Source organism: Mercenaria mercenaria, chromosome 2 (genome assembly GCF_021730395.1).
Source record: "Mercenaria mercenaria strain notata chromosome 2, MADL_Memer_1, whole genome shotgun sequence".
NCBI lineage: Eukaryota > Metazoa > Mollusca > Bivalvia > Venerida > Veneridae > Mercenaria > Mercenaria mercenaria.
The window spans coordinates 4,116,400-4,188,488 of NC_069362.1; the positions used below are offsets into that span (position 1 = coordinate 4,116,400).

The 72,089-nt window shown below is 33.4% G+C and overlaps 3 protein-coding genes across 6 annotated transcripts; all 3 read right to left on the reverse strand.

Moving 5' to 3' along the window:
- Window positions 1-719: 719 nt before the first annotated feature.
- On the reverse strand, window positions 720-25,336 carry LOC123561916 (coadhesin-like). 2 transcript variants are annotated; one of them, XM_053528648.1, is made up of 10 exons: window positions 20,146-25,336; window positions 16,387-16,497; window positions 15,712-15,822; window positions 14,640-14,753; window positions 12,351-12,530; window positions 10,542-10,712; window positions 9,009-9,182; window positions 6,293-6,471; window positions 5,460-5,582; window positions 720-818 (listed from the first exon to the last, which is right to left on the reverse strand). In XM_053528648.1, the coding sequence occupies exons 2-10, from the start codon at window positions 16,442-16,444 to the stop codon at window positions 726-728; spliced, it is 1,203 nt and encodes a 400-aa protein (XP_053384623.1). In that variant the 5' UTR covers window positions 16,445-16,497; window positions 20,146-25,336; the 3' UTR covers window positions 720-725. The 2 variants fall into 2 exon arrangements, with proteins under 2 accessions (XP_053384623.1, XP_053384629.1); XM_053528654.1 differs by lacking the exons at window positions 16,387-16,497; window positions 20,146-25,336 and adding an exon at window positions 12,704-12,789 and having other exon boundaries at window positions 15,712-15,729.
- Window positions 25,337-26,721: 1,385 nt separating this feature from the next.
- Window positions 26,722-34,130, reverse strand: LOC123561915 (organic cation/carnitine transporter 2-like). Of its 2 annotated transcripts, XM_053528642.1 has the most exons (9): window positions 33,506-34,130; window positions 31,275-31,708; window positions 30,619-31,040; window positions 29,721-29,933; window positions 28,925-29,059; window positions 28,442-28,524; window positions 28,049-28,166; window positions 27,569-27,641; window positions 26,722-27,228 (listed from the first exon to the last, which is right to left on the reverse strand). In XM_053528642.1, the coding sequence occupies exons 2-9, from the start codon at window positions 31,701-31,703 to the stop codon at window positions 27,109-27,111; spliced, it is 1,593 nt and encodes a 530-aa protein (XP_053384617.1). In that variant the 5' UTR covers window positions 31,704-31,708; window positions 33,506-34,130; the 3' UTR covers window positions 26,722-27,108. The 2 variants fall into 2 exon arrangements, with proteins under 2 accessions (XP_053384617.1, XP_053384611.1); XM_053528636.1 differs by lacking the exon at window positions 33,506-34,130 and having other exon boundaries at window positions 26,723-27,228; window positions 31,275-33,029.
- A 5,003-nt stretch (window positions 34,131-39,133) lies between these two features.
- Window positions 39,134-47,059, reverse strand: LOC128550186 (uncharacterized). 2 transcript variants are annotated; one of them, XM_053528666.1, is made up of 9 exons: window positions 46,969-47,059; window positions 46,386-46,436; window positions 46,018-46,097; window positions 45,394-45,462; window positions 45,021-45,147; window positions 44,455-44,577; window positions 43,512-43,682; window positions 42,714-42,884; window positions 39,134-40,348 (listed from the first exon to the last, which is right to left on the reverse strand). In XM_053528666.1, exons 1-7 carry the CDS (start codon window positions 46,976-46,978, stop codon window positions 43,651-43,653), a joined length of 492 nt encoding a protein of 163 aa, XP_053384641.1. In that variant the 5' UTR covers window positions 46,979-47,059; the 3' UTR covers window positions 39,134-40,348; window positions 42,714-42,884; window positions 43,512-43,650. The 2 variants fall into 2 exon arrangements, with proteins under 2 accessions (XP_053384641.1, XP_053384635.1); XM_053528660.1 differs by lacking the exon at window positions 39,134-40,348 and having other exon boundaries at window positions 40,615-42,884.
- Window positions 47,060-72,089: the final 25,030 nt, after the last annotated feature.

The window sequence follows — 72,089 nt, forward strand, 5'->3', positions numbered from 1 at the left end:
GCAATCAAATATCAGTTGAACATATACAATTCCGTCAGTTGATATGTTTTATTGTTTAAGTCTCAGTCACACTACACCGTAAAGCGTTAACGGACGTCCAACGTATAACAAAATTTTCAATCCGTTCGTGTCCGTTCGCATGCGTTTCATATCCGTTTCTCATGCAGCGCCTGCGCTCCTTGTCCGGCGATGTTCGTTCTATCCGGTGGAAAGCTTTGAGCATGTTCAAAATTTAGAACGTACACCACCGGACAAAGTTGTCCATTAGATGTACGGTAGCAATGCGCTGATATGCGTTTTGTTCTTTACTCGCGCGTTCCCTATTCCGTTCTTGTGCGGTTCGCATCCGTTCTTGTCCGCTGGACCTGATTCACGGCCGGACTACTACTGGACAAGCAACGTATGTAGGCGTGTAATATAACAATGTAACTATATCTTTCAACTGTCGTAAGCAAAGATATTTTACGTAATAAACTCCTTCATCGATTGAAATAAGCTTCCCCTATTTGATATCTGTGAAATCAAACTTACTGTGCAATTGGAAAAATAAACGCATAAAACAAACCCGTAACAAATATATTTCCCACACTAACTCCGGTGTTATTCCCATAAGTAATGTTGCATTTACATTTTGTAATAAAACTGAACAAAACAAAACATATCAATGCGTATCAAACTTTATTATCTCCAAGGCGATACGACACTATGAGTGAAATATCAACCTTTCACCATTTCAACGTATACAATGTTTCCGGAGTAAACTGCGAGTTCCTGACATCAATTATCCTTACCGGCTCTCCACATGACTGATAGGCGATCTAAAATGTTAAGTCATAATGTAATGCACTAGACCTTAAACAGGATTGACGACCTAAGGCAAAAAAATTAATGTTTAGTTTCTCAGGCCACTTTTTGCAAAATTGAATGAGGCAGTGCGGATTTTTTTTTATTTTTATTTTCTTTTTTATTAACGACATTGCCCGTTTTATATGAAATTCATGGATGTACATCCATATTTAACACACTTAAAGACATTGATGAACAAAGGAACCATTCTTGACGATTTATTCGTACGTACTCACATATTTTCCTTCTTTTGTCCTCAATTTTTTGTTGAATTTTCTCTTTTCGCGATTTTCTTCAGTTTTTCTTTGATAAAATTTTTAGATGCGGCGGGTCAAAATTGTATGCGGCGGGCCTGAGAAACTAAACATTATTTTTTTTTTGGCCTAAGAGTACAAACGTATATGGATTACAATATTTATAGCCTAAACCTTTATTCATATACGCCCTGAGTAGATTTCTTTTATAAATACTTACTTATAAAACACGTGTTTTATGAAAGTGTAAAAATTGCTCATTCTATTACAACACGTATTGAATAAACAAACAACAATAATCTTATAATTACATTATATCAATTGTATACATTGCATATGTATGTTTTAAACGAAAATCATTTTAGACACTTCAATATTTACATGACAGATAGATAAGAAAACAAGATTTTTTATTGTCATGGTCTTTATTATATCTACCGTTATCTTAGCTTGGCGAGAAAAGTCCCCTACGGGAAGGGGAAAATATATCTTCTTTGACAATCGTATTTAAATATGTATAACTTTTCTTGCCATAACAACCTCAATTGTAGGTGTAGCAAAGAAATAAAGTTGCCTGCAATTCTCCATATTGTCCTTTATCCTACTTATCAATCATGTCTAATAAAAACATATCTGGTACTATCTCAAAGTTCGAAGGGACTTTTATTGAATATACCACGTTTCATGTAAAACTAAATTTTTCTTGCCATAACAACCTCAATTGTAGGTGTAGCAAAGAAATAAAGTTGCCTGCAATTCTCCATATTGTCCTTTATCCTACTTATCAATCATGTCTTATAAAAACATATCTGGTACTATCTCAAAGTTCGAAGGGACTTTTATTGAATATACCACGTTTCATGTAAAACTAAATTTTTCTTGCCATAACAACCTCAATTGTAGGTGTAGCAAAGAAATAAAGTTGCCTGCAATTCTCCATATTGTTCTTTATCCTACTTATCAATCATGTCTAATAAAAACATATCTGGTACTATCTCAAAGTTCGAAGGGACTTTTATTGAATATACCACGTTTCATGTAAAACTAAATTTTTCTTGCCATAACAACCTCAATTGTAGGTGTAGCAAAGAAATAAAATTGCCTGCAATTCTCCATATTGTCCTTTATCCTACTTATCAATCATGTCTAATAAAAACGTATCTGGTACTATCTCAAAGTTCGAAGGGACTTTTATTGAATATACCACGTTTCATGTAAAACTCAATTGTACTTTAATATTCAAATATCGATGCACCCATTTCATAAAAATTATCTTGTTCTTTTTATCTTATCACAGAAACCATTTTTGTGGTAATATTTTGATAACTTATTGAAATAGCGACCATTTGTTAAATATAGCATCAAGATAAAAAACGTTTATATTTTCCACATTGCCTTTTATCTATGTAATAAGTTTCATGTTGAAATCTCTTGTACTTTAAAGGTAATCGCTGCATCTACGGACAAGCAGGAGGCGGGTAAATTGAAACACCTTTAGGGGACTAATTGAATAATAAACATATTGAATTTTCAATTTTTCCAATAATCGGTATTATCGTTTTTTTTTTTGACATTAAATAAAAAAGGATAAATTCGACTTATTCGTTATATCTTTTAAATGGTTTAAGATAACGAATTTGCTTGGGCGACAATTATTGATTTAATCTTTCCTCTAAATGATAAATATAATTTTAAAAATTGTAAGTTTATTATTTCACTTACCTTTTGAACCATTTACATTACCACCCTTATTTTCCACTGAAGTCAATAGTAAAAGCCTATTTTTGGACAAAATTTAGGGTAATTTTCGTTGATAAACCCCGGTATTCAATATTGCGCAAAATACGGAAAACGGAATAAATAATCGTTTTTGCTTGGTGATGTGTCAATGAAAAATTATTGCTCGACTCAACTGTGTAAAAATAAAATAGATATTTTTATTATTCGCTTACCTTTGGTGCCTTTTATACAATCACTATTACTTTTAAAATTGAGACTCGGACCGGCTCTGATCGAAAGTTCCGAAGTTTCCCGAATGCGAAGGGTAATATCTAGGCTGATCACTACCGAATAGAATGTAAGCCTCCGCTGGTCTATCACAAGTAGTCCAACTATAAATAGTACTAATCTTTTTCCTTTCCTAGTGCATTTTCTCGACAGCAACGTGCTTACTTTTACCCTACCGCGTTTCAGTAAGAGAAAGTGTCACCTTGATTATTTGTCGAATTGTTTTCTTTAGACCGTCAAAATATGACCCATGGTTATATAATTATATTACAACCGTATCTTTAACATGTACACATGTACATTAGAATCATCACGACTAGAGAGATCGAAAAATCAAAATGTGTGTAGTAGGCATTTATTTAAGTTATTTAATTTAGAAAAACTATTCTCGCTTTCCGAATCGGGCGTATATGTATCTCATGAGTTATAAGATGGTGTGTATATTATCCACATTTCAAGGATCTGTTAGCATTTTTATTTCAGAAGAGAATGAATGTCTGAATGTGTAAGCAAAGATTAATTTTGGAAATTGACAAATTAATAATTTTTCATTTTAGATTTATTATTTTGTCAAAAGTGTTGAAATATTTAGATATTTCAAACAGGTACAATAAATCAAAGACAATTTTTGAGTACGCTCTGTTACTTAATTAGTTATCCATTGCTTGTTACTTTTATTACCTTTTATAGCAAACAATCTAGAACCATACTTGGGGTAATAAATTGTAATAATGGGGGCTGATAGCGGGTATTTTGCACTTTTATGACACTGTACACAATAAACATGTTTCATTGAAAGAAAGGAGACATTTAATTGCAGCAATAAAATAAAAATCCATACAATAGTATACAATAGTAATAATAATGTTTCATTCTTTAATTAAAAAAAATATGCATTTTGTTGGCTACTTCAATTTTAGATTTATACCTCGCAACAAATAAAGTTTCTTAAATCTTTTAATTGCTCATGTTTAAGTATAAATGCGAAGTAACGTAATCCTACTGCAAAGGAATAAGTGACACTGACCTCCAGCTTTTGGCTAAAAATGATCTTTCTTTAAAATTGAATATGTTATGAACATATGAACATGAGTTTTTGTTTCTTGACTATCGTAAAACTGCCAAATAAAAAAAAAAACAAAACAAAATAAAAATCCATACAATAGTATACAACAGTAATAATAATGTTTCATTCTTTAATTAAAAAAAAAATATGCATTTTGTTGGCTACTTCAATTTTAGATTTATACCTCGCAACAAATAAAGTTTCTTAAATCTTTTAATTGCTCATGTTTAAGTATAAATGCGAAGTAACGTAATCCTACTGCAAAGGAATAAGTGACACTGACCTCCAGCTTTTGGCTAAAAATGATCTTTCTTTAAAATTGAATATGTAATGAACATATGAACATGAGTTTTTGTTTCTTGACTATCGTAAAACTGCCAAATAAAAAAAAACAAAACAAAAAAGCATTCCCATGTCGGGAATCGAACCCGGCTCCCTGCGGCAATAAACATTATCTTGCGGTCTTGACCAATACACAATGTATCTTAAAGTCGTTAAATATAAAGCTTTATAATTATGGCAGTTACCTCCGGTTTCCCGTTACAAACGCTTTTTAATTTTGAAAAATTAGTAAAAACAACTTATTCTTATCTGTTTCCATAACTTATAATCATTCACTTAGTAAAAAAAACTTTTCTGATATCTAAAAAGTTTCTCTTCTTTCTGTTATCGTACGATCTTGAGGTCAGTGCCAAAATTATACCCTCGCTTATTATGTTATAGAAATAAAGGTGGAAGGAAAGAATAAATCTATAGGCATATAAATATTGCTTTTCATACTATAATATATACAATTAGTATCCTGTGAATGAATATGATATGCGTTTGTCAAAACATAATTTTCAAACCTGAGCCTACTTAATATACTCCTTTCGGTTAAGTGTGCCGTTTTGGACATCAAATCTTTAAACTTGCAATTTTGATTTTATTGGTCGTGGATTTCTATACAAACACAGTCGTTATAAAAGTAACATGTTCCAGTAAAAATGCATATCGTATTTTCATGGGCCAGAATTTAAGACAAGGGCGGACATTAGAAACACTTTGGCCATTTAAATTTGTGAGGTCGCTACTACCTCCTTTCAATACCTTTAGACCGATGTATCATTTTGTCATTCGTATAAATACTGCATTCAGTGTTCACTCAGTGAAAGGTAGTTTAATATGCTACTTTAACAAATAATAGTTTTGTGAGCAATTTCCTGTACTACTCTAAAATAAATATTTAAAGATTCTAGCTTTTCTGAAAGATTGTGGTTTTTGTTTTTGTGACACATAAACCTTACCTCGAATGAAGCCGAGGATGTTTTGCACCGCCAGAATACTGCAAACACACCGGTTCCAATCCTCCCATTTATATACACTCCAATAGGGTCACCCTGAGCTAAAGTCGTACAGTGGTCAATGACCTGACATTTGATAATATTTCTAAGTTAAGTTTAATAATAAGTTTGCTATGTTGTCAAACCTGTTTGTAAAGAACACAATCAGAAAATGTAAATGTAATATTTGTCAAAAGACCTAACTTATAAACGAGAACTGAAAATAACGGCCTTTGCATGCAGGTTTTATAACACTGATTTTGATATTATTCAAAATTGGTCTTCAGCAGTGGTTGCAGAAATACATCGAATATCAGTTGATATAACGTCAAGAAATAAATATGATCAAAGGTAGATTTCTCGGAAGCATAGAGCACCACAAACACAGCCAAAGTACCTCGCATTTGCAAAGTAGACCCGCAACAAAAAACTGTAACGGAAAATATTATAGACGACGGGTTGTTTTCTGGAATTTAAAGTTACATTATTACACAGTTTATACGTTTATCCAAATGAAATACTTTTGTTGACGATTTCCTAAATTTAAATCAATATTTAGCAAAAAAATGTTAGTGAAAGAGCATAATACACCTCAAGATAAATTTATAAAACGAAACAAAGAAAAAGAACAAAGAAAAAACCTTACGATAATGAATATTATCGCATATAAGTGAACAGCTATACATGTGTTGTAACAAGCAAAACTTGTATAAAACTCTCCCAAAAAAGGGAAGACTAACTCGTTCCCATGCTGGACGTTTATCATTGTCCATGCAATTCTTTTGAAATAAACATACCTTAAGATCAGCAGTCCATCTTTGCCAGTGCATATTGGGAGGTTTGCAATGAGCCAACAAGAGAGCCTCGCTGTCGCTGTTTGTGTTAGACTGTGTGCAGTATCTGGCTGATGGGTGGCTTGCAAACGTCTTAAATAGCAAATGATCTATTATGTCTCCGGCGACGCAGATAGTAGATGCTGCGAATACAGAGCAGTTTGAGTTTAGCATGGAACCCATGACATAAGTCGTTGTCAAGTTGGTTTAGTTTTACTTTTCCCAAAATGCCCTCTATCAAAATGGTCAAACGAGATTCTTAAAATTAGAATATTTTATATATAATATATTGCAAGAAGGACATTTCTGACAATATTATGTATGGTTCTCTGGAGACCTATAATAATTGAAGTATCATGCTATTATGTGTTGAATTCCGTTACGTTATGTTTTGTTGATCTGTGTTGTGTCGTACAGTATTAGACTGCGTCTGGTTATGCCTTTGCGTGCTTTGGCATGTCATTCCCTACTATGTCACACCATATCATGCCGTATCACACTTTGTTGCGTTGTGTTATGACATACTGCGTCGTGTCGTGAAAAGACCAGTTGTGTCACATCTCGTCATGTCATATCTAATCAGTTTGTCCATTAAAGGGATCTTATGCCCAATTTTCATATTTGAAAAAGAACAATTAAAACACAGCATATATGTAATCACGAAATAAATATGTATGTGTGTATAAACAGTATTTTGTGTTAAGAAATTAATGATACACACATAATAGATTTATAACTAGAAACATTATAAGTTGTGCTACCATTGAAAAAAACGGCAGTTATTGTAGCAATGGCTGTTTCTACAAGACATTAAATTACGAAAGCTGTTCTACATACACAATGAGTTTCTTTTATATATATAGCGGAGATAATCACATTTGATGAGAATTTTCTAGATTTCTACTAAATATCTAATGATAAAATGTCTTTGTCAAAGATCGTTGAACCCTCGAGATGCGCCTAGTTTATCTTTAAGATAAGAAATACAATTACATTATAATATATATTCGAAGGTATATATGCTACAAACTTGGATAACATTCTTTAAAAAAGAAAGTTGGTTGCATATTTGAATAAATTGTAATATATGTAAGAGTCATAACAAATTGTCATTGAAATTTCCCGTATTGGTGTCTTTCTTGGACACAATACGACCAATTATTTTGATTAGGGTGTAAAACTAACTTTACTGAACATTGAAATGTATTTTGTCTGACCCTGGTAAGTTCGAAAGGTTTGTCTCTGGGACTGACACATGCAAAAAAAAGCCTCATTTCGCGGCTGTATACGGGTTCAAAATTTGTCATGTCTCGAAGCAAGATAAACATATATGCTACTCTTACACTGATTTTGTTCTAGAAAATGGTAAATTTATATTTCATTATGCATTTCAACCATTAAACACCGTGTTTCAACAAACAATAGGGTGTAAAATATATTGTAAAAAAGTGACACATACTTTCTACTTACTCCAGCTCTGTTTCGCAAGTAAGTTTTACATACAAAAGTGTAAGCGAAATAAATATGAATATCTAATACAAACATGGGCAAAAAACTTGTAGGAAGAATGCAGCCTCCTCTTTATCGGCACGAAATGACTGAAATGTCGAATGGATAATACACTGCCAAACTGACGAATATTTGATGATTAAAAGAGTTCCTATTACCAGGTTCAGACTCGCACGCATCCGCACATTAACACTAAACAATGTATACGTAGTCCCATTCTTGATATACAGATAGATTGCACTATAGATTCATTAGGATATGCCAGCTCCGCGGTGACAATAAAATATTTTATGTATCAATTATAATGTTTGAGTATAGAGAGGTTGATACATCAACTATACGTTCACGTACAAGTGCTTTGAAAACTATGATTTGATAAAATTCTACATTGTAGAACTATATTCGTTTCAAACGTTCAAAACTACCTTGGTAAAGCTAATATATTGGCGGCTTCTTGCTCACTGTACAAAGTGCCTGCGAGTATCGTACATAAAGGAACACACAGATAAAGTGATTGTTATAATTAACACTACTGGGAAAAAGTAAATAGGACAATCCAGTATGTAAATAAATACAAGGCTTTCTACACTTTGTATAAGCATTAATCTCAGCTACTTATTAAACATAAACGAATTTATACGTGCTATATATTTTGATTTTATACAACTGAACCATATTCATAATCATACTACACGACAGTCTTCTTATCCGTACAGATATATTGCAACTTCACGTCAACGTTTGATATCGGTAACTGGTCCACAGTTAGGTATCTAGTGTTACAATTACTCTTCCCGGTGCCGCAAGTGAGTGAGAAGGTGCTCAACAACTCGTCCATGACGTCGAACCATGGTCAACTTATGATGTCAAACTATCATATTGAACTGTATAATATGATTCACTTAGGCGGTTTTATATTGTTTCGAAAATGTAGCATATTTTACCATATTTTCTTCGGTTATGTTTTTACACCAATATTCTTACATGGTGTGAAAACACCGATTTAGTTTACGTCGATGCATTTGATACTAGACTGAAGAGTTATAAACAAAATAAAAATAAAATAAGTTTTTAATTCTATGGTGTTTGTTTGTAATGAATGTGGAGCTAAGAGCTGGGATATTCATCAAAATTTTTGATATATGACATAAATTCATTTTAAAGAACTTACCTGGACGACAAGAATCGTGGCTGCAAACCCTGGTATCATAACCTGATCCAGAACAATATGTCTCGTTGTGTTGTGGTGCTAGATTAGTGCAAGAACGACCTCTGCTAACAAATCCCATGTCACAGGTGCGTGAACATGTAGTCCATCTCGTCCACGACGTCCAACCTCCATCAACTAAATACACGCACAACTCTTTTACTTTATATCATTTATAAAATTTTATCTTCTAAAGCTAAATCAGCTTCTTTATATTTTATCTGTTCTAAAACCTGGAGATTATCTTTATAATCTAATGTGTCTTTGTAATCTTAAAAGCATGTAGAAAGTCATGTTTTTTTGCACAGTCAAAGTTTAGATATGTTCCTTTCCATCATAAACTCGTAACAAATTTAAGACTGGATGAGAAATTTATATATATTTTAGAATTGCCAACAGAAATCTGTGGGCCATGAGATTGCCCTTCATGTATGACGGGGCAATATTAAAACTGGTAACCAAAATGCGTTAAAACTTTGCTATTTAAATTATTCTAACTAGTCCCTTTACAATGCGCAAAAAAGCAGCGTTCAAATATCTAAATTTATACAAGTGACTTAAGCTACATTATAAATGTTGCCATTATCGTTTAAAGCTGTCTGAAGCGGATTTGATAAATTGGTCAACGGATTTAACGTCAATGGTCAAACCGTAGATGTATATTATCTAATATGAAATTTGTTTCTCAAAATTCTTTTGAAGTTATGCTTGACATTGTATAAGCTTTATGTGATACGTAAAAATTTAATGTAACAAGAATGGTTATTATTCATTTAACGTTACAAATGAGTAAACCTAGCCCCTGAGAAAATGCTTCTTTTTTTAACCGGGACAAAAACGGATTTGTATCTTTGGGTATTAATTGGTATCTGGTCCAGAACACTGCAGGTATTCAATGCCGCTCCATTCAGCAAGTAAAGTCGTAACGAAACTCAAATAATATGTACATTGCGTATAGTTTGATATTCTATCTCTTTTCGTTATACAAACATGGGGTCATGTTCAACATTTGACCAGTTTATAATAATTTTGTAGATGATATTTAATCTAAAATACTCTTTTAATTCATTATCCATACATTATAATCTCCCGAAACCATTACTGCTATCAATCGAAATCCAAGGAGGTAATCTCTAGGGGCGGGAAAAACAATATCTTGCATGAGTCAGGCACAATTTGCACGAGAATTTTAGACATTTATAAACAAGTAGTTAATATGAAAAAGTGTCATTTATTGTTCGAAATGAATGAAATTCAGTCTAACAGTAACTGTGGACAATTTTCAAACTTTTCCACTTACTAACGGTTATATATGTAAATATGTGTTAATTTCGTAAACTTGAGGAATCCTATTTACATAAACTACTATGATATTAACAAAGCTTGAAAACAAATAAATGAATCTTTTTATCAAGAATGTAACATAGGAGAAGAGCTGGGGCATTTGCCAAAAGCTCTAAATCTTGTCTCAAATTTAGTTTTAACAACGTTCTTCACCTGGACAAGAAACGTAGCTGCATGTCTTGGTATCATGAGCTGATCCAGAACATTGTGCCCCGTTGTGTTGTGGTGCTGGATTAGTGCAAGTACGAGTTCTGCTCGACTTTCCCGTGTCACAGGTGCGTGTACATGTAGTCCATTTCGTCCAGGACGTCCACCCTCCATCAACTAAATAGACGTACAACTTTAAGCTATATTATTGTGGCAGTTATAAATGTTATACTTTAAAACTTTGTCAGCTTCTTTGTTGTTTTATCTGTTGAAAAATCCCGAGGCTATATTTATAATCTGAGTTGTCTTTAAAAGTTTTAAAGTATGCCGTAAGCCGTGTCTTCTTTGCAGTTAACGTTAAAAATAGCCTCTGTGCCATCATAAACTTGTAGAATGGGGGCCGTGTTGTTGCGCTGTTGTTTTATGATGGGGTAATACATTGTTTGTACATTGGTAACCACTACATGCGCAGCAAAAACATTTAAAAGATTATCTATTACTTTCAAAAACGACACTTTGATATTACAATTATTTAACATATATTACTTGTCTTCCACCTAAACTATATCAATTAATCAAAGTTAATCATGATAACTGTTACTAGAGATGTACTGGTCAGGAACCCAGGCAATCCTTGCGTGTATCAGTGCTATACACTGGGCACGTTAAAGAACCAGGCTGTCTATTCGAAACGAGCTAGGCTAAGTTAGCCGGATAAGCCTGTATCTGATTTCTGATCTCTCTGTCGTGGGGGCTTTATCTCCCTCTGTCCCTCTGGTCAGATCGCTCTGTGTCTGTACTAGTAGAGGATGAATTATGCGCCCTGTGTGGCTGCATTTGAACTATGTAAAGCGCCTTTGGCGCTATATAAATCTGGTAAAATTTAATGTACAACGCCGGTGAATATACTATGTGTAAAATTAGGCGTTTAATCAAATAAAGCAGTTTCAGTTTCAGTTTTGTTACTGTCTTTTAAAGCTGTCTGAAGCTGCAATTGTTTTTACCCTAATGATCGCATATCTAACATGTGATCTAAATGTTTGCCACTGTCTTTTAAAACTGATTGAAGCTGATTTAATGAATAGGTTAGCGATTTTAACGTGAATGATCAAACTGTAGATATAAATTATCTAATCTGAAATCAAAATCTCAGTACTGCAACCGCACATTTTGAATTTATACTAGACTTCGTTCATGTAAAATGTAACAAGATTATTAATATCACAATTTATGTTAAAAATAAGTAAATCTTATTCCTCAACACATGATTGTTTTTTACCCGGTCGAAAGTTTTTGGCTTCGGTATCAGGTCAGAAACTCCCATGCCATCCATGATGCCCAACCTCCATAAACTAATTAAATTCGTAACTGCATTTATTTATTTCTACATTGCGTATACAGTTTAAGAATGTACATCTTTTATATGTTATATAAATTGGAGTTCATTTTCAACATTTGACCAGTATACATAAAATTCATATCATGTACAAATGTCCATAACTTAAGGAGTCCTTTATTTACACAACCCAACATTGCAAGCTTTAAAATAATTTAGTGCAAAATCAACATCTTTAATGGTGATTATGCAATATTGTATATTTTACACAATATAACTTATGATGTCCACACCCTGAAAAACTTTTGATCTTCCTTCGAGATTATGCAATTACATTTTGACTATGATTTATTACCCCTAAGTAGGTTTACTACGCAAACGGAAGATGCTGCATTGTTTTATACCGTTTTATATGCAGTTTATGTATTCATTTTGAAGCCACAAAGACCTTTCTGTATTACAAATTTAAAAGTTCTTACTGGGACACGGATTAGTGTTGCAGCTTTGCATATCTGTAGCAGAACCAGAACACTGAGCTCCATTGTTTTGTGGCACAGGATTAGTATAAGCTCGTGTTCTGCTTGAGCGGCCAGTGCCGCACATACGTGTGCAGGCACTCCATGTCGTCCAAGACGTCCAGCCCCCATTAATTTGCTGAACTGTGAAATAAAAGATACAATGATTGATATCTAATATGCAGTACACTGAGAGCTGGATAAAAGAGTTATCGTAAATAAAGGTAGACATCCTATTACAACAGGTACACGATTACAAATCGGAGATATGTTATAATTCATGTATATGTACCACTGCGCTAACAATAAGTATTTACCTACAACAGGTTTCTGCATTATTTCAAAAGCTATTCTAAATTTAGTTGCACAATCTACCCCAGCCCATCTCCACAGGTAACATTTTCTGAAAACCAAGAACATTTTCGTGGCATACATATGTACATATTTTGAAGCTTTTAAGGTAGTTCTGCACGTTTGAAAAACCGGAAGTGATGGCGTAACGTCACTTATCCGAAAAACGTAGAATAATGCCCGGATACGGCGTACGGAAACGAAAATCAGTTTATGAATTAAGGGCAACCTGTGGATTAATGTATTAAAATGGCACTGTTACTATCTTTCTAAAGTTAAATTGTGATATTAAAACATCTTACACGTTAAATAATTCAAAATAATGTCTTAAAATTAGCTTGAAATAGGCGGTTCACTTTAATCGTAACCAAATATCTCAAAAATAAGCACACGGACCTATACATTTTATTACATCATATTATAGGCCATATGTTTATTTATGACTGTGAGAAGTTTCATCAAAATCTACATTGTAGAAATACTTCTATTCGCGAAAATGTTATGAGAATTGCGTTTTTCCCATAGACTCCCATTATGAAAACTTGTGTGAGGTCGAAATTTTTCAAAACAGTCTAGCAAAAAATCAAGCACACGACCCTATCTTTTTTATTTGCTGAATTTTCTTAGTATATTCCGAAGTTTTGAAAAATCAGAGTTTGATCAAATTCTACATTGTAGAAAAAAGTTCGATCCTAACGTGCAGAACTACCTTAAATAAAGTTTTAAAATAAATTGTTGCATTATATATAGTATACATAAATTAACAACAACAACAACAACAATAACAAAAACAGCAGAAGCAGCAGCAACAACAACAACAAAACAACAACAAACAATAAGAACAAAACAACATGACCCCCAAAACCCTCCAAAACAACAGCAAGAAAAACACACACTCACAGTAACACAAAATGCGTCGTGTATAATCAATAAAACTACGACTGTTGTTATTTTTCTTTGGTTGCAATGCTTCCATAATTTCATGAACTGACAATCCTTCTTTTACACGTACAAATATCATTTCGTGATTGAAAGTGAAAATGTTCATAGTAAATGTGACTATTTTACACATTTTTTTCTGTCCGTAGCATTCCTCTTTTTAAACGATAACAAGATCGGCAGGATCGACAAAGACCACTCACGTGAGGTTCAACGTTTGAACAGGTAACAATTTTGTCAGAGAGTCATTTAAGAAGTATTTCTGCCAAATCACCTTGAAAGTTAAACGGAATATTCAGAAGAGAACTTTTCAAACGTTAACATTGAACAAAATTGGAAAAACCTAACCCTTACCCATGGCAGTCATTACTCAAAATGAATTGAAGAACTTTATAGATGATCAAGCAAATAATAATTAAAAATCGGACCAGCGGCGGTCATGTATTATACGAATCTGAAATATTTTGATAGATTTAATATGTCTTCAAATTTTTCCGAAGTCTGCTTGGCTTACACCCAAATGTTCGACTATAGCTATAAAGAGAAAGCTTTCCTCATCACATAGGTTTATCTTAATGAAGCGTTCTGGTAGACTTCTGGTAGAGCATTAACCAAGGATCTTATCTGTTAATTTAGTCTGAAATAAGGCCTGCAGTATCTTGCAAATTCCGCTGTGGTTCACGCAGCGGAAATTTGCACAGCAGAGAGGACGACGACAAAAGATAGGGATGGACACATTGCGGTAATAAAAGCTCAGCTCAAGTTCTTTATACTCAGATGTCTGAAAGCTTCTTCATTATATTTTTTCCCGAAATTCTAGTACTTTAACTGTTTTCGCATTGCATTCATATACCGTCTATTTACCGAAACAATTAGTTTACAGCATTGTGATACTTAAAATGATTTACATCAACGCTTTATTTGTTATAAATGTATATTGACATTTTATCTTGGCATACATACCCTGTGAGTTGCATAGTTTTCCCGCCCATCCTTTGTCGCATGTACAAGTAAAATGCAGTCTGTGTCCGGAACATATACCAAATGCACATGGATTTAACAAACACATCTCCATTTCTGTATGATTGATTAAAAACAGTATGTCTGAATCGAAATTATAATTGCTGTAGTTTTTCGGCTGAAACAGGGGTACATGAATCTCTTGAAAATGAAATAAGTTGCATATTTGTATTTAAAAGATAAACGTAACTTAAAGCAGTCATTTTATCTGTCAAGAAATTGCGATGATGCCGTTTATGGTACTTTGTCTTCAAAGTTACATATTCGCTTTACATTCACTTGTTACTGTTAGTTCATGATTTTGAAACTGAACATGGATCGCACAGCGTTTTTTTCCAAAGATTTACACTGGAATAATACACTTACAAAATCAAGAATTAACGATACTCAAAATAAAGATATTATGCAAATTAAAAATGACAAATCACAGTTGCCGTATTATTTCGGGAATGAACGTTACTTTACTAAACTGGTTACAGTTTATCAGCGCTCACTGAGCGACTCCATTACATTGGTTACAGTTTATCAGTACTCAATGAATGAGTTTACTACGTTGTGTACAGTTTATCAGCGTTCATTGAGTTACTTCATTACATTGGTTACAATTTATCAACGACCAATGAGTGAGTTCGTTACACTGGTTACAGTTTATCAGCACTCAATAAGTGACTTTATTACATTTATTACAGTTTATCTGCACTCAACGAGTGAATTCCTTACACTGGCGACAGTTTATCAGCACTCTTTTAGTTACTTCATTACATTGGTTACAGTTTATATGCGCTCAGCTTTTGACTTCATAACATTGGTTACATTTTATCAGCGCTTAATAGTTGAATTCATACATTGTTTGCAGTTTATCAGCGCTCGATAAGTGATTTTATTACATTGGTTGCAGTTTATCAGCGCTCAGTTAGTGGCTTCATTACATTGGTTGCAATACATCAGCGCTCACAGGGAGTGTGCAAGGATGTATATTATATCTTTTATTTCTTTGTCAATATATAATACTTACGCTTATCACATAATTTTCCAGTATATCCTTGATCACACGTGCATGTGAAATTGATGCCGTGACCAGAGCACGTACCAAACGCACATGGGTTGAACAGGCACATGTCCATTTCTTTCACAACAAATGAAAGAGAAACATTTGATATACATTCGTTTCGATAGCAAACAGTTTATAAAAAAGTTGAAAATCTATGTGATCAGCATGTAAATAGGCAAATCGACACAAAGGTATACGCTTAGATATTAACTGGCAACCTCTACACGGTAAAAGTCTTGTCCCCGTTTTCAAATCCCACGAATTGCACAATGCATATGTTAAGAAAGTTGTCGGTAGAAGGCTATAATTCGCTTAATGGTGTATTTGCATAACACAGATTTGTCTGTTAGAATGTATGAATTGCCAATGGCATCTGTATTCATAATCAGAAATTTACATTTATAACATGCGGGTACGAATCCATCTTAGGCATAAATTCAGAAATAAAAAGATTAGTTAGCTTTTATCATGCAGTTCGTGATACCAGTGGTTCACCAAGCACTTCCCCGCCTGTTGTATGATCATGACATTTCGTCTTTCTAATGAATAACAAGAACGGCGTAAATAGGAGAATAAGTGACTCTAATACTTAACAGAAAAAACAATTCATACTCAAATGGATCAAATGAAAAATATAACCTTTCTCACAGTTCCTTCCGGTTGCACCATGGATGCATTTACATATGTAAGTGTTCATAGATGGGTATGGTTGACATTGTCCATGCACGCAAGGATTCGATGCACATATGCCTGGAAATTTAGAATTCCACCAAACGTTTATGAAAATGAGTGGCTTTATAGAATGGAAGTAGAACAAAAATACAATATTTACTCTGATTTCTACAAGAGTTTTGTGTGGTTCTTTGAGAAATAGTCCTGTTTTTTAGACCAAGTTTAACTAGAGCAACGAATATTTTGAAAGTTTGATTTGTTTGTTTATTTTGGGTTTAACGCCGTTTTTCAACAGTATTTCAGTCATGTAACGGCGGGCTGTTAACCTAACCAGTGTTCCTGGATTCTGTACCAGTACAAACCTGTTTTCCGCAAGTAACTGCCAACTTCCCCACATAATTATCAGAGGTGTAGGACGAATGATTTCAGACACAATGTCCTTTATCAAATCGTCACGGATATCATACGCCCCGCTTGAAAGTTTGAGGTCACCTATTTTAATTACAAAGATAAGCTTATTCCACTTATGTAAGGTCAACGGAAGTTTTAAAGTTTTAAAGACTCGCCACAATGAAGTGACCTACTTTCCCCTTCCCAACCCCTCCCTCACATAAACTTCATGAACGTCATTCTGATAATACAGGAATATTACAGCTGTACTACAATATGACAGGTGGACAAGCAGGGTTGGGGCTGATTACATGTGTCAGTTATTGATTATATTAAAATTACTTTGATATGCTCTAGTTACAATTACACTTGATTACTCTAAATTTGCATCAGTAATAGATTATTTTACATTACTTGCACTCAACTGATCATCATTACAGTGTTACATTTGATTACATTCAATATAACCATTAGTTTGGACGACAGAAATATAGGTATATGGTTTTTAACTTTATTTACATATTTGATAATGTAATTAATGATTCACTAATCTGGAAATCCAGAAAATGTTTGGCATTGTATCTCACTATAGGGTATCATTGCACTTAATCATCATTAACTTGTGACATTTTTTGCATTAATGTAATGTTTATTGAAAGCTTTGACAAAAAACTAAAACAAAATCTCCATTTTCTAATATATAGGTATTTTAAAAAAAAAATCAATTTACTTTACTAAAAACTGTGTCAAAACTTACCTCCAGATGGATTGAAAAGTTAGATATCAACAATGTACCCCAAGAAATTATGGATGAGCACATTTTATATCTGTCTTTAATGGGCCCAGAACAACACTTGGGTTTATCGAAATAACCCAGCACCCACTTTGACAACTTTCAGTAAAGTGTTAAAAGAAAAGACTGTTTGGTTGCAATTATATCATGCAGAGAAGGGACTGCTCACAAAAATCTATGACAGTGCTTTTTGAAGGATAAATTAGCCTTTAAGGTATTGGACCCCTAATAGTAATGTTTAGAAAATGGCATTTGTTTGGTATATTCTTAAAGTTGACCATGTTTCGTACTGTGTTGCAAATTTTAAACAACTTTTACAGTGCCGGTTTTTTGTAAATTTTGTATAATTTATGGTATTTCCTCAAGCTCAGGCAGAGACAAAATTCAATGTGATGGCCACTATCTAAAACGTTTGCAGAAAATTCATTACAGCATTAATTTTGATAAAAGAAACATCAAGCTATTGTTAAACAATTATAAAACACAAAATAAAACTGTAAGTATCATTTTTTCTAGAGTGCCTCAAGTAAACAGATTTAATGAGACAGAATTTTAACTCCAACATTGAAAAAATAAGGTCGAATCCTGTGGGTCTGTTTTGAGTTTTGCTCACTCCATTCAAAAATAACCTTGGGGCAGAAGTAAAACCTACCTGCATTTCTCCCACAATATGTAATCTAAAGAATAAAGGCAAAATAGAGAACTTTTACCACATGTAACTCAGTATTTTTAAAGATGTCTAACTCTACCCCTCCTGATTTAGAGGTAAATTCACTTTGAACAGCAAGAAATCGCTTATAAAATGAAAATTTTCCACTTTTGTACGATACACCCATAATAAGTCTTGAAAGAAGTAAAAACTTACTAGAAAAAAAGGAAAATATGGAGAGAAAAAGATTTGGTCCCAGTGGGGCTTGAACCTACGCCCCACCTGAAAATTGCAGTCAAAGTAGGTTTATGGTAGGAATTGAATACTCTTCATAAAGGAGGTACTCTATTACGGGTCCAAAACCTTAAGTTAATCTAATAATTACATTCTTATCAATTCAGGCATGTCATGTTTGCATTACCCAGGGACACTGTGAAAATTATTGGTATATTAACTGCTAAATGTCATATTTTCTTACCTGTGCATAATACCTGAACCCACAATAGATAATGTAAGTGACACAGTGCTTATTGATTCTTAATAGGTTAAGACTATAATAAGATGGCAAACTGAATTTATCATACCTCTCAACTGAAATGTTTTTGACTACTTCGAACTTATCAGGAATATTCTCCAGACGAAGTGAAACAAGCATGTTAGATAATCATTTACATTGTAATTTTATATATTAATTTATACCCTGATGTCATACTGATTCCTCCAGTAATCAGAGAGTAATCAAAAGTAATCATAATGACAGGCAGAAAACTCACTATAACTGATTACATTGCATTACATGTGATCAGATTGAGGTGAGTAATCAAAAAAATTTGAATACTTATATTTGAGTAATTAATTGCACGTGCTTACAACTACCCCAAGCCTGTGGACAAGTAAAGCCCTTCTTCCTGTATTAATGTGTTTTCACAACTTCACCCGCTAACTTATTCAGTCAATCTGTTTTTAGTACAGTTTAAAAATATAGATAAATAATCTTTCTCTGTAGAAACTAAGTGCGGTCTAAACATTACTAAATAAAAAAGTACTGTGCACACTGCTTAAACATTTATTACACTGCCTTTTCCTAATATATGCTACTGTCAGTTTGTTACTAGATAATTTCTCACGTTTTATGCACATCATGGAAACATGTAGTTAGTATTATGTGGTGTGTCTTTAAGTTATGCCATATCACTGAAGTTAATGATATAATGTAGAAAAAACAACATGATAAGGTAAGGTGGTGTATATACTACAAATAAACATTAATTTAGTATGTCTATGTTCTGGTTACGGGCCAATTTATCATCATCTTATATTTTTTAACATGTTTCGTCTTCATGTTTTTCGTATGAAAATATATGAAGGAAATAAAGATTTTTGCATGCGAGCATGACCTTCCTAAGCATAATAATAAGTGTTGTATTGATATATCATGCAAAACCAACATGAAACTGATTCAACTAGACACATATTCCATTCGTCAGGAAAATAAACCAATCAAACAGTTACATCGAATATTTCCTGTTTGTCGAATGTCCCTCATTACGACTAAGCAAATGCATCTTTCAAAAAACTGGAAAGTAAACGGTAATACAAAATGTATATCAACGTTGTACCATACGTGATATTGCCTGCGAAATCTTAACGTTGATCTAATAAATATATCTGCAAGCAATTCAATAAAGTTAAATACCTATTCTTAAAAGGCGTATGTTGTCCTTCGCTTGAAAGATAGTTCCAATACCTACTGATTTGTAGTGAAAACGTGCCAAATTATCTATTTCCTGTTGAAACAAAAGCGTCCTGTAAACCGCTCAACATTTTCAAGTTATGTCTTGTTCAAATATAATTTTATTTCGATGTAACGTTCGGCTGTTAACAACAGACTTACCTGGCTGCGGATGTGGTGGTCTAGTTGTAAATGACCTTTTCGTTGCACAGCCTGTGAAAAAATACTTCAAGACTTATCACGTGTCATGGGCTGTTGGCATGTATAGATTTTTCAATGATACCTCTGCAACATTTCCCTGGACACATTTAATCTTTTTAATTTAAGAATATTTCCCATATTATTTTTTTATCAATTAGTTATTTCACAAAACTTAAATAAAACAAAAATATGCTTTCTTGTTTATATTGAAATGTTATTCAGGTAAGTCATTATCAAGAGTTTGAGGTGCGGGAGGGAGAGGGTGTGTGGGTTGTGCCGCAGCAGTGATGGAATACTATGGTATAAGAAACCTAAGGAGAAGGTGGGGGGGGGGGGCTGTCATGGTCTCATCACCACCTACCTATATTTTAAGTTTAAAGTCAATGTCTTGAATTGTTTTAATGTTGTTCTCCAGACTCAAAAGGACAGCTTTGAATTATAAACTCAATTTGAGACCATGATCTTTGACCTACCAAGCAAGTTCATGCGTTCGAATACTAAGGCACAAGAATACAAAAGTATTTTCTTCTTGTTTTTGGGAGGGGTTGAGTTGGTTGGCGAGTAATATGGATTGTTGCACTCCTTAATTCACCTCATCAACACTCACATATATTTTAAGTTTTAAATCAATACCTTGAACAGTTTTGGAGTTTTGCTCCGGACACAAAGGACATATTCAAACTCAATTTGTGATCTTGACCTTTAACCTACAAACCAACTACATGTGCTTTGCATATTGTTTCATCGCTACCTACCAATACACTAAATTGGAAGTCAATACGTTGCATGGTTATCAAGTTATGCACAAAATACAACAGACAAGTTTGACCTTGCTGTGATCTTGACCTTTGGCATACAGACATATATCATACAATCTACACATTGCCTGTTCACCACCTATCTATATGCTAAGATTGAAGTCAATACCTTGAATAGTTAAAAAGTTATGGTCCGGATACGAAATATGAAGGATAAGTTTGATATCTGAGCTCCATTTGTGATTTTGACCTTTGCCATATTAACCTGATTTATGCGCTCTACTCACCGACTCATCGCCAGCTAGCAAACAATTAATAAGCTCATGAAATATTGAAACTGGTTTATCGTTTCTTAATAATAACAATATTTATGTTACGCCCACTGATTGCTTACACTCTGCAGCCAATTGTATAAACAATGGTTAAAATATACCACGGTAAAACTATAACCGCGGTATATATCGTGGTTAGGTAACCACTGATTATTTTCTCTTGTATAAACCAGTTTAACCGCGCGGTAACCTAACCACGTAAAATATCAATTTAACCGCGGTAAATTTTCCAATAATGCACTGCGCGCATGACCGGCCTTCCATATAGTTCCTTGAACAGTACTTTTATGATGTCATCAGTATAATGATGTCATCAATATACATGTGTACATATTGTGTTTTACCAATTTCAAGGTTATTAACAGTGTAAACATTGCATTAACTAGAGCAGTGAGTGAGTGAGTGAGTGAATTGGGTTTTACGGCGAATGGATTGTCAAGTAAGATGTTTGCTTCTTTTTTTCACATACTGTATCAATGTAATGTATAGCTAGTACCGTGTACAATGGTGCAATACCGTTGATAAATACAAACCTTTGTGGTCGCAGATCGCATGGACATTGGTAGGCCTACTGTGTTGATGTTTTCTATTAACAAATGCGCCCTCAATGCGGATAACCGGGCGAAAATATTTTAACATGGGTCCCGTCAATACAACCAATTAGTGAATTACAGACGGGAGCCCTATAATGGCATAAATTCCACTCATGATTTGTCGTCGGTCAAGGTCCGTCACAGGAAACTTGATATAATGGTCTTTGAACAATCCAAATAGTACGTCGGTCACTGCCCTCACAACTCGTGTCGTAGTCGTGAGACGGTAAAAATGTCTACGCCAAAGGGGTCACCGAAAACTTGCATAAAATAAACAAATCTGAATGTTATTAAAATCTGTTGCTGTGGTGTCACAGCTTGGTTCCGTCGCGTCCGTCGTTCCAAATTCGGTCCAAGAAGTCCAACCAGTCCGTCTATGTTGTCATCTGAAAACCTGTACCTTTGGCTTAATTCTTCATCCGTCAAGTCTGTCAATTGTCTGTCAATACGTCAAAACTGTCGAGGTCGTCTATTAGACAGTTGGCAAAAGCCCCGAGAAAAAATTCCGTAGGCATTTTTTAGTACAATATGGTATCATACATCAAAATGTTTGTTGGAGTATATGAAATTCAGCCAGGGTGGATACCAGGCTCAAATATCCCTAATCAAGTTTTCGTGAGGCCCCAAAAGGGGTGCACGTGATAAGAAATAAAAATGAAAATAAAATGTTGTTTAAATTACAGGTTAAGGTAAATCTGACTTAAATATATAATAGAGTGTAAAAATTCAATTATATAATATAATTTGACGTATAAATGTAATTTTCAAGTGAAATTAAAGACTAAGAGGCCCTTAATTGGGGGTTCTCCATCAGACGGCATTTACATGATGATGTGACGTATCCAATATGTTAAAATTTGCGGTACATTGGTATTAACATGTAATTAAGAAATGAATGTTTATCCTCTACAGTATCCAGTGCATATAAAAAACTAAGACATATTACATTTTCTTTGAAATTTCATATATAATTCAAGAGGCCCCAAAAGGAGTTACACTCATAATGAACAATTTTAACCGGACATGCTGCATATCATTTTTGCCATCAACGTAACATTCAGTTAAGTGTGTGGATATACTCACGCAGTCTTAAAACATTAACTGTATTAAAACTTATTGTGTAAAGTAATTTTATTGTTTTTATTATTGCAGCATCACTTTCTATTGAGGTATGAGAACACTAAACCCGAGACTTTCGCAAAACACTTTGATACATATAGAATAAGCAACTCTGTCTGAGAATTTCAAGAAATTGTAGAGCCAATATATTACATATACATGTTAGTTCGCTGCATTTCATTTCCTTATTTTCATTTAATTGTTACTACAATAAGAGTGTGTAAAATATCGGTTTATTGGTACTAACTTTTGAGACACATATAGTCAAATTGCCCAAATATGGAATACTGAACCGATATATACACTCAAAAAAGTAAACACGCAATATCACTTTCTGGCAAATATTTCCTTTTGCAAAACATTGTGTGTAAATATTTGATGTACATTGATATACACATATAAATTGCCAAACTTTTTCAAAATTCCAGTGAATTTGAAGAATAGTGAGAGCTATTCTGTTCACTCTGGTGTTGGTGTTGCCTTAGTTGACATCCTCACCTTGGATAAGTTTTGCATGTAAGTTCATATCTTAGCAACCAATATATGTGTTGGATTAAAACTTTACATAAGGCTCTGTGTCGTCTAACCTTTTGAAATAAAAATAATCTTGACTGAGTTTAATACAAAATATGATTCGTTTTCAGCCTAGAATATTTGGTAAAAGTTTAGCATGTCCCTAAAAAACAAGGTGTATTTCAGAAACTACCTGCATTTGATTAAAATTTCACATAGTGCTTCCGGTCATCAAACCTCGGGAAGTAACCAATATATGGTTTTGTACGTCTTGCCCAGTCATGGTCCTTGTTAATTTTAGAAGTTGTTGAATAGTCGAGCGCAAGACTTTTGGGCAACTATTGTTATTAAAATCGTTATCGGACTTTATCCATGGCCAGAACAGGCATTTTTCAAAAATAGTATGTTGAAGCAGTGGTATGCCATAAGACCAATTAACATTCAGTTGTTTTGAAATGGTGGAGTCACCAGGTGTTATAATACTGCTACAATATAGAAAACCCTGTGTAACATTACACGTAAATGTTTTAATTGCGTCTACATCACACAAAAGTGTTTGGCAAGGTAAAACCTTCAAACTTATCAAACTTAAACTCTTGGTCAATTTATTAATCATTTAACAGTATCAAGACTTTTACGGATATTTGGTATGTCATTCCTTACTGATGATCGAATTTCTGTATATCGAAATGCAATTAATATGAGTTTTTAAGGTGGTAGTGAAATGAATGACAACACAGGCGCCATATGCTCATGTAACACAAGTCATGCTTAGACTGTCCTAAAGAATGGATGTTGCATTTTTTGTTGCGGGTTTATCCCGCTACCAAAGTTAAAGTGTATTTCTGACAATCATAGCATCTTTATTTTATTCCGAATCACATCCAAAGGATGTTCATGTGCTACACAAAATAGACCCATTCATGAACAATCCGGATGAATCACTGTATCCACTCACGCTGACCATTTAGATTATATAAGATCTTTCATTGATAAGGTATTCCAGCCCATGTTTACATCACAAGCTGAGTTCATCTCAGATATGAGGCACATTAAATTTGTATTTGTTTCGCATTCATGTATATTCATAGACTGGCAAAGAAGAGCCGATATCTACAATCTGCAAGGCACAAAATTACACAAACTACTAATGATTACATTATTCTTTGAAAATATTAGAATTTTCTAGCCCCTTTGTGGCTACTTCATAAACACCACCTACCAAAAAGGTAGCTGGTTGGGAAAATAGGTGCTACATGTTCACATCAGTTATCCTTTTCAGATAACTTACAATAATAAAATGTAACTATCAGCTGTGCAGTGTCATTGTGACATTTACTGAAGTGGACACACACCAGTACTGGTGTATGCTACATGAAATGCTGACCTCCAGATTGAGCAGCGGAAACCTAAATACTTGACAACTGCTCCGCTGATTAAAAAATGTCTTTGATTTGTCTCTCTGGCTAGCTGAATCAAGTGATCTGATTGTTGTTTGGGGGTATATTCCAATGTTACAAGAGATCAGATGAATAAAGAAACATGTATAGGTGACACTGCCAATGAATATAATTGTAGGCTTACTACTAGTATATCAAGAGGGCACACATTTAAGAATAATTTGGTCTTTGAGCTATATTTATACTATGGCATATTAGTTAAAGTTCAACTTACATCCTATTAAAGAGATGTGAATACCACCATACATATAAAATGGTGAATCATAAATCGTCATATGTTAAATATATTTCAGCAATGATTTTGTTAACTAATAATTACTTATTAATCTAAATTATCACGAAATGTGAGTAATTTAAACCTCTTTGGAGCCTCAATATCTTTTTTTATTTATTTATTTATTTTTTGGGGGGAGGGTGGGGGGCTGTGGGGTGTGTGTGTGGGGGGGGGGGGGGGAGTTGTAAAATAACTACCTAAAAACAAATATTAAATTGCTAAATTGCTGTGAAGAAAATATTCTGGTAAATTTTATGGTTTACAACATATGAAAGAAGAGGGCAATTTACCAATTCTTTTCAACAAACTTTAAAATTTGCTTATCAATTATTCTACAATAATATGACCCCACGGTGGTGCCTTTTTTAAATTATTTTGTGTTTTAGAATGCCTGTTACACACCTGAACCTTAGATACTCAACCTTACTATCGTAGAGATTTCACAAATAGAGTAAAAACAATATACTTCTAAATTATGCGATACCTATCACCACTCAAACATGGCCGCCATTCATTTTGTATACATATAGTATATATATATAATTATACTATGGTCAATTATAAATATAAGCTATTTATAGTAACAACTAAGGGAGTGAATCTTAAAATGATAATAATAAAAAAAATCTAAGTCCAAACAAAAATGCTTACCGGGTAGAGACAGGTCAAAATACACCTCAAAACTGGATGTAACATGCATGTTGTACTACAGAAAAGTGGTCTCGAATTTTCCCTACTACTAGTAATGAAAAAAGTTACAATATAAGCTATTTATAGTAACAGCAAAGGGAAGTTATTCTAAAGAAGGGACCTGCGCATGACACTCCGTCTCATGAAGGTGTACAATTGTGCCAAGTTACATCAAATTTCCTCCATTCTTGTATCTGACCTTTGGCCTCTAAGTGTGACCTAGGGACCTGGTTCTCATGCATGACACTCCGTCTTATGGTGGTGAACATTTGTGCCAAGTTATATCAAAATCCCTCCATGCATGAAGAAGAAATGCTTCGGACAAAGTTTTTATTCTTGTATACTTTGACCTCTAAGTGTGACCTTGACCTTAGACTTAGGGACCTGGTTCTTGCACATGACACTCTGTCTCATGATGGTGAACAATTGTGCCAAGTTACATAAATCCCCTTCATGCATGAAGAAGATATGCTCCGGACAAAATCATTCTTGAATTTGCCCTTTGACCTCTAAGTGTGACCTTGACCTTAGACCTAGGGACTGATTCTTGCGCTTGACACTCCGTCTTATGATGGTGAACAATTGTGCCAAGTTTCATCAAAATCCCTCCATGCATAAAGAAGATATGATCCGGACAAAGTCTGTGGACGCCGCCCGCAAGGGGCGTTTCCATAATACGTCCCGTTTTTCAAACGGGCGTATAAAAACAGTGGGAATAAGAAAATGTAAAATCAACATTTACAAGCTATAGAAAAGTATGAAAAAGATTGTTTACCTTGAGTAGAAAGGTTTAGTATTAATCTCGTTTATTACATAATCAATTTTAAAATCTGTTACGTTACAATTGGACCTCAATCTTTTTCCATTTAGAAGTTTAACCACATTTGTGACGTCAGTTCCATGTGTGTTGTCATGTTAACTTCATTATCAACGATGTTTCCAATCCTATTTAGGCTATAGAACGAATATTTACATCTTTCTTTATAATAATTCGTATAATATTTCCGCTGCAGAACTCGCGCATATTTTTCAATACAAATGTTATAACCTATATATGGCGATAATAATAGCAGTAGTTCAGACAAGTGTATAAAGTGGGAAACAATCTGTCAAAATAAACTTATGCCATACTTAAACATTATATAAATATATGGGAAGACAAATGTTGATTCATAGCATATCAGCTTAAACTAATTTATCATCTAAATGTTTCCCCTTTGTCTCTGGTAAGAATAATGTCCCAAGTACACACAAAAGAGAAATTGTCCCACACACATAAAATAGGAGACCGGGAACGAACGCATTCTGAAAAGTAATTATATATAATTAGGTTAGATGAGTATTTTTTCAGACAAATGTATTTAATTTCTACTTGTGTGTATGTATGCATGCTTATAAAATTATTTAAAGATCATTAGGTTTGCTTAGAAATGTTTTACTTTTCTTTTTAACCATACAATTTCAAATTTGGCTTGACAAGTCAGACGCTCTTCACCTAATAATGCTGCTATTTTGTGCACAAGTCAATACAAACAGCATCGCGTTCGGATATAACACCTGGCCGTTACGATTAGTTTGTGCCTTTGGTAAAAGTTAGGACGAATTGCACGCGGCTGATTATAAACACTAAATTCAGTATACTTACAAGATACACTAGTTGTGGTCCTATAATTGCCCCAATTCCTCCAGTTAGGCTTAGCGTTCCGAAACCAATATTTCTAAAATATAGTTACACATTATGTCCAGACAACCTGACCGCTAGGTCAATTTCTATTTTTATGCCGATTGTCCACAACATAAACTAGTGATGTGACACTGTGATAGTTCATGTGATCTATCCCACTGTCATTATTATCTTCTGATAGGTTTGTCCTTATCTTTAAAATCTGTACAAAAATATGTGATACATACAATTATCTTTTCAAACTAAGTTCGAAATTCTTTAAAGTTGAGATTTATTTACGCAAAGATTACTCCAATAAGAAAAAAATGCTATATTCTTATGATATAAATGAACAATCGTGTCTGTCTAGATTAGCAATAAGCTTTCATTTATGCTGCTTGCGGAAAGTCTTTAAAACAAATGTAGCGCGTTGTTACGAAGAAAACTACGAATCATGCTTACCTTATGACGGTTGGATAGAGTTCTACTGTCATTGTTTGAACAGTCCCCCATGCGGCACCTATACTTGTGTTTGCTACAATTGCTAATACGTTAGTCAACATATCCTTGTGTTGAACATCTGCAAATATGAAAACAAAGTTACTAGATGAGCGAACCATAATATGACTGTTACTAATATAGTTTCTCTTAACCTTATTCAAGTCATTTGAGTTTCAATAACCGACTACCAAATGGACAAGGTGTTGTTTCATTAATGGTGTTTATATCTGTTTGTGGCAATGTACACAGTCACAACTTCTTTTATTTACTTGCGAAATCGTACGAAATACTTTTTAATGGTAAAAAAATACAATAATAATATTTAAAGATGCTATGAAATATGGTACCCAATACCTAATGTTTGTAGTATGCCAACGGTGATTCCCGTAATGCCTACGACAGCAAAAAATAGAATCGATGTCTTACGACGTCCAATTCTACAAAGAAGAAAAGTCAATTAATTCAGAAACAATTGTATAAGTAAATGAATATATGATTATCAAGCTGTTGGCTTGGCGCTAGGGACTAAAATTCGTCATCTATACTCAGATATCCGTGACCTTAAACAGTATCTTTCTGTTCTGACCTACTAATTAATTTCGACTCTTTACTTTAATTTCATGCAATCATTTGAGTTTAAACTGAAGAAATGTTGTTGTTTAATTACTAATCTTTACTTCAAAATCATGTTCTCTTATATAACTTGTTATAAAATGTAAATCAACCTAAGTTTGCATTTCATTGTGTACATTGACAACGACTATGGTTGGCTCTAAATTGCATTGTGATATGCAGATGAAACAGACACTTGGAATAATCATCTATTTCATGTATTACCTGTTGCTTAGAAATATTGCAACCGCCCTTGACGGGACACTTGTAATACAAAATAAAAACAGATTCAGGTACAAGTTTCCTGACAGTGATTGTATTCCAAAGGATATTCCATATCCAACAACACCTAAAGCTGTCCTATAAAGAAAAATATGTCACTTTAAATCATGCATTGTTTTGTTTTGTATATGGATTTAGCACTTCACTTCTAATGAAAATAAGTAACTGTACTTCCTGAATTTCTGACAATATATTAAGTTTTAATATTTTCTACGACAGAAGCCTCTGACAATTTCTCCAAAGATAACATGCACAAAAACGTTGTAGCGTTGTTTTTTTATGGCATTAACAAAATGTAAGTATTGAAAAACGAATTGTTAATGCCATATGACCTTACCGTTTGATCTTTTTTCATTTCTCTACATGACGACAAAACGCCTTTCTGCTTTCAGCTACTAAACCATGAAGGCTATTGCTTCAATTATTAATCGTACAGGTGGAATTGGATCAAACGCATGCTTTGTACTCACAAGTTCACTGTATCAATTGCATGTAACAAATAAAACTTCGTAGTAGTGGAAGATACATTTAAGCATGATATAGCTCCATATTTAGTGAAATTATCACAGAATTGCAACTCTTCAACGGTAATATGTAGTGGTTAAAGGACAAAAATACATTATTTGTTTGGTTAGAGAAATGTAATAAGATTAATTCAAATTTGCCAAAGTAGAATCAAATAAACCAAGTTAATTCAGCTTGCAAAATGTCACGTGCAAGACAGAGAAAAAATACTTACCAGTTAATCATTGACAAAAGAGTCACTTGTGTCAAGAACTTTGTCTTAAACAAATGTAGAAATGAATACTTCTGCTTGCTATTTGAGTCAGGTTTATGCAAGGCAATGTTTGTGGTAGTGCATTTATTGTAGTTTGCAACAGATCGTATAATTTTCGTTGCTTTGTCCAGTTTTCCCTGTGCAATGTACCATCGAAAACTTTCCGGAATGACGCTATGATCAGTAAATGATTTACATTAAAAATCAAAATTGTCATGCTACATGTATTATTACCTGTAAAACAGATGTTTACTCTTTAATCACCGTAATACAATATACAAAGAAGTGATAGCAGAAGTTTAAAATAAATTGCAAACGAACAGCATTTCTATTAGAAATGGTAATCATATATTGACCTCATTAATTAATCCGTTGTATGAGATAGATGGTTTCCAAGGTTATATGAACACTTTATCAAGCGGAAGAATACGTATCAAGTATAGCTGTTTACACCATCTTTATTAAAATGAAAAACAGGCATTTAAAGTGTTTGTAATAATTAAACTGATTACACCCTTTATGTTTTATCTAAAACATACGTTTGCCTATTCAAAAATCCCTACACGTCTTTTCTGTTCCATATTCTTACACTTTACACATGATACATCAATGAAATAGCACACAGAGTTGTTTAACAGTTTCAATCGACAATATTATGTCCTTTTTAAAACGGACAAACTTCACTTCCCAAATCTGAACACGGAATCTTTTAATATTGATATGTTTTCAACTCTTTAGTATTATATATATGATCATTTTAGAGATAATAAATTATTTCTTTCCGATTCGTTCAATTAACTTTCCAAAAAAAAGAATGAAGCCTTAACTATCTCGCTTAGTATGTAAACATTATACTTACAACCACGAAAACAAACAAGGGACAGCTATAAGTGCTGTAACAAGTTGTAGATATCGCCAGTCATGTAACAGCCACGCAACAAGAGAGAATAAGCACTGCTCTAAAGCCAAAGATGGAAATCCAACCACCCATACGCGCCATTTTGATAATGTATATTCTGACAGTATACTATATTGAGTTGTTATAAAGAACCCGTGACCTAGTCCTGTGAAAAATGTTGAAACAGCAAACATCTGCCAGGTAAAGGAGAAAAAACCAACAAGACTAAAAGCCAGTACAAGTATTATTGCTGTGAAGAAAGGAGGTTTTCTGCCAAACATATCGGCAAGTTGGCCCGAGATAACGTTTCCCGTCAGCGTACCAGCCAGTTGAAGTGAGTTTACCATACTAGGTATAAAGTCATACTCACAGATCAAGTTGAACTGGAATGATAAAAACTTGTATTGACACTGATAACACTATGATAATCGTTGTCCTATTATTAATATTCAACATAATTTGTTACAAATAAGAATGCTTAAGAAGCTAAGAACTGTTATTAATAAAAGTATTTTTTTTTAGATGTGAATTGTTTCTAGTTCAAAATGACCCATTCATTGTTTTACATAATCTAGTATAACTCTTTTTTAATTAAAATCTTTCATTTCATGACTTACGTCGCTAACTATAGTATTCATACTGTTGTCAAATAATACATGTTCGCATTTGGTGTTGTTTGGAGACCGACATGCCCCTTGATAGCAGTTCTGACTGGAGTCATTGTTTGAACTTTTACAAATTATCAAACTGCTTTCATTGGAGTCTTTCATGCACCACCATATTGGTGACGCTGTTGTTACAATTAAGTTGGTGAAACTGAAACAAAATACTGTTTTGATGAGATGTATGGCGAGTGTCAGGCGTATTTGAAATTTGCCGCATCCACCTAGGTCTTCAATAATTTGTTCGGGATTTCCAGGTTGTCTTTCTTTAGTTTGAATCTTTTTAAGAAGAGCATCGGCGTCTTCAGCCGGCGTTATTGAATCTATTTTCCTATCTTCGTTTTGCAATTCTGCAAGTTTAAAATCATCCTCGTTGGTATCCATAATGCCTGTTAGAAAGTAAGCAGATGTGAACATATATTAGTGCAAATTATTCTTTCAAATGTAAATATACATTCAAAGCTCAAGTGTATGTCGGCTTTGATATTTTATGCTACAAAGAAACATATGTTAAAATGGTATGTACTTAAAATCAAAATAATTACGTACACTTAGCCACCTTGAGATTTTCTATTACCCCTACTTCAAATTGATATAGTAGTTCAATATGTTATGGAGACGTTACACTTTACATTTTTTGCCAGTGAATAAGCGCCTCAAACTAACAATGGAGTAATTAATACTCAAACTGATATTGTGGAAAAAGTAAATCAACAATAAAAATCGCCTCAACAGCCTAATGGTTGAGCGCCCGGTTCGAGTGCAAGTGGTTGTGAGTTCGCTCGCGGGCCGCGTCATTTCAAAGACGTAGAAGATGATGCTAGTAGCATCTTTGCTTGGCGCTCAAAATAAAGTGAATAGTGCTAGACTGATCAGTCAAATGTCAGTATAATGTCAGTTCGTGTGGAATCATGTCAAGCGTCTACGGCGTGATATTCCAGTGAGACAGAACTATAAAGCTGGGCATTGTGCTCAATGCCACAAGGAGACACCCTCCTATGACTGAAAAAAATGTTGAAAAGGACGATGAACCGGATTACACGCATACGCACGAACGCAAGCACACACGCATGCACGCATGAACACACTTGATAGATAAATCATTTTTCTCACTTATATGCTTCCCTGCACTTGAAACAAGTTACAAATAGATCTCTTCAAAACATGTTACAAATTGATGAAAACAGCATGAATCTGTCACTAGATGGAGGTGATGATGGAAATTTATTACATGAGTACCTATAAATAGTAACAAATTTGTGTTAAAAATTCTCCCATTATCGCATTGCGTCATGCATTATCACATTATCATAATAAGCCCCGGGGCCATTATCGATAATGGCCCTGGCGTTAGCGCGGGAAATTAACGTCTGTAAACAGAAATGACGTCATCGCGTTTCGTGGAGGTAAAACAGCGAATATTTCCGTTTTATTTTATCATCTTGAGCGTAACATCTTGTATTCTTCGTGAAATATCGTATTTTTATCCCTAAACTATGCAATAAGCAAGAAAGTACAACTATCCAGGTATTTGATTTTATACAGTAAATAGAATCTTATACAAATAATATAAAAACTGAAAAGCTGAAATTCATTGTGCCAGAAGATGCAAGTACCCATAAAAATGACACAAAAAGCATTTCTTACTATATTATAGGTAAACATGTAATAAACAGGTAAATACATGGGAGAACGGTGCCTTTGAGTGATAATGGCCCTGGAAGAAGATAATAGCCCTCGGGCTAAAGCCCTCGGGCTATTATCACCTTGCCAGGGCCATTATCGCTCAAAGGCACCGCTCTCCCATTTATTAACCTATACATCTTGCACTCGGGTAACTTTTTGATGTAACTCGGCAGAACCTAAATTACTACCTTAACAGTCATCCTCAAGCCAGATATTTTCATTCGCACCTTCAATCAGTGAACGAATTATATTGTACTGCTCAACAAAACATCTTCAATTAAATGCGTTTTAAATTTTTTGTCTGCAATAAATATTGAATTGGCCACTATCATAAGAATTAAACGCTGTATTCATTATAATCACGTATTATTTAAAATAAAATGATCAACGCGCAAATGTATTGAAGTAAAGTGTTTAAATTAAGTTCCATTATGTATTCAGATGAAAAAATGCGTTCAATTGTATATATTATATATATTTTAAAATATTATTTATCTTACTGTCTAATCTTATCCAAAGTTGTTGATTACTGATAGACGAAAACAAATGGTTCTATGTGTCCGCCATTGCGTTCATAAATAAGTTCATTTAAAGTAGACAATAATTTATGTACATTATCAGCTCTCTCACGTTCACCTATAACCTTCTAATCATTCATCATTCTAATTAATGCGCATACATAGTCCACTATAAATGTCATTCGATCCTCAATACTTTATTTACTTACTGTGTATGTCCATTGATGTACTTATAAAATAGACATGCCCGGTTTATAGGTTGGTCTGGGCTACGGATATGTATTGTATTTTGCCATCGGAATACTTCTATAAAATGCTTCTTCCCCTTCCGTTTGGATCCGTCCATGTTTTCAAACATGTTTGTTTATTTTATGGACTGCATGTCAATGCACTTTTGTAAAAATATTTACTAAAATTATTAAAACATCTTAAGTCTTAAGCAAATTACTCGCCATTATCTTTTCCAAATATTTTCAGAAAAATTGAGGATTGTACAAGCGTTCTTTTATCCAACCGAAAAGTAATTAGCGTCAGTAGTCGAAAACAATAAAATAATAAAATGAATATAAAAAAAAGATTAAAATTTTGAAACATGTTCGATAAAATAACATAATAAAGTAAAAGCAACATCGATATAATTACGTAACATATTTATAAGTAAAACTTTCGAAGATATCATGCGTGAAAGTCAGAGAGTTTACCAATGTGTCATTGCTTAATTATCAATACAGTTATTTTCGGTGTAAGCTGTATAACATTGATTTTGACCTTAATTCATCATCACAAGAGAAATCGAAAGTAAACTTCTCCGCCTATTGCGTACCTCGCTTAAGTAAGATTTCATGAAAATAATGCAAACAACAATAATGTGCAAATTAAATAAAAAAAATCATTATTCCATCATTTATGGAAATATCTACCTATTACTTTACCCAAATAATAAAGAGTTCACTATTGAAGTTATCCCAACTTGCAAATTTTCAGCTGACTTCAACTTGATTATTTGCTCTAAGTTTTATCGGAAGTGAGAACTTAATCGAGTAATGAGAATTGTTGGGGTCAATAGTGATTCAAAAACTTCTAGGGTTTTATTTTTATTTCTAGTCCAACTAATTGTATGCGGGTCGAGATATTGTGCTAGTGGGTTACTTAGTGGGGATTCTGACCGAACACGTCGTCAAATTATTTCAACCTTCAATCACTTAAAGGGTACATATGATCAATTAAATTTGCTGTTTAGTTCGAATAATTGCAAATGAACCATGCGGTCATAGATGCATATCATATCTTGTCTGTACATCCTGTTTAATTCTGATTTTTCCATGCGCCAAATATACCTCTACGCCGATTGTCTTCTTGTTTAATTCAATATAGATATTTTCATATTGGCAAAGATTAATCAGTAACATGTCAATAATACAAAAGCTTATTCAACTTCGTAGTCTATTTTTGTCTGTTTCAGCGTACGATCTATATTTCTAGTTGTATGAAGCTGGAACGCACTGGCACTGGTGTCCGCCACATGCTTTACTAACAATAAATTTTGAAATCTGAGTCAGTCCACCAATAAAAGCTTTAGGTATAAGACATCAAAATACCAATTTTTGGCAGGCAAGATATTGTTTCCCTTCCTGTCGCGCTGTAATTCCAGGTAAATTGCCAACAAATAAGCAACATACATGTAAATCCATAAACTTTCTGAAAAGGTACATTTTTGTCACCTTAATAATCAGCATTGCATTTTCACAATCAAAATCGTCATCAACTGTTAACGCAAAGTCGAAGCGCGTGGATATGCTTATGTCCCTGTATATGATGCAAGAAAGAACGAAAAACAAAATAATAATCAGGGGAGGGTACGGGGAGAGGATACATGATCGGTGGTGGGCATGACTAGGTGGAGGAGCAAGTCGGGGGAATGGTACAACTTGCATGTTGATAAATATTCATGGAAGGTTTGAAAAATCTAAAATAAGGATTTTTTGGGGGAGTGGTGTGACCAAGGCAAGGGGTGACCAGGTGTGGGTACACAACTTAACATGTTTATAATAAATGTGCATGGAAAAGAATGAAAGAAATTTAATGAAATTCTACCACATGTTAAGTTTGTTATGTACAAATATGTGGATTTTTATATAATTAAAGGGCAATTACTCTGAAGTTACTAAAGAAACCTGAACGAAACTGTGTGTGCACAACCACACTTTGGTGATCTACATTATGTTTAAGTCTCATAGTTAAAGGTCAAATTTATCAAAAGTAATGATGCAGTAATTGCCATATTTATATCACCCTATATAGTTAACACTAGAAACTTCTAAGGGCCATAACTCTGGTGTTACTTAGGCAATCTGACTGAAACTTTACAGGCCCCATAACCTTTCAGCGGTGTTTCATGTAAATAAAGCCTAAAATAAGGAGTGAAAAACATTTTTTTTGGGAGTGGGGGGGGGGGGGGGGTGTCGGGAGGGGGAGTGGTGTGACCAAGGTAGGGGGGTGACCATGTGTGGGTACCCAACTTCACATGTTTATAATAAATGTTCATGAAAAAGACTGAAAGAAATTTAATGAAATTCTACCAAATGGTAAGTTTGTTTAGTACAAATATGTGGATTTTTACACAATTCAAGGGCAATAACTCTGAAGTTACAAAATAAATCCAAACGAAATTGTGTGTGCACAACCACATTATGGTGATCTAAATTCTATTTATGTTTCATAGTTCAAGGTCAAATATATCAAAAGTTATGATGCAGAAATTGTCATATTTATAGTACCCTATATAGTTAACACTAGAAGCTTCTAAGGGCCATAACTCTGGTGTTACTTGGGCAATCTGACTGAAACTTATAGTGATGAGCATGTATATGAAGTTTTATTTAAAAATGTCCAACCACTTCCTAGATATGGCTCTGGACGGACGGACGGATATCGCCAAAACTTTATCCCTCCGATTTTCGTCGGGGGATAATAACTATGGCTATCCGTCCGCTTCTGGACACATTTTTCTTCACTGTACTATTTTAATCTTTTTCTTTTAAACTCGCCAGAAGTATTTATCACAAATTGCAGAGTGCAATGCACAGAATCCGTCATACTATTCAGGAGTGGTTAAACGGGTAATCAAATATTGTTCTGTCATATTAGATCATTTGTATACCTTATTCAGACTTTAAGGTATGGGTGACGATTTTGAATAGTGCACGTTTATGTTACCCTAAATCCGTATTGAAAATTGGTAAAAGTACATATCACAACCTTGTGGTATGCAGTGTCTAGAATTTGTAAACATATCGTCAAGGTCAAGGTTAAATTAATTAAAAGAGTCTGAAAAAAGTGCAAATTATTGTTAAGGTCTAATTATTTTAAGTTAGAAGATGTTTTTATCATAGCATTGTAGTGTACTGCACAAAATCCATCCTAGTGTCCTCATGGTTGAAGACGCGACTAGTAGACAGGGACGTACAGTGTACATACTGCAATTTAGGTGTGGGCTATTACTTTGTTATACTTATACAGATGTTTATATACTTGGTACAATACAGTATTATACTTACCTAGGTAGATGAGGTCGATGATACGTAACTCGAAAATGATAAAATGTATTTATGTTTGAATTATGGTCATAAAGTGTTAAATAGGGTTTTGGTAAGAAACTTTCTTGTAGTATTTATATTTGTTGGGTATCTAGTTACAGCGAAACAGGTATAGGGATAGGTCATATGGTAATTTTCCAGCTTTTGATGGTGGGAAGACCCCTGATTCTCCTCTGGGCATAATTTCAGACACCAGCGAATTAGTTTCGATCGACTATTCGAAGAATATGGAGAGGTATAATACTCACCTCGGAGTCGGCGTTGGTTAAAGTTTTTATGAAATGGTAATATCTTGTATACCATCAAAGATATTAACTTTAAATTTGGAACACTATACATAACAGTCTCTACTTGTAGACAAGAGTACATAACTCTGTCAAATATTTTGGCTGGATTACTATTTGGACATGGAAATTTATTCAGATTTCGTACAAGTCCATATTTTGTAAAAACTATTTGACATGTGGCTTTGAAACTCTGACCACTGTTTTATTATTACAGTCTCTATACTTGGAGGCAAGAGTACATAACTCTGTACAAAATGAGTTATGGCCCATTTTGGACTTGGAAATTGATTCAGATATCGTACAAGTACCTTGTTTTGTAACAACTTTTTGATATGTGGCTTTGATACATTGAACAATTGCTTATCATCATAATTATGGCCCATTTTGGACTTGGAAATTGATTCAGATTTCGTAAAAGTACATGTTTTGTAACAACTTTTTGACATGTGGCTTTGAAACATTGAACATTTGCTTATCATCATAAGTTCCATCTTTAGGCAAGAGTACATAACTCAACTATTTTGGCTGAATTATGGCCCCTTTTTTACTTGAAAATCAGTTAAATCTTTCATACCAGTCCATATTTTGCCTAACCTGTTTGTAATATGACTTTGAAAGTTTGACCACTTGTTTACAATTATAGTTTACATACATGTATGTAAGCAAGATGCATAACTAGGACAAGAACTGTAGCTCAGTTATAACCCTTTTTGACATAGATATTAGTTAAGTTTTGATAAACCATTCTATAGTTTGTCTTAACTGTTTAATATATGGCTCTGGAACTTTAAACACATGCTTACCTTTATGGTCACACATTGCTTTATAGTGCAAAAGATAATAGGCAAGGGTAGATTTTTCGGAAGCAGAGAGCACCAAAAACACAGCCCCTGAGCCACGCATTTGCATAGTAGGCCTACAACAAAAAGAAGCTGTAATGGAAAAATATTTCAGATGGGTTGCTTCAAACATCCAAGACTTATCCAAATTATCTATTTCCCTTCTTTTGTCTGAAAATCTCTGGTAATATTTTGACCTAATACTTCCATCAATTCTTCGGATAGTCGAGCGCGCTGTCAAAACAGACAGCTTTTGTTATGCAACCAGCGACGTTTCGTAGACAAGCTGGATGGTTTCCTCATACGATAAAAATTTACACAAGAAGTGAGATTGCAATGAGGTAAAATTCAGTGATATTAACTATACAGAAACGGATGCCCCTATTATCAAGTTTTGTAGGGACCATATATTTTACAGAAATGGCTTCTGCTGTAAAAGTATTTTAATAACAATTAAGCGTTAAAATGTATTTATCTGGTAGGTTTATCCGAAAACAGTTGTTCTAATAAGTGTTGTTACTGCTAACAGTAGTAGCAGTATCACAACTGTTACTGCAATTATTGCTTACTGCTGCTGCATAACGTTACATCATACAACTGACACACATACATAACAGATTTTAAGGGGACACTACCAAATATTGAGGAGGCTGTGTGTTTGTGTTTTAAAACGAAATAGTAACACAGTTTCCGTTAATTAGCTTTATTTCATACTACAAAGAAGTTTTCTCATAAACAGACTCAATCCAAACAACAAAACATCAAGGAAAATAGAAATAAATGAGCCGTACCATGAGAAAACCAACATAGTGACGTTGCGACCGGCATGGATCCTGACCAGACTGAGCAGGCTGGTCTGGATCCATGCTGGTCGCAAAGCCACTATGTTGGTTTTCCCGTGGCACGGCTCAAATTGGTTTTGCTGTGTTCTATGCTGTCAAATAACATTTTAGATCTTCTAGACCATCACAACAACAGTCTTTTAGTGCCGTGTGGTGGCCATGATGAGCATGTCTGATCCTTTGGGATCATGAAATCCAGACAATTTCCGAGTTCCGCTTTTTGCCTGATTTAAGGGGGCATGACAGGTGTTGTATTTTTCATTTCCTTTAATAAAGATTTTATTGTTTGGTTGCGTTTTAAGATTTTTAAAAAATAATCTTCATTTAGAGATTTGTGAATGTTTTCATTATACTGTTGACATTCAGCTTGCGAATAAGACTGAAAATAAAATAGTGGTAAACATTTATTTATAATAAACAGTATTTGTCTTTTCTTTTGAAAGAATTATAACGTACCTCTATATTCCTAACAATCAATTTAAATAAAAGCCATATTCATGATAGAAGGTCCTTTATATGTACTTATTAACTTGATTCGACTGTCTCTGTTCATGATATGTAATGAACACATGCAACATATTTCATACCCATTAGCATTACTAATGCGTAACTCCTTTGAGCTTACTCCATGATCCCTTAAGACCAGAAATAATAAACACATTGAATTTTCTCTTTTACGTACCACTAAATATGCTGAAGGTAAATAGCTCAAAATAAGATTTGATAAACTAAAATTATGTCTTTATAACTATGCATCTTCTACAGCTTAACATCTTTTAAAATAAGCGTGTTGATGTCATCATTTTGTATTCAAAGACTTTTTGGCGGAATTATATCTCTTATCATGTAACAATTAAGCATTACAGGTGAAGTAAAACACCAGAAAAGTAATTTCTGCTGTATGTGTTATCATAAATCGTGTTAGTATAACTGCTGGTAGTCCATTCTACAGTAACTTGCTCATTTTTACGAACAAAAGCAACAGCCTGTGATGAAAAACAATTGTTATAACTCCCGTCAATCCCATAAGCAGACGCGATCGCTGTACTTCCAACCCTGATGATATAATACGAATATGTATTAGGAGCAAGACAAATTTGTGCACTGAATGAATAGGTTCCATTAACTGGAGCCGTGAATACTCCAGTGGAAGGACTGTATCCATTACCTTCGTTTAATATGATTATTTTAAATTTCATTATTTCACCGACTGATGGACTCACGTCTGTCAAGTGGTAAACATTGAATGCAACATTTTGAACTGGAACAGAAAACATTTCTTAATTGTTAAATACCGTCTGTTTGAAATTGTCAAATAACCATGTACATATCATTTCTTCTAAAAACTAAATAAATGTATACACATTTTACCTAAATAAACGTGTGTATATTTCATCTAAATAAACGTGTAAATGTCTGATGAATAATTACAATCATCAAGTTAACAACAGTATTATAGTATAAAACAATACTCTGGCACTACAATCGTTAATAAGAATTACGACATTATATTGACATTATTTTATAAAAAAAACAATTTTACGATGTTTTTTTTTTTACCTGAGACTGCAAAAATACGTTTGGTAGAACAGTTTTCTAAATATGAAAATTCTGTCTGCGGACGCGTAGTACTTTATGAACTATTGCATATTTATAGGTTATTAGCTTTGTATCGGGAAATGTGCACGAGTTCTTCAGCGAAAATATTGCGTGACTTTAGGAGCTTTTAGCTACCTTTACCCACATACATGTAGTCAGAAAAAAATCTGCATATAACTAGAAATAGTTCGAATTCGTTCATAATCTGCTATTGCATATAACGTTTTAAAGCATAACCGACCGGGAATTGAATGACTGTCCCACGTAAAAGAAAATATACTGTCTGCATAATATTGTAAAATAATAATAAATATGTGAATATGCAAATATCTGTATTTTCATTAACCCTGCTCTAAAATTTACGGAAGAGCATTAGTGCCAGGTACGTTTTTTATTAACTCGAAATTTACTAACTCAGAATTTCTAGTTAAAAAGTCGAATTTTTGAGTTACGTTACGTACTATAAATTTCGTATTATTGACTCGAAATTTCGTGTTACTATTTTGCCCTTTTATCAGCAAAAGTTTAACGTTGGTCCGTCCGTCAAAGGCCAAAAGTGTAATGGACGACTTTTGACTGTTCGAAGTGGAATCATCTATCTATACATGCATATATTGTTCCGAACATATAGGGACTGGAACATACACTATCATACATCAATGTATGACCTACCATAGCCTCTAGAGCTACCCCAGATTTCAAACTGTATCCAGATCTTCATTCACATGTATAGTATGTTCAGGTGGTAAGGCTCGAACAAGGTCGAAAACCTTCCAGCTATGGTCAAAATAGTGAAATATTCTAAGTTTGAATACTTCCCGGTCAACTTCTGTGATTTCTCCTAAATATCTAGATCTGTCCAGGTACAAGATCTTGTTCAGACTCCTAAATAATTGTGTCGATGCGACGTTTAACCCAACAAAATAAATAAATAAATTAACATGAGCAAACGCTGCCCGGTCATCTTAATTATATGACCCCGTACAGCTACCCGGTGGATATACCTCAGGTACCTAATGTTGGCAAAGTCCTATACATCAACGTAAACTATTGTAGTTAGTGAATCGAAATTTCGAGTAAGTAACTCGAAATTTCGACTTAGTAACTCCAAAGTTCGAGTTAATAAATAAAATACACCTGGCACTAATGCTCTTCCGTAAAAAATAACCACTATCTACACTATAATTAATGTCATTCTGCACGTTTCTAAACCATGTCATTTTAGACCGCTTGCGTCGGCAATAAATCTCTTGTATACATGACTTAAAGACCTGATTATTTACAAAAGTCACCTTTAGAAGTACACATCTACTATTTTTTTAGCAGTCCAACGATTTAATCAATTTTAAATATAACATGCATAATGAGCTTTGTAGAAACTTGATAATTGTTTTACTTTAAAGGCACTGGCCTCCAGATAGTACGACAACAAAAATCAGAAAAATGCTATATTTTCAGCATAAACTTAATTAATGAGAGACAATCTGTTATGGAAACACATGATAAGATGTTTTTTTTTTCTAATCTTTACAATGAAAATCGAAACGAAGTTTTAACGCTTTACTCGAGGTAAACTGCCTTAGTATTAATATTCATATTAACCTGTACAACACGTAATTCCCCGTGGTAGTATTGATAAAAACAGCGGAAAACTTTCTATTGTCGCGGCGACCCATGTACGATTCCCGAGGCGGTCATCTTCGTTTTCTTGATTTGGCATTTTAAGATAGTTAAGAAACAAAAAAAAACTCATATTCTAATGTTCATATGAACAAACTGTAATTTTAAAGAAAGACTTTTTAGCAAAAATCTGGAGGTCGGTGACTTTAATTCAACAAAAAGATTTTCGACTCCCTTTACACAATACTTGGTAACGTGCAACTAATAAATGCGATAAATATCTATTCAACAGATACATCAGATGATGTTATATGACTTTTAAGCATGTACTTTCAACTTGATAGACACCGTACTTTTATGTAAAAGTAATGGCTTTGGTAAAACATTCAAATGCTGCAGATGCTTACTGGCACACGTTCCGGCCATGCAAATTCTGTCATCCATTGTATCCCCAAAGCAATGGTTACCAAATCGAGAGGGATATGGATTAGAGCAGTTACGATGTCTTCTTTGAATGCCGGTATCGCATGTAACGGAACAGGCCTCCCACTCCGACCATTTTGTCCAACCGCCATGTACTAAACACAAACGAAAGTGTTCACGTGTTATCATACATTTAAATGCAATTTCTCATTATGATAAACGGTTCTATAATAATCGGTTTTATACCAGTTTCTGCTTATTTATGACTAAGGGTCTCATTGAAATATGTCCACAATTTTCACAGAGAAAAAATATGTCTAATTTATTTTTTAAGTGGTTATTTTTTTTACTTAGTGAAAATACGGAATTTTGTTAAAACCATTTGTTTTACATGTATCATAAACTACCTTTCACGTGTAAACACCACACCTTATATTTTGACTTGGTGAAAGATATTTCAGTCTTAGTCTGAAACAGCCAAAATATTTTCTTCTTGATGTATTGAATCCTGCAGTTACAATATAGGTAGTAGACCAAGTTATCACTTCTGTCTGTATGTCCAAGGGAATCAAAAAACTAATTTTTAAACTACCTTGTGTAATTATCATTACTGTGCAAGGTCTGGGTAGTTAGATTCCCTTCTGATTTTGTTCAGTGATCAAGCCTCCTGATAACATTTCAGAACTATGTTCGCCATAACGTTACGTAAGAAAGTATGACAACTTTTGACGTTTTAACCTCATAATACCGTAAAATTAAAATAATAAATGGCAAATATTTACTTGGACATGGCTGTATGACGCACGGTTTTGTATCGGTGTCATTTCCAACACAGTCGAGGCCCTGGTTAGCTGGGGCTGGATTGGTACAAGTCCTTTTTCTTGTCTGGATGCCGGTTTCACAGGTCACGTCACATTCAGATCATTGCGACCATTCTGCCCAGTTACCGTCAACTAAATGAACATACTTGGTACAGTAATAAATATATATCGTAGTGTAAGTTCCTTCTTTAATGTAACGGAAACACACGATGCTAAAGCACAGAGCATTTATACAGGTATACATACGATTTCATTGAAAATGATAATTGTAAATCCGTAATGAAATTATCTTAGTTGATATGTATGTAAAGAATTATTCAAGAAAGTCAGTGTTATGAAATCTTGCTCCTTGTTGTCCTTTTGATGTGTAGGCTCAGAACGGCAGTGAAATTGTTTTTAGTGTATAAATATAATTACATAAGACCAGCGACACACCAAACAACGAAGAACAAAGTTTTCCTTTCCTAAAAAGCCTAAGGTGGTATATTTAAGACACACACTTCTTGTTTACATGTAGATTAAACCATTTCGATCCTACGACATATTGTGTTGTCGTGTGTTCTAATATTAGACGTCAAACGCCCGAGATAAGATCTCGTGTGCCCGAAATAAGATCTCCTATGCTCGAGATAAGAAGTCGATGCGCTCGAATTGAGATGTAAAACCCTAAACGCTCAAAATAAGATGACGTAAGCAAGTTGCTTATATCTTGTTTATACACATACTGGCAAGATGTGGGCGTGTCGCTTTAAATTAAGACTGTACTGTAAGATAATGAAATACAAATCCTGAATTGTATAGATATTTTATGTCGAATCCTGACTTAACCTGATTATATATTACTCTCTGAATTTGGTTAGAATATTCTCTAAAACAAATTGCATAAATAAAGTACATCTCTTACCCAAAGTACACAAACCACAGAACTTTGGGCACACGTTCTTCGAGTGGACAGTGTCTTGACAAATATTAAACATGGCATTCATGTACGCACAATCAACTTTCACATCATCGATGCAGGTTGTAGCTATACGATATTAGACAAAAATGAATAAAGAAAATCTTCATCAAAAGTCTTCAATAAAAACTGAAATCGGAAGTCACACCCAGAAGACACGCTGGGAACTGACCAATAGAACATACAAGAAAAGTAATCCAATTAACTAAATCTCTGTTTCATGAAAGTGTTTTGAATAAACTTGACGTGAAATGTATAAAGTAGCCTTTACATGCACTTTAAAAAGGATTAATTTGATGTGTGTCTTATCACCTTATCACAACACATTCATCTGTTTGTGAAAAAAAAACAGCTGTTACATTTTTGTTACTTTTTGTTGTATACTTTACAAATGAGATAATAATGGTGATCATGAATTCAAAAGGTGTAGAAAGGATATAATAAAATTCTTCAGTTTAAAATACATCCTTAGAAGTCTGTCGATATACAAGTATATGTATATATGTGCATACGTTTGTGATGAAGGCACAGCTGATTGTTACATCTTTCGGTACTACAGCATTCGTGACAATATGTACTGCGAACGCTAATATCACGACCAACTAGTCCTGAGGCTCCACTTGACAAGGTTCCACATTGCTGTAAGAATGTGTTATAGAATTAATATCGAAGGCAAATCTATAAACAAATGACTGTATATTCAATCTACAAAATGCTTAAAACAGATTTTGATATCATATTTATCAATAACTTAAAATTAATTGTCAATAAAAAACCAATTATAGAAGCACTGTAAATGAATTAAACAGCAACGTTTACACATCGTAATCATATATTTAAATAAAGCTCTATCCGTCTTTCAAATGGATACATAGAGTTACATACCTGATTTTCGATACACCCCAATGTAAACTTAGTAATCTGTCCGGATGTTACGGAGTTGGTAACGCATGACTGTGAATGACAATAAGATGTTTATTTTAAAAAGGAGGTGACCCAGTAGTCAACTGCTAACGCACAAGACTACAAAACACTTCCGCTTAACTTACTTAAAATAACTCTTTTTTTTTTGGAAAAAGAGACTTGTATATAGGTGCCTTATACCTGACACACTAAAGAACCAGGGAAGCTCCTGGTATCAGAGCATCAATCATTAACACTCTTCATGAAACTGGAGACAACTAAAGATAAACACGATACAAAAGTCCTTAGTGTACATGTATATGGAAATATACACATGATGTTCTCTTCAGGCAAAAAATATATAAGAAGTGTTATATTTTGAAAAAAAAACAAAAAAAACAACAACTATCTATTGGTTTTTACTTTTTTTCTTTTTCATTCTCTACCTGCTCTTTCGGGTATATTGAGAACCCGAAGGTGCCAGTTATGTGATGTTTTAGGAAAATTCGCTCTTAACAGGACTCGGATTAACCAAGACAATCGACTTGGCATTCAAATTAGAGCTACATGAATTTATGATCATGTCTGATTCTTTACTGAAATTACCTGTCCAATACTGCAGAAAGAAGTATTGAGACAACTTTCAATGTCAGAAACGTCCGAGCAAGAATAGCATTCCAGAGAATCTAAAAAATAAAATATCTGACTTCGAAATAAATCCATTGCTTATTTCCTATCAACTAGACCATACATGTATAATAATAAAACAGGTTTACATAGCATTGTATTACATTATATGTCATATCTTTAATCTTGATTTTATTTGTTTTCTTCTACAATTTGGAAAATTAAAAATACATTATAAAGATTTTTTCTAGCTTGATTAACATTATCCAGTGCTAAATATATTATTAAAAACCATCAAGCAAGTATGACATTATCACAAAAAATGCAGTAAAATAAAATCAACATACTAATGCTCCTTGGAACTACAATTAACAAAACCACTCTAAATATTGTCATATCTGAAAAAAAAATTCGAAATTTATTCAACTAGCAGTGCAGTTTTAGACTAAATTATAGTACTTGTAAAACTAGTTTGTTTTAAAATATTTAGTGCATGTTTGATAAAACATGTGTTGATACGCTTATGTAAAGAAAAAAAGTAGAGTTTATTTGTTTGTTTCAGTGTAAAATTAAATTATTAATAAACATACCAGATACAATATTTGAACGAGTGGCATAGTCACGAGTGAAAATAAAAAAAAAAAAAAAAAAAAAAAAAAAAAAAAAAAACAACAACAAAAATTACAAACAACAAAAAATTAAAAAAAAACAACAAAAAAACTGTTATCACGAGAGAAAGATATTTTGAACGTACATGTAAAAAGATTATCTTTTGACTTAATGTATACATTTTCATTAATTTCTTACAAGTTAAAAATATATCTGATATTTTTCACTGCGACAATACCAGATATTTTTAGCTCTAAAATTTCAATAATTCACTTAAAATATGTAAAGAAGTATAACAACATAAATTTAAATGAAACTTACATTCAAACATTTTCAAAAATGATTGCAGGCACTTCGCATCTTCAGGTAAGACTTTTGATTGAATTTTCTACGTCAGTCTGTAGGTTTTTATATCATGTACAGTGCGCTGAAAAGATAAGAGCATGGACGAAATATATGTCAGTCATGTCGTAAGTTCAAAAACATTTCGAAACTATAATTTATAATAACACCAAAAATGTTTAAAATAGATAAATGAACAGAAGTTTGGCAACCCAATGCCTTGGTGGAATTGCCAAATGCCAGTCAATTATAAACAAGTTACAAAATCCATTTGCCAACACTCAAATTTAGTCAGTCGTACAGAAACTAATTGTAAATGCAGCAAAGACGACATTATTGTAACACTGTATTACTTTTAAACCGAATTCAGTAGCAAATGAACACCCTTGTTATCCGGATAATACGAAATGATGTGATAATTCCAAAATGCTTCAAACTGGAGGAAATGTCAAACTTGCTATGGACATTGTTTTTGTCAATATTTTCTTATTATTCATTCTGATCGTTTAAAGTATTATAACTGATTTAACATGGTTTAGAAGCTGTACCATTTGCACTAAACAATTTGAGAATGAGTTTGGCGATTCAAAGCGTTGTCAACCTCATTTAATGGACTTAAGGTAATGAATATTTTTTTGTATTATTCAGTTATTATATAAACAATGATATGAACATGTTCAAACGTTTTTTTTTAGCTCAAATAACTCACATTGACAAATATATAAGCTTATGTAGTAGTTGATGGATACTGACCCAAGTGTTCATAGAAATTTCGAAGATAAAGCCCGAAATGCTATGAGGATAATAGCCAATATTGTAGTTTGAAATTTTGCATATGCTGTCCTAAAGGTACTGATTGTTGTATATTGAAGAAGTATACTCATAAAATGTGGTAACTAATGGCTGTAGCATGCCCAAGGTGATGTTTTATACACATGGTCAGTACCAGATGTTCCTGAAACATTTTATCAAAAGGGTAAATGTCTATATCTTTGTAAAATTCTATTTTAAAACACAAGTCCGCTGTCAGAATGTTTTAAAGCTTACACGCCTGTATTTTTTCTGCTAGATTTTGGTAATTTAAACATTAAACAAGCCAGAACAGGTAAATTTAACACCTGAATCTAAATGTGCTGAGGTTCCGCAGGGGGAGGGGGTACACCCATATTTAGAAATTAAGTATGCTAGGGGTCTGTTAGCATTTTAAGAGTGTGAAAATAATGGCACTTTAACAGGTCAGTTTTGCTGGAATATGATGAATACTGCTGTGAATTCATAGAAGTACATTCCCTTAATCCCTTAACTGATAATAGTTTGATATTGTACTTAATAATTTAGTACATTTGTTAACTTTTCCATACAAAGTTTCCCCTACCAAAATTTCGTCTGCAATACAAGACTCACATGCATTTCTATACTGAAATATAAAGAGTTGGTCCCAGTGTATAGGATAAGATCTACGTTCATTAACTTAATATTTGTTCAATATCCCCTTCCCTCTTCTTCTGTAAGTTCAATACATTAAGTTGTTGCTATGAATTGTAATTGAGATCATTTTTTTTCTTTGTTCCTTGGGCTATAATAACCATGTTATTTTGACTGCTGTTCAAAATCTGTGGTATGTTTTGTGGTGTTGAAAATGCTGGGCTTTTTTGAAGACAGTAATATACGTCTCGTAGATCTTGGTAGGATGAAGATAACCTCCAGTTAAAGTCCAAAAGCCATTTCTAAAGGAGCTAAAGATCTGTATAGGTTGACTGCCGGGTACCCACCACCAGCACTGAAACAAGCGCCAATATATGGCCATATCTTTTCGGCATTCTTTATCGGGTCTTTATCCAAAGTCATCATTCGGACTATCTCTATAATTGTAAGACTTACATTCATGGTAAGAGAGTGTTAAAATTTCTTTCCAATAACATATGAGGCAAAAACTCTTAATCTGCAATGGGTTTCATATGCTCTACTTATTAGGTTGCTGTGCCTGTTACCAGTATAACAAGAGCCGTCGGAGGACAGCAACACTCGACTATTCAACAGCCTTGTCAACTGAATGAATACAAAAGTCGAAAAAGGGGCATAATTTTGTTAAAATGGGAAAAAGGGATATGGAACCTTCACAGTGCTTATCAGCTCATGACTGATACTCATGACTGAGTGTGTGAAGTTTCAATCCTTTCCCATTAGTGGATACTGAAAAACTAGCTTACATACAAAAACTTTTAAAAACCTAAAACTGCTAAGTTGAGAAAGGGGCATAATTTTGAAAAAATGCAAAATAGAGTTATGGGACCTGCACAATGCATGTCAAATAATGACAGTGAACAAGTGTGTGAAGTTTCAAACCATTCCCATTAGTGAGAACTGAGATCATACCAGCTTACATACAAAACCGTAACCAAGAATTTCTAAGTCGAAAAAGAGAAATAATTTTGTAAAAAAGCAAAATAGAGTTATGGAACCAGTGCAGTGTAGGTCAGTTTATCACAGTGAATAAGTGTGTGAAGTTTCAATCCATTCCCGGAAGTGGTTACTGAGATACCAGCTTACATACAAAACCATAACCAAATCGGGACGCCGACGCCGACGCATGGGTGAGTCCAATAGCTCTACTATTCTTTGAATAGTCGAGCTAAAAATCGTTAACAAGTTCATATCATCATGTTTTACAAACTCATTCACCAGAACATGTCCATACACACAAGACTGGTCAATGTGTAATGGTATGTAAATGAAAGAAGTTAATGACGGCTATTATCAACTTTCAAAGACAACGCATGTAGGGCATTATCCATGGTCATTTTCGGCTATTGTCCATTTTTCACACAAGGATCAATATAAATGGTTTTGACATAAAAACGGCAAACGTAAACAACTTACTCTAAACTATGTCAGATAGTGAAATGGCAGAGCTGTATATACAGTGAATTACAAGCACAAAAACAATTCTAAATATTTTTTATGAATTTTCAAACTAAACTTACATGGATTTTGTAAACTATTTAACATACTGTGTATTGTATTCACAAAAATAAAGTAAAATAATTTGAGTTCCATGGAAACAAATCACCATTCGTTCTTTTTGCAACATCTTGTGGTTAAAATCTCTTATCAAGCCACAGCAACTTACCGAAAAACCTGAAATTTTCAGAAGCGTTCATCTGTCATTCTGTAACATTTTGGAATTATCACAGCATTTCGTATTATCCGGATAACAAGGGTGATGAATGCATTGGAATTCTTATGGATCGTGGAATTGAATGTAATTTGTTCACTCTCATCATATTTTTATCATTATGAGTTTTGTTCAAAATAATGACACATCCTCCTTTTACATAAAATCTTTCCTTATCATTTTTCACTATTTATCATTATCAAATTCATAATATTAACATTATCATATCATTATTTCAATTACTATTACTTTCATAATTATCCTCCTCATCATTATCATTATCGTTATTTTTAGCTCACCTGAGCACAAAGTGCTCATTGTGAGCTATTGTGATCACCCTATGTCCGGCGTCCGACGTGCGTTCGTTGTCAACATTTGTGTTTAAACGACATCTCCTCCAAAACCAATAAATGGATTATGATGAAACTTGGCCAAAACGTTCCTTGGGTGGTCCTTTACCAAAGTTGTATAAAGGGTTCCGCTTGGTTGCACAGAGGGGCTGCCTGGGATAAAAATAGAAAAAAATTCAAACGACATCTCCTGCTAAACCGATGGTCCGATTTTGAAATAATTTCACACAAATGGTTCTTATGTCACCCTCTACCAAGATTATTTAAAATATTTTGATTCATCAAAATATTACCGTCAGAGGGCGTGGTCACTTTTCCCTATATGTATATAGTGGAAACTTGAAGATTCTTCTTGTGTGAAACTGCTTGCACAATTTTAGAATAATTTTACACTAATGGTCTTTGTGTGACCCTCTAGCAAGATTGTTCAAATTATTTTGATTCGTGAAAAAAACATGACCGCCAGAGGGCGTGGTCACTTTTCCCTGTATGTATACAGTAGAAACTTTAAATTCTTCTTGTGTGAAACTGCTGGCCGATTTTAAAACTTTTTACACAAATGGTCCTTGTGTGACCCTCTACCAAGATTATTCAAATTATTTTTATTCGTCAAAAAACATGGCCGCCAGAGGGCGTGGTCACTTTTCCTTGTATGTATATAGTAAAAACTTTAAAAATCTTCTTGTGTGAAATTGCTAGCCCGAGTTTAGAATATTTTTTTTTCACAAAGTGTCCCTGTGTGACCCTCTACCAAGATTGTTCAAATTATTTTGATCCGTCAAAAAAACATGGCTGCATGAGGTGTGGTCACTTTTCCCTATATGTATATAGTGGAAATCTTTAAAATCTTCTTGTTTGAAACTGCAAGCCCGATTTTAAAATGATTTTGATTGTTCAAATTATTCCGATTCGTCCAAAAACATGGCTGCCATGAGATATGGTCGCTTTTCTTCTCTGAATCAATAATAGCTGGAGCCTTGATATTTGGCGTGTGATATCAGATTTGTAATGTCTATCATAATTGTTTAAATTATTGCTTTAGGTTCAAACGTGTGTGTGACATGTATATAATATAGGCTAACATAGAAGAAACCTAACTCTGTACCTATACAAACACACTCGAAGCATTGTACACAGGTGAGCGCTTTAGGGTCAATGACACTGTTGTTTTCATTTTTATTTACTGTAGTATCAACATCTTCACTGGTTACATCATCAATATCATCGTCCTCATCCTCATCACATCATCATTATTTTTATCATCCATCATCATCTTTGTCTGCCTAAACGTTAACAATACAGCGAGTACCACCAATACCATCTTCATTACTGCATTTAGAATGTTCGTATTTGTATAAAGACTTCCACGAGGGGAGCAGTAGTTTAGTCTCGACTTTGGTTTAAACAATATTTATTTCCAAATATGCATTTCATATAAACATATATTAATGTGATAGTATTGAGGAGTAAGCTAAAAGCTTTTATTAAAACCTCTTTTCTGCTAATTTTTCGTAAATATATAGTTTTACTGACTTCGAAGACAGATACTATATATCAGGTGAGCCCGGCGCTAAGTGATCATATTCTAACAAGGTTACCGACACCATGACATCAACAGTATGATTTAATTACTTTGCATTAATTTATTTTTTTAAAGTCTCGACTTTATTAAGGCCACCGTATATTCAAGGCCATTTCGGATAGTATAATTTACCAACGTAATTTTGGTACTTCATTTACGATTTGCTTTTACTGAGCTAAGTACTAGATGACAAATCATATCTGTTCGATTCACAATTAATTGAGCTGAACGATATAAACGTGGCAATAAAATCAAACTTGTAGTAACTTTAGAAAGAAATATTTCAAATATAGAAATGGTAAATTTCATGAGATGTGAAGTCTATGACAGAGTCACTAAATTCAAATGCCTGCTATTAAATACCTTAAAGTACTTTTAAATGAAGATACGGGCATTTTTAATGAATCATAACCATGGTAAAATTTATGATTTAACTGTCATTTAACTTAATTTCAGTAAATTACTTGAATTAGAGAGATTTCATTCTATGACATGCATATCATGCTTTAACGGACGTTTAATGGACGTTTTCGTATCATATGAATATGTATATGAACTCGCTATAATATACAGGCAGATCGTGAAAGTTTAAGCCTGGGAGATAATTTCAACTATTCTAAAATAAGTTCAGAAACACTTTGGTTTCATATGCGCCTCCGCACGACATATGCTATACTTAACGGCATAACAATATTCAGTCATCAGTGCTTAAGTCCTAAAATGATACAAACAATTCACTGCTGCCTAAGTATCGCTAACAGACGTCAACGGCAGAGGGAGAAATAAAAGATGTCAGTTAATCTTTGTTAACGTTTATTAGTGACGCCTTGAATAAAGACTAAAGTGCGCTTTCTGTCTGTTACGTTGATCAGAAGTTTTAATTAATATGTTTGCAGTATTCTAAACGAACAAATAATTATGACTTATGTACTTTATGTACTAATTTAAAGATATAAATTAATGCAAAGTAATTAAATCATCCTGTTGGTGTCACGGCGTCAGTAACATTGTTAACTTATGATAACTTAGCGCTGGGTCCAAGTTAGTGACTGTAAGGATGCTTAACTTTTGACAGTAAAACAATATATTTACGTCAACTTTGCAGCAACGTTTTTAGAAAGAAAGCTAATTTTGATGATGCATTTCTTGTTTTGCACCATTAAAGTATATAAAAACTGGAGACAAAATCTACGTTTTTAACAGCCCTCGTAGATATTTTGTTCAAAATAATGACCGACATGAATGTAAGTATAACAGTTCGTTGGGTTGTACTAGTTCGTTCAGATAACAGTACAAAAACGGAATTCTACGAAAAGCTTAAAATTGCTTTTCTAAAGTAGGACAGACAAATGAACTCTAAGTTGCACTTTTCCTTTCGACTGATACGGTGGTTATGTACATCGAGTACATGTAAACAGAGTCATAGATGTTTGAAATTAATTTTTCTTTCATAAATTGAGCAGACAGGAAGTCAAACGAAGAAATTATTCTGTTCATGTTTTTAACCAGCAGTCTAGTATATTTTCATGAATGAACTATTTTCTGAAATCCATAGATTGCTGATTTACTAATTTACATTTATCATAGAATTCCTCTTCATCTGGTGTTAGTGGGAAGGGATGGGTATGTGTGCTGGGCATTGCACAGTTCCTGTAATGAACAGACTCAGACCAACCGAATTTACTATTATTTTGCTTAGTTATACGCAAATTAACTTTGTCCATTGATTGAAAAGAATGCCTCCGTCCGCACTAAAACAATTGCACTTTGACCAAGCTGATCCTGGATAAAGGACAAACTTTTTGATGCCAAACATTTTAAATGCAAACTTGAGCGCAAGTGGCTTAAGACCAAACTCAGAAGTAATAATAACATTTACAGACTGAAATCAAACTGTTAATATACTTTTCATGCAGGCTTCAATTTATATTTTCTCATTTAAAATGGGTCTTGATGTGTGCTGCGGCCATTGTAAATATGTCAGTTTTATATAGAATAAAGAAGAACAGCTATTTAGTGTGGTGTAACCTTATAAGGCTACGTCATGCGGTTACATCATGCAAATTCAGTTCCTTCTTTAATTCATATAAACATTAATATGTTGAGACCACATTTTCAGTACTTTAAAGCAGTTCAATGATATGAGAACAAATATAGCAAGTTAGTATGATATGACTACTTATCAAAAACATAAAAGGTAGTGAGATGTTATGGTACATATAAGAAATATAATCTATTTTAATAATCAGCACCCTCTGAAAATGCTCCCATGAAATTTGAAAATGTTACGCGTATATATATATATTGTACCAATGAACAAAACTAAAACGAAAGTGACATAGATCGTTTAGTTAGAAAGTCTTACGTAGGAGTTGGTAAGTGTATAAAGAGGTTACTGTTTTCTTCGTAGGAGTAAGTAAGTCAGAACTTACTACATAGCTCACTGATGTGAAAAGGACGATTCCGTACGTACTGCTTAAAGAGGGTCGTGTTTTCGTATGAATTTGCACAGGCAGTTAAATCTTTCCATTCTGTATGAAACAGATATGACTTGTCAAAATGAAATGCACACACATGTAGCTGTGATGAGTAGACGTCAATAATTGACTATAAAACTGCTTTAAAACAGTGTACGTAAAATTCAGGTTTTCGCACGATCACGCGTGACTAACATGCTCTCAGTGAATGGACAATAACATGAATTAAAATAGTTTATACACTTAAAATGCTGATAAATGTTCATCAAGCCTATTTTTGTCTGTCTTGTAAGGGGAACGAGCAGATAGGATAAGTTCATGATAAAGTCGTTCGTGTACACGACAATTTATTTATAGAAATCTAGTGTGCTGTCTGCAGGCTTACGTCTGTGAATGAATATCGTTTTTATCTTTCAATCTAGATACTTAAAATATTAATTTGTTATAATGCTGTATGATTATAAATATTCCAGAAAGTGATGATAACTCGGAATAAATATGTTTATAAAGCTCTTAATTCGAGTATATTAGTAACAAAAATACAAAAAAGTTATATGTCTTTCAAACCTTTGAGACTATATGTTTGAACCCTATTTTCGCTGAAAGCCGATGAAATCAAAATGAAGTATTAAGTTGTGTTTCATAAATCTGAAATAAGTTTATATGAAGTTATCGCTGAAGGTCATTTCAAGCCAAGAATTAAGTTAAATAACTAACTTCAAACCCAGTCGCCTAGGCTAGGTTTCAAAGTATTTCTGCAGTTTTGTATCAAGTAAAGTCACTAATTTGCCTTTCCTCTACAGATTTAAATTTATAATTGACGCGGGAAAGTAAAAATTAATTGTTTCCTTATCTGTATTTGAGGCAATCTATATATAAGACAACTTACAAACTGCACAGAATAAATTTAAAATCGAAAGATACAAATTTCGGCAGCTAATCTTGATTTTGTTGTACTCTTTGCTCAAGCATTTGCCTGTTGTGCGTTATATGCACATATACTTGCGAAACAAAGTTTGAATCCAATGCTTCTCCTCATTAGTAATGGTATACAAAACGAAAAAAAAAAAAAAAAAAAAAAAAAAAAAAAAAAAAAAAAAAAAAAAAAAAACACAAACTATATATATATAATATTATTTTATTTATATCCCAATAGTGTTAAAACAATTTATTCCTTAGAATACAGGCAGATGGTATTTTAGCTGTAAAACAATATATTTTGTTTCTGGGTTGAAAATTCTCCGGTTAATATAGTGTAACAATCTAATTTGACTACTTACCAGTGCGCTTACAAATAATGCCTTATCGTTTAGGGAAAAAACTGGAACAGAAATACAACATTTGCGATCATACCATGTAAAAATAAAGTAGAAACTATACATGCAGCTACAAATTGCCCTAACTTTGCTTTAATCCTATATAGTATATATTTAAAGGACAATGCCATTGAAGCTGACTTACATTTTGATAAACTGTGTCTAGATTGTAACAGTTTTTATGATAAATCAGACATACATAGATAACGATATCATAGTGTTCCACAAAATTTAATGAAAACTATTTCAATTCATCAAATAAACGATAGTTTACAGTGTCTTGTTTGTTTTGGGCTAAGCGCCGTTTTTCAACGGTATTTCAGATATGTAACGGCGGGAAGTTAACGCTGTATCATTACAAACTTGTTCACCGCAAAATTTGATTTCCGACATAATTGTTTATATCAAATTATCACAGTAAACATATGCCCCGCTCGTGGAATCCTTTTTTCATATTTTGATTGAACCTGTGTAGACAAAGATAGAATACATCTATTTATCGTGCCATATATACAATTCTTTTATAATCCGATGACACGAAGCAGATAACTATCAGTTCCAACAAATAGAAAGACTTGCATTTTGCTGTTGAGTATTGTAAGGCCAACTGTTTCGTATTGGAAATTTGCATATCTAATGTTAAACTTCTGGATGCAAATATTCTTGGAAATGGCCCCAAAAATTACAAAAAAAAAAAACAAAACAAAAAACAAATATCAAAAATCATCTAGCACCTGAATTTAATACACAATTATTCGAATATAGCAGCATGTATGTCGCCTTTTATGTTACTGCCATCATTGTTATAAAACCGTTTGACGTAACGTTTGTGTATAAATAATGTTGTTTGTTTACTTCTTTCTCCTTGTGTTTGATTAACCATCAACCAGCAGGAAATTGAGAGAAGGCTATTTCGTTTAATGACGTATTTACAGAATTGACGTATCCTTTGCGGTCACGATTTCAGAAATGGAATGTTACTCAAAGGGACATTAACTGAGATTCTTTGTATATAATCTGTTTAATGTGCAGATTCAATTATCATTTCAATGAATATCAATAAGCCTTTTAGTTGTTTAAACTGCCTATAACGACGAAATCTTAACACAAGACTACACAAACATTTTAATGAAACACATACGAGTCCGAATTGAGGTGTAAAGAATAAGAAATTCAATATTATTTTATATAATAAAGGTGGAATGCGCCCCCAATTGTTTTGCCGAATATTGTCCTAAAATTTATACTGTACAAAATTCAGAATATATGCGATTGAGTTCCGGTTTTACTTTTTCGCCATATGGTTCGTGTTTTTTGCTATTATGCCACAAACATGACCCCTGACGTCACTTTTCGTGCAACGCCGAGTTCCGAGTATTTTCGGCATTCATCCTTTCCCACGCTCTGAATGTCGTATAAATGAAAAATACAAAATTTTTGCAAACAGAAAATACTACTCAATGGTATAAAATTCAGTGAAATGAAATTGACGCTTAGGACGTCAATGACGATTTTGTGACGTCAAAACGGAAACAATTACATCAAGTTTTGCTATAAATTTTGCCTGAAAATTCAGTTTATAAAAAATCGGCTCGATAAAAAAACGTATAATTTTGGTATGTTGTTTCGCAATGTGTGTACGTCTAGTAGACAGATAAATACTTAGGGGTCACCGACTTTATTTTTTTTGCAATATAACATAACTTTACCCTCACCCCCACATGGTTTGTGGCTATATGACGTTAGAGTAAAAAAGAATGTGTTTCAACTTACACAACTCACGTTCGTGTTAAAAACGAGATGTATTTATTATAAGAAATTTTCACGATATATTCGTAAGTATTTGACCTGACATTCATCAATCTTTGTTAATATTTTCGGACGTTTTCGTTCCTTTACGCAATATTGTATCCTGAAAAGATCTAAAATTACACAAATAACCTTTATAGTTAAACGTCTGACTTCCACGCAGGTTACCACGGGTACGAAATTACCGCAGACCGTTTTTTAAATTCAATATAATGAAGTGTCACCGTATTTGCTTTTATTTTTACAATATTTTTTGCGACGTTTTTTTACGAATTCTAATAGATTTCTCTTGTAGTTTCTATTTTCGGGAGTAATTTCTCTTTTTATCTTAGATACCTTTAAAGATTTTACTCGACACTTACTACAAAATATCTTGAATACATGTATATTTCTTTCAATAAATGAAAACATAAAAAGAAATAGATAAGTGTATTAATTTTCCGTCCTGTAAAATTTGGAGATAAAATTTTAAAAAAAATAAAAGATCTTAGACTGAGGACTACAACCCATAGCTTCGAGATTGATGGCTAATCGTTTTGTCCCCGCAGCTACTTGCACATGCGATATTTTTAAATTCCTATAAAGAATACTTACGCAGTAGTTATTTCTCTATTGAGGGCCAGGCCAATACTTATGGACAATATATCCACTTTTATCATCCATTTGTTCTATTGATGGTTTCAAAATGCAGATTCAAAGCTTGAAGAATAGATGTTACTAATCTTCTCAGTCTAAGGCAAAATGCTGACTTTGCTTTGTAAAAAAGCTAGTATGCGGTCAGTTGATGGTTTAATTTCGTGAAAATAGGTACTTAAACATGTTTTAAACATTTAGAATTTTCGTTCTTATGTAATTTTATGATATGAGGGTTTGCCTGATTTTACCAGAAATATTCATCGACGCATGTCGGACTGTTGCTCCATTTCACATGTATTATCAGCACGAAAACAGTATACCAGATCCAATATCTGATATGAAATTACTATTTTTCACACAGATTAATTTATTGTAAATCATGAAACAAATTCTACCAATTTAGACACCAATCTCCACGAGATTACGAGTTGAGATAAAAGTCTGTTCTATACGCATAATGCTGAGCGACTGGTATCATTTTTATATCCTTGGTAAACGACTAGCGATCAAAGCCCCGACCTTCCGCACGAGAGAGACAAAGAGACAAAGACAGTGAGGTCATAGTAAGGCAGAGTAGCTAGTCCAGCAAACAGACTTTATTCTTAAAAAAAATCTTCAAATGACTATAAAGTATTGCAGCTGGTCAGACGCTGAGAATTTATTCTTGAGACGGTGTCTTTTTATTACAATCAAGCACAAATGCTGGTCCGATGCAAATAATTTATTTCTTGGCGGGAACCTTCTGATCGAATGCAGTTACAAGCTCTTAATAATGGATGCTAGAAAATATTTCATAAAACCCTCACTAGTTGCAGCTTTCAGATTTAAGAAGTACGGAAAAAGTAAAAGCCGTTTCTGTTTCTTCGGATGCCCGGGATATAGATGTAGAAACTGTAGTTTCGTGTTCACAATCTGAACACTTAAATCTAAATAATTATAAGTCATTTCAGTTAATCAACACACATAATACATGTTGATTAACCAATGATCAAAAGTCTTTTTCGATAATATCCTTAGATTCGAAATGTCATTTATATAATTTACACCCTTTATCAAATATCTCGTTAAGAGATTTCAGGTCCGTAATCACTTGAATGTTATTACATGTTTAAAAAATCGACTTTTTTCTTTAACACTTTCTTAGCAAATCTCACCATATGTCTCTCAATACTTTCATGTCGATTCATTTCATCAATTCATTCCGAATTTACCGTTAATACATGCAGCTTCGCATATTCTTTAGATTACTTTGTTAAAAAAATGACGATTAAACGTGTCATGTCTTAATGGGGTAGGGGTAAAATATCGTCAAATATTGAAAAATTAAAGTCGGTGACCCCTAAGTATTTATGTGTCTAATAGACGTACATACACTGCGAAACAACATACCAAAATTTTACGTTTTTTTAATCGAGTCAATTTTTTATAAACTGGATTTTAAGGCAAAATTTGTAACAAAACTTGATGTGAGTTTTTCCGTTCTGACGTCACAATATCGTCTCTGACGTCCTAGGCGTAAATCTTAATTCGCTAAATTTTATACCATTAAGTAGCATTTTCTGAATGCAAAATGACAAATATTTTGTATTTTTCATTGATATGACATTCAGAGCACAGGAAAGGAAAAATACCGAAAGCACCAGGAACTGCGCGTTGCACGAAAAGTGACGTCAGGGGCCATGTTTGTGACACAATAGCAAAATACACGAACAATATGGCGACAAAGTAAAACCGGAGCTCAATCGCATATATCTTGAATTTTATACAGTATAAATTTCAGGACGAAATTCGGCAAAAAAATTTGGGGCGCATTCCACCTTAATAATGTGCATACTAATTTATATGAATTAATACGGAGCATATATTTACTTGTCTTAAGCATTTAGCTACTTATCGACACATACATGAACAATTTCATACTGAATGACATACATACTATATACTTAGACAGATTATACATATCCATTGTATGCGAACCATTACAAACTACACATTCAATCAAAACAAACAAGAGGGTCATGATGACCCTGGATCGCTCACCTGAGTAATATGAGCCACATGTTTCAAATGGCAAACTCCTGCTAAAATATTAAGAAAGTAGGTCAGTAGGTCACATTCATGGTAACTGAAAGTCAGTTTTAAGATCGGTGTGCAAAACTGTACATGTTATCCACATTTCAAGGTTGTATCTTAAAGAAAAACAAGAAAGTAGGTCAGTAGGTCACATTCATGGTCACTGAAGTCAGTTTTAAGATCGGTGTGCAAAATTGTACATGTCATCCCAATTTCAAGGCTGTATCTTAAAAAAACAAAACAGTAGGTCAATAGGTCACATTCCACATTAACCAGATTCAAACTTGACCTAAAGATCATTCTGACCAAGTTTCAGGAAGATACAGTCATAAATATGGCCTCTGGAGTGTTCACAAGCTTTTCCTTTGATTTGACCTTGTGACCTAGTTTTTAATCCCACCTGACCCAGATTAGAACTTGACCTAAAGATCATCAAGGTTAACATTCTGACCAATTTTCTTTAAGATATAATCATAACTGTGGCCTCTAGAGTGTTAACATGCTTTTCCTTTGATTTGACCTTATGACCTAGTTCTTTTAACTTGACCTAAAGATCATCAAGGTTAACATTCTGACCAAGTTTCATTAAGATATAGTCATAAATTTGGCCTCTAGAATGTTAACAAGATTTACCTTTGCTTTAACCTGGTGACTTAGTTTCTGACTCCACTTAACCTAGATTTGAACTTGACCTAAAGACCATGAAGATTAACATTCTGACTTTTTTCTTAGAGATATTATCATAAATATGGCCTCTAGAGTGTTAACAAGCTTTACGTTTAATTTGACCTAGTGACCTAGGTTTTGACCCCGCCTGACCCAGATTTAAATTTGACCTAAAGATCATCAATATTACCATTCTGACTAAGTTTCATTAAGATATGGTTATGAATGTGGCCTCTAGTGTGTTAACAAGCTTTTCCTTTGATTTGACCTTGTGACCTAGTTCTTTTAACTTGACCTAAAGATCATCAAGGTTAACATTCTGATCAAGTTTCATTAAGATATAGTCATAAATTTGGCCTGTAGAATGTTAATAAGATTTACCTTTGCTTTAACCTGGTGACTTAGTTTCTGACTCCACTTAACCTAGATTTGAACTTGACCTAAAGACCATGAAGATTAACATTCTGACTTTTTTCTTAGAGATATTATCATAAATATGGCCTTTAGAGTGCTAACAAACTTTACGTTTAATTTGACCTGGTGACCTAGGTTTTGACCCCGCCTGACCCTGATTTAAATTTGTCCTAAAGATCATTAATATTAACATTCTGACTAAGTTTCATTAAGATGTGGTTATGAATGTGGCCTCTAGTGTGTTAACAAGCTTTTCCTTTGATTTGACCTGGTGACCTAGTTTTTGACCCCAGATGACCCAATATCAAACTCGTCCAAGATGTTATTGAGGGTAACATTCTGACCAAGTCTCATTAAGTTTGGGCCAAAATTGTGACCTCTAGAGTGTTAACAGTCAAATTGTTGACGACGACGGACAACGGACACGGGGCGATCACAAATGCCCACATTGAGCACTTCGTGCTCAGGTGAGCTAAAAAGCGAGATTCACGTAACCATACATATAAATATAATATTTACTGTACATTCTCTCAAAACCGAGACTGTCATTGTCACAATTTAAACGCTTTAACGATAAATCCCGCTAACTTAAAAATGAATTTATTTGTCTAGTTTAGTAATGCAATGAATTTCGGAACACACGGATGTAATAAGTACCATTCTAAGACGACTCGGTTAATTGTCCAATTAAACAAACAAGGCTAAAAACTGTGTGCTATTATACAACAATATTTTTCTGACGTCACACTTATTACGTCATAACGTTAAATGTTTAAGCGACACGCTGGAAAAAGAAAATACAGAAAACAGGCAAATATTTGATGGATGTCGTCAAAGATGTACTTAAAATCCATGATAACGTGTTAGAATCGAAATAATTATATCTCATTTAGTGATTTTCTCTCGAAAAAAATCATTGTTTGTTGTTCAGATACGCCCTCGTGATATAATTCCTTCACATCTGAACACCAAACAAGGATTTTATTCAAGGACAAATCACAAAATGAGAAATATCATTTCTTAAATATAATGTGAGACGATTTTACACAGTAGTAAAGAAAAGAAACAAGTGTGAAAATGCTCTTCTAAACCCTTTTCAATGTTATTAAAGACACATACATTATTTATCCATCTCATTTATTGATCTAACGTTTATCATTATAAGCTTTAATTTGGCAAAATATTGTAGCAATGCATGTAACTATGCTCTGTCGCTAAGGTACTGGTATGTTTATATAACCACTGAAATCTTTTCTTTAGATACACTTTCCTTTAGTGTTTTATCACCGGTCTATTCTATCTCATTACTTTTTTGTACTAGTTATTATCAAGTTAGTTTAATTAATGGTAGATGACGCGACACATCACGTGCAGTTCACGCACATTAATTAGAGCGAAGTGACTTGAACGCTCTATAGAGAGAAGCAAACAATAAATATTGAATCAGTCATCAAAGTTTTGTTTTCGTAATTCAAATTTAAATCTGATGAAATAAAAAAAAAACTTCAATTAAATGTTCCTCCTGTTTTATATGAGTTCCAGGACCGCATTAAATGCAATGTGCTAATTTTATGATATTTGCAAATAATAGATAGTTTTTCTCAAATAATAAATATTTGATAGATTTGTATTCATTTATTGCAACTAATAATGAAACAGCATTATGTCTGTAACATGGACAACATATACATTAATCGTGTCCGAGTTTTAACGTGACCAATCGACAACAAAAAGACTGTCGACTTAACGTTTGCTTTTAGTTGATGACACGGGCGTTTATCGTTAGAAGTAAGTACGTATTGTCATATTAGAATTATATATCAGTTAAAGAAATATCACGAATCGGAACTATATACTTGTATTAGTCAGAAAACTTTTTCAGGTGTTAGTCAAACATGCAGAATGAATTAAACTGTTCTATATCATAGGTATCAAATATCAGGTTTTAAGCAAAAATAATGTTCTTGAATAATGTTCATACTTCTCCCAAAACACGCTTATTAAATTGCGGCAAATACGTATATCGGAAATCTTCATGAGTATATAATAAGTTCAATGAAAGAATCGCGGACACGAAAACTGACACAGCTATTACTCTATAGTCCCAAATCTGTAACGGTGCATGACATCATAAAAAGTTAAAGTACTGTCATTACTACTGAATTTTCGTTAAAAGTGTGGGGCCAGTGTACTCAAGCCTTTATCACCCCACTTCAATATGAACAAATAATTAATCCTTTCAAACTGTATTCTGATTATTCAATTCCTGTGCCAAACGAATATTTTTTCACTAAAACATCTGCATTTAATATTGGAACACCTTTATACAATTGTGATGCAGTCAGTTTCAATCTATGACCCGATGGGAATTCAAGACATTTTGTGTCGTCAAAGCATTTATTTGGTAATGCAATATGGATGACTTTTTTCCTGTTTTGCACAGAGAAACATTATAAATTTCACATCTTTGCTATAATTCAATGCATATTGCATGGAAAGAGAACATTTGTTTGGCAAGTTTGTCGTATTTTCAGGATGCACCTCCATTACCGTAAATTGCTGCAAATCGTGTTATATCATTCAATGCGCCACACAATTTAGTGTTGAGACAAAAATCGAAATAAAAGAGAAAAGATAAAGTAAGAATGCTACAAGTTGCAAAATGACAGACATGCAAATTAATTAAGCTCGCCAATGTTAAATGAGATATCGTTAGGGTACCACAAACAGTCATGTCGACAAAGGAAGGGATAATTCATGGATCATAATTCAAATATAGTACCTTATAGTTTTAAGTTAGAATGACGAAAGTTAAGAATCCTTGAAATTACAAAAATAATTTTAATGACAGTTTTGTTTTAACAATTTGAAATCTCAGCTGATAGCTATACATGTGATATGATCTGATCTATCTGACTGATCGCAATTTTATGGAACTGGTTTCCTTTGGGAACATTGTATCCACTCAATATTCCTGATAGGAATCAATCTAAGCCGGAACTAGGGGGTGTTACACATTTGATAACTTTTCAAGAATGGATTAAGTCAAAATCAGTTTTGTTTTGTTTACTGAGTTTCTTTCCATGCGTTCAAATGATTTCCTCATTCCATGCGGCGCTATTCAAGTAGTCGGCAGTTCATTGAATTTGATATTTTTTTATACAGAGCTGCTCTTACATGCACCAGTTTGTGCCATGGCTAATAGTCTACACTATAACGCATATCAATGTTAAAAATTATGATATGGCACGTGAAGGCAAATCGAATCACTGTGACATCTTTCTATTCCAGTGTAGAAAGAACCGAGAGGCGTTATTGTTTCCAGTGCATACCAACACGCATCTTATGCAATCACGAAACAGGCAAACTTTAATACTGAATTCAAAAAGGAAACATTTAGCAAAATATAAAAATCAATATAGGTCTACCCAAACTAGATTTGACTGGAATCAATTTACTGAAGTAAGCAAGTGTCAGTCAATTTACGAATGGGTGTTTGTTTTCATCAACATACAAAGCATAAGTGATAAGTTTTATTTCTTTTTCTACTTATACGTATGCCTTATATGAATACATATTTTATACATTGATCCTTCAACAGGAATACTGTAAAACAGAATGAGGAATGCAAAAAGCAAAGTTACAATGATTCCAACAATATGTGATTTTTCCTTCTCTTTCTTTTAATGAATGTTTAAATACTGGTCACCGGTTTACCCATATAGGAGAGGTATATAACGTACTGAACGGAATATCTTCATAATTACGTTATTTCAACATAGTCATGTAATTCTGACGTAATAATGCTGTCACATAATCGTGGAACTCTCCCGTCATGTTCCATGCATTATGACTAAATTTCGTAATAATTTGTGGCCACAGAATGAGTAACCATGTTAGTGAAGCGTCGATTTCTGAGGGCAAGCCGCACCACATGTCTCCTTTCAGTGGTTGTTTAAGTCTTTTGAGAGAGCCAATCATGCGAACATTTCTTCCACGACAAATACCTCACAGACGTGATGGCTAGAAACACAGCTTCCGGGGAAAAGGATACGATTATTGGGTTTAACGATGCTACCAACGCCGATATAAAGTCTACAGACCTTTGAAATGATAAAATTAAGAATGATATTAGAAAGGAATACATAGATCAGCAGCAGGCAGTGGCAATTTTATGCTAATTTCAAAAATAATGATGGACTTACTAATGTATATAACAGGGCCGTCTACGAACAGTATATGGAATGCAAATACATACCAATTTTCAACCATGTCTGCTTATCTTGCTTTGAATTAAAGCATGTAGAAACCAGTTTTAATATTTGCTCTGAAAGAAAGGAACGCAACAAGTGAAAATATCTAATTCGGTTTGATTAAGTCTAGGTATTAGGAGAAACGAAATTCTAGTATTGAACACAGACTCCATAATTCCAAAAGGATAAGAATATATAACAACACTGAGTTCAAGTTAAGGGACAATGGTTTCGGCCGCCGGACGGAACGAAGAGGCTGTTGTGAAAATCAATAAAATATTTAATAAGATCTTTTTGAAGCACAGAACTCATCCAAGTAAAATAATAGCAGAGTTGGTTTAATAAGTCTGTGTATTGGAGGATGTGCAAAATCCACTAAAACTTAGTCCTTGAATCAGCCGTTAAGTAATATTCCTACTGGAGAAATTTCAACTTTTGAAAACAAACAAGCATTAGTTTGAACATTGGAGAAAGTTGCCGTTGTGTACAAGGTTGCATGCAAAAAGAGAAATTTACGTATGTAACACTTCCATCTGATCTTGTTGAGGAATAAAACTCATAGTTTTTGCAATAACTAGTGTGGACCTAAATTTCTTTGACATCTCAGTACAATTATATACAGTTGTTATATTGTAGTTGTTTGCTTAAACTTTCATCATACATGTTAATTCCATACTTTTGAAAACTAATTTTGTGACGGAAGCTTGCCAGATAAAGACAATGATGTTAAGAATATTAACCTGTTCGCTAAAAATTTCAAATTATTACACTAATTGATTTTCGCATTTATTCAAAACAACAGCTTGAAAAGATCTACGAAAGCTTCCAAATACTAAAATATATTTCTATATTAACAGTTGCAGATTATCAAGAGGTCTTTTTTGCTACAACAGCAACAAAAATAAATCTCCCTTTTTAGCATACATTATGCGTTTTGTTTTGTTATTCCTTGGCTGTTGTCCGTGCAAATTTAGCGCTGTTTTATTACTGCATACAATTCGCGGACACATTTAAGAAAGACAGAGTACGAAGAATGAGATGTAAGTTTGTTATGCTGATGCATAACTGGTCTGTTGCCGTATTTGCCTGTCTGATAGTTATAATGACACGTTTTCTTTCGCCTGTAGTTGTGCCTATGATGACCATTAATCCTTTATATCCCGAGTTTTTGCATATTGATACAGGATGTGCCTGCAGACATAAAACAAGTTGATTGATATGTCTGGATCATAACATCGGAGACGTGACTTGCATGCAAACAAAAACTAGATATCTGACAACCTAATAGTATTACACACTGCTATTTGTACAAGCACGGTTTTACGGATGTGAGAAAGTACATGTCTTATTGTAGAATAAACGTAGGTGTTTTTACAGTTTATGTCTGTATCAATTTACAATGAGCGGAAATTAAATATCATACGGTCCCAATGGAACGCACCAGTCAATGCAAGCTTTACACAATTTCATTTCTTGATCACGAAAAACTGTAGCAGTGTACTATACATAAAATGGATGTGTAAATCCGTATAAAAAGAAAATCTAAAGCAGAGCTTTGTATGTGAATATACTTCATGTATTTGCAGAAAACAATTAGGTAAAAACACTATCGAATCATTTGAAAAAGGAAATAAGAAATATTTTAGAGCTTGGATAGATATATACTTAACAATATGTTTCCGTTGTTACCTTTTACCTTCAGATATTAATTTCAGATGATGTCTTGTTACAATTTATATATTAGTTTCCTTTTTATATACACACTGCATTATTATCATTCTTATCATTTGCGGTTAAACTCGTATTTTTGTAGGAGTTATCGTTAACCACATAATAACCTCAAATTGTCCACAAAATCAAGTGGCTAGTTTAATATAATGCAGGTTTATTGTAATATAAAGTAAATCAGATATCCCATTAGTAAAACATTTAAAGATGAATTAACTATAACATTACAAGGACATTTTGAATAACCTTTCTTTACAATAAAAAGAAGTCTGAAACTTCTTTTTCATGTACCTTAAAATAGTATGTAAAAATGCATGTTTTTTTTCTATCAAAATAAATACTTTATTAAGAAGCTGTATAACGTATATTGCTAATGGGAATCTAAACATTATACAGTGTACCATTTAATAACTGAAATCTGCTGAAAATGCACTTTTCACCTGCTATAATGATTTTGATTATGTTGGCATGCCCCAAATGCGTTTAAATCACCGGTTTCCTTTATGTAGGTTACCTACCGACCGTTCCAAGTCGGTGTCCATATTACATTTATTATCTTTCTTTCTTTCCACATCATTTTATGTTTTATATCCATTGTCTTGTATATTGATGGCGCTTGTTTCCTTCAACCACCGACACCTACGTCCAATTTTTATGCCTCCCTATGTTTTTCTTATTTCCCCCTACATCAATATTTTATCCATTATAGAATATTCCATAAATTTAAATTAAAATATTGATTGATATTTGAAACAACCCTTTCCACTACAATTTTTTGTCCGATTTGCGACACTGGCTGTGTTTGCTATGCTCAATATTTCAAGAGACCCTACATTTACCTTTCATTTTTTGTAGATAATCCAGATATTTTAACACTTAAATTTGGTATTCGGATGCATACGAATATCAGCAATATATGAATGAAAAAAACTTAATGGTGTACGTATTTTTGTTTTGAAGGCGACTCATGTCTGATGTGCGCCACTCGCTTAATATCAAATATTAGGCAATAAACTTTTGTAGAGATATAAAAAAAACAATGAAGATGGCTCCGATATTTTAAAAAGTTATTCGTTCATATGGGGTTATGAATTACAGAAAACTTCATTTGTAACGAACATGAATATAACAAATTTCCGGTCATAAGGAACAATTTCAGTTGTCGCGTATGTCCTATTCTTTATTCTTTGTAAAATTAAATTATTACAACGATTACGCTTATAGCAATTTATCGGATAAGAATATTAGATTTCCATATCTTAATTCTAATAAATAAATTAATCTACCACACGGTATTGCGAACACCACATATTCATAATAATAAATTCAAGTAATTTAACTGACCATCGTGTTTCTAGTGTTCGATATTGTTTGAAAAAATGGAGTATGGCGAGAAACAATTTTGAAACAATAAATTTTTACAATACCATAAGAAAAAAGTATATTCAAATCACGCCTGCTTTGTTATGCAACTCAGCAAAATGTCAAATTACAAAACGTTTAGAAATTGACATTTTAAAATCCATCATCAAAAATGCATATGGCTTAAAAGTTCATTACTGTTTTAATGCTATTACAGAGCAATTTCTAATATTTTATGTATTGCTCTACGACTTTGATACGCTGATGCCACAGATAAATATTTATTAACTATTATTAAAACTAACAATTTTGTTGAAATGTGAATACTTTTTATCATAAAATAATGCACCATGAGTTGTTTCGTTGGAAAAAAAAGGAGAAATGGCGTATGCAAAATAATGGTTAAACCAAATTTTATCTCATGATATTTAAGAAACAATCAACAGCAGGGCATTTATAATAAACAAATTCATTGCTCATAGTTTTGCTCTTAGGCCACGGGTGATAAACGCGCAATCCAATTCCAACTGGGAATACGCTAAAAATGGGTTGTGCGACTTCCGGTGCTGGTGTTGCGCATCAATATATACAAAATCGAGGTAGGTGGGTTTTTGTTTTTGTAAATAATTACACATTTACGAGTGCTTTTGAAAAAAGCAAAATGCTATTCGACACAAAAATGAATAAGGATCATATGTTTGAAATACCAACTTATTAATTTAAGAATCGGCTCTGTTATCACGAAAACTCTGATGGCTCGAGCTGTCAAAAAAGCATGGAATCATGAACAATGCAAATTTTCTAACTCTTGTGCCTTCTTTCTGGAAATTTGACGCTTCGAATGATCAAACACGTGTAAAACAGTCATGAATATTACATACACTTGAATGAAATGTTGCTTTTGGGGGAAAGATTGGCAAAAAATAATCGGGAATGGGGTTGCGCCCCGGGAATGGAGTTGCGCGTATACATTATACACATTATGATGTATATGAGCAACTCCATTCCCGGTGCGCAACCCCATTCCCGATGATTATTTTGTCAATTATGTCCCCGTAAGCAGGATTTGAAACAAATAATTTTGATATTCGTTACTTTATAACAGTTGAGTTATCATAAAAAGCATCAGATGTCCTCAGATTAGGCATATGAGGTCAGAAACTGCCATTTTTGTTGATTTCATACTTTTTTCACGTTTCGTGTCGCCAGAGTTTTTGTGATAATAGAGCCGAATCATAAATTACAAACCAGATATTTTACACATATGATGTATTATATCTGTGTCGAATAGCATTTTGCTTTTTTCAAGAAAATTTATTCTTGTCTCATACTAAGCAAAATGATAACTTCACATACCTCAATTTCGTCTTTTTTTACGCGCAACACCAGCACCGGATGTTGCGCAACCCATTTTAAGCGTATTCCCGGCGGGAATTGGATTGCGCGTTTACCACCCGTGTAGGCTGAATATTCAGATGTCCTTAGTATTTCGTTACATTTGTTTTCATCGGGTTTTGTTGTTATGTTTTAGGATATATTTTTCAATAAATGTCTAAAAATGTGTGCTGTCAGCAGACCAAAAATATTTAAAAAAATTACAAATGCATAGGTGAATAGGAGATTGATTTAAAGTCAATTACTCTAATAACATGGCCATAAAAAGTAGGTTTGTTTCAAATTGTATGTATTTACACCATTTTTCAATTGACAATAAAATCTGTAAAAAGATCATTTCGAAGAAGCATAGACTGCAACCAAGCAAAGTAATAGCAGTTCCGTTTCAACTGAGTCTGTTCATGAGTAGTGATGGAATGTACAACACCTCTCACGTCCCTAGCACAAGTTTATCATTTCTGTAAGTTATGATAACATCAAACTACTTACTCTACAGATCAATGTGCATGAAGTGAAACAGAAGTTTAAATAAGGATGTCCCGATTTTTGGTCAATAAGTGAACTGCTTTGAAAACTGATATTCTGTTCACTTTCCATAGAAAATAAATAGAACTGACAACATAAGGGGTTCATGTTAGGTTCCGTTTTTAAGTAAAATTAGTGTTCGAAGCCCGTTTACTAAATGCTTTGTTGTTATTGATCGGCCACCCGATCTAAAAAAATAATCTGTACATACGAGCAGGTGACCTTTATTTTTTCCATCGAAATTGAACTCCTTTATACGGCATTCTGACGAAATACTAATAATTTATGTAAATGTGTTTGGTTAATGTAGGTGCTTGGTCCCTCATCTTTTGGAAAGTCTGTGTGTCTACCAAAGTATTCGACCGTCGCCATATGACCTGAACAGTCAAATATTTTAGTATTTGATTATTTGAGTTTTATATGATGCATTTCGATAAGTATGTAAACAATAAAACAATCGTCATTGCCTTATTTTTTGTATTTACACTTGATTAATTTCCAGTGAATCCTTATATATGTTGCAGTATGATAAACAAAACAAAATACGCTCTCATACATAGCTTTATTCGCTTCGTTTCAAACTGATTTGACAAGGGTATCAATTTACAATTCTATTGAACAGTGACCACTAACCAATGTTCTACATATCGTTTTGACTTTGGTAGAGGTTTTATGAAACCAAAGCAATAAATTGCACAAGTAATTCCCTAGCTTTGTAGAATGCTATTTGAGTTGCTGCAGTATTGTTTGGTTTTTGTTGTCGTATCCTTACTCCTATAAAAGACTACCAAATACTTCTCATCAACGAATTAAACTGAAAGTAGAAAGTCTATTGTTGGGGAGGGAAAAAATTATTTTGATATTATGCTTTCCATTCTTGCTAATGTGATAAAAGGTTGCCATTTGCATAAAAATTAATGGATTCTAATAATACGAAAGCTTAATGTCCCGTGGCGAATCACCATTCAAATTGTACATTACAATGCCTTCATTTATGGTTGATACTGAAAAACGTATTATTTTAGTGTCATTTATTTTCTATGCATATGAGTTTACTTATTTAGAAATAGTTACAGGGTGTTTTAATTTTGTTTGCACAAAGAAAAGGTTTCTCATATTAAACCAGGAGGTAATTATGATAGTAGTTTAGAAATGTTGTACTGCACGGCTTATGTACTGGGTTCATGCATTGAAACCCTTTGCTTTTACTGTCAGTTATATTCACATAAATATCCTTCCTGATAGTGGGTGTATTTATCTCTTACTTCCAATAAATTCCATAATTATGCTAGGGATAGACAGCCTTTATTTTATACATTGATATAAATCTGACTACAGT

Excerpts from the sequence above, each read along its gene's own strand:
- LOC123561916 (XM_053528648.1), bottom strand. The coding sequence starts at position 16,444 with ATGAACACTTACATATGTAAATGCATCCATGGTGCAACCGGAAGGAAC. Across the intron at positions 15,823-16,386 it reads CGGAAGGAACTGTGAGAAAG|AAATGGACATGTGCCTGTTC; the intron begins GTTATATTTTTC and ends TTGTTGTGAAAG. Across the intron at positions 9,183-10,541 it reads CAGCTACGTTTCTTGTCCAG|TTGATGGAGGTTGGACGTCG; the intron begins GTGAAGAACGTT and ends GCGTGTATTTAG.
- LOC123561915 (XM_053528636.1), bottom strand. The coding sequence starts at position 31,736 with ATGTTCACATCTGCTTACTTTCTAACAGGCATTATGGATACCAACGAG. Across the intron at positions 28,167-28,441 it reads TGGCATACTACAAACATTAG|ATGTTCAACACAAGGATATG; the intron begins GTATTGGGTACC and ends TCATATTTGCAG. Across the intron at positions 27,642-28,048 it reads CTCTATCCAACCGTCATAAG|AAATATTGGTTTCGGAACGC; the intron begins GTAAGCATGATT and ends ACTATATTTTAG.
- LOC128550186 (XM_053528666.1), bottom strand. Across the intron at positions 45,463-46,017 it reads CTTTCTGCAGTATTGGACAG|TCATGCGTTACCAACTCCGT; the intron begins GTAATTTCAGTA and ends TGTCATTCACAG. Across the intron at positions 43,683-44,454 it reads CTGTGGTTTGTGTACTTTGG|TTGACGGTAACTGGGCAGAA; the intron begins GTAAGAGATGTA and ends ATGTTCATTTAG.